Source organism: Anomalospiza imberbis, chromosome 1, assembly GCF_031753505.1.
Source record: "Anomalospiza imberbis isolate Cuckoo-Finch-1a 21T00152 chromosome 1, ASM3175350v1, whole genome shotgun sequence".
In the NCBI taxonomy this organism is placed as follows: Eukaryota; Metazoa; Chordata; class Aves; order Passeriformes; family Viduidae; genus Anomalospiza; species Anomalospiza imberbis.
Window position 1 is genome coordinate 32,048,687 of NC_089681.1, and position 70,587 is coordinate 32,119,273.

General features: G+C 38.2%; 4 protein-coding genes across 18 annotated transcripts in view; 2 read left to right on the forward strand and 2 right to left on the reverse strand.

Moving 5' to 3' along the window:
• Window positions 1-4,028: 4,028 nt before the first annotated feature.
• LY96 (lymphocyte antigen 96) lies at window positions 4,029-11,300 on the reverse strand. 2 transcript variants are annotated; one of them, XM_068186775.1, is made up of 5 exons: window positions 10,676-11,300; window positions 9,624-9,713; window positions 8,583-8,711; window positions 7,669-7,721; window positions 4,029-4,457 (listed from the first exon to the last, which is right to left on the reverse strand). In XM_068186775.1, the coding sequence occupies exons 1-5, from the start codon at window positions 10,767-10,769 to the stop codon at window positions 4,449-4,451; spliced, it is 375 nt and encodes a 124-aa protein (XP_068042876.1). In that variant the 5' UTR covers window positions 10,770-11,300; the 3' UTR covers window positions 4,029-4,448. The 2 variants fall into 2 exon arrangements, with proteins under 2 accessions (XP_068042876.1, XP_068042867.1); XM_068186766.1 differs by lacking the exon at window positions 4,029-4,457 and adding an exon at window positions 6,110-6,692 and having other exon boundaries at window positions 10,676-11,293.
• Window positions 11,301-20,532: 9,232 nt separating this feature from the next.
• On the reverse strand, window positions 20,533-23,990 carry TMEM70 (transmembrane protein 70). Of its 3 annotated transcripts, none has more exons than XM_068186692.1 (3): window positions 23,958-23,990; window positions 22,287-22,398; window positions 20,533-21,207 (listed from the first exon to the last, which is right to left on the reverse strand). In XM_068186692.1, exons 1-3 carry the CDS (start codon window positions 23,973-23,975, stop codon window positions 20,750-20,752), a joined length of 588 nt encoding a protein of 195 aa, XP_068042793.1. In that variant the 5' UTR covers window positions 23,976-23,990; the 3' UTR covers window positions 20,533-20,749. The 3 variants fall into 3 exon arrangements, with proteins under 3 accessions (XP_068042793.1, XP_068042789.1, XP_068042792.1); XM_068186688.1 differs by lacking the exon at window positions 23,958-23,990 and adding an exon at window positions 23,447-23,642; XM_068186691.1 differs by lacking the exon at window positions 23,958-23,990 and adding an exon at window positions 22,620-22,985.
• A 470-nt stretch (window positions 23,991-24,460) lies between these two features.
• On the forward strand, window positions 24,461-36,414 carry ELOC (elongin C). 3 transcript variants are annotated; one of them, XM_068186803.1, is made up of 4 exons: window positions 24,461-24,598; window positions 31,880-31,939; window positions 33,359-33,502; window positions 35,982-36,414. In XM_068186803.1, the coding sequence occupies exons 3-4, from the start codon at window positions 33,403-33,405 to the stop codon at window positions 36,170-36,172; spliced, it is 291 nt and encodes a 96-aa protein (XP_068042904.1). In that variant the 5' UTR covers window positions 24,461-24,598; window positions 31,880-31,939; window positions 33,359-33,402; the 3' UTR covers window positions 36,173-36,414. The 3 variants fall into 3 exon arrangements, with proteins under 3 accessions (XP_068042904.1, XP_068042897.1, XP_068042887.1); XM_068186796.1 differs by having other exon boundaries at window positions 24,462-24,598; window positions 31,880-31,935; XM_068186786.1 differs by lacking the exon at window positions 24,461-24,598 and adding an exon at window positions 25,144-25,199.
• An 11,115-nt stretch (window positions 36,415-47,529) lies between these two features.
• Window positions 47,530-70,587, forward strand: part of UBE2W (ubiquitin conjugating enzyme E2 W) — a 43,774-nt gene continuing 20,716 nt past the window's right edge. For 4 of the 10 annotated variants that reach the window (XR_010998005.1, XR_010998006.1, XR_010998004.1 and 1 more), the window contains exons 1-3: window positions 47,536-47,608; window positions 65,735-65,826; window positions 68,750-68,852. Coding sequence is in view for 6 of the 10 variants with exons in the window: in XM_068186695.1 (XP_068042796.1) it covers window positions 47,594-47,608; window positions 65,735-65,826; window positions 68,750-68,852 (210 nt within the window). In the remaining 4 variants the exon portion in view is untranslated. Of the gene's footprint in view, window positions 47,609-47,636; window positions 47,846-65,734; window positions 65,827-68,749; window positions 68,853-70,587 lie in introns of those variants that run through there. The other 6 variants (XM_068186695.1, XM_068186705.1, XM_068186736.1 and 3 more) reach the window with 6 other exon arrangements.

Consider the following 70,587-nt stretch of genomic DNA (forward strand, 5'->3'; position numbering starts at 1 on the left):
CAGGTCACTCTCTTTGTGCTAGATGCTTAGTAGGTGCTCTGGATCTGGCTATGATTCACATTTCAAAGAACCCTTATAATATTATTTTACTAATTTCATAAATATTTATATGGTATGCAGCAGGGAAGCAACAGTCCTGATTACAAGCTACTCACAGGAGGCACCACTGCAATCCAAGTGCTAAAAAAACAGATTGTTATAATTGTAATTGCTGAATACCTCGAGCTTACAGAGAATTTTAGCACTTGTCAGAGAATTATGGTGTCTTAGTCATCCTTGTATTGACAGAATGTTTGAAAAAAGTCACGTCCTTCAAATAAACCTAATATTAATGCTTGACTTATGGATATTGTGGTGTTTGTGGATCAGTACTTCAAACACTTTGCATTTGAATGTATATTTTAGATAACTGTTTATACCACGTATACTCTTTTCCTTATTTACTTCTGAGTTTTCAAAACTGAAATTATATTTATCATTTTGTTCTGTATTTCCTCCCAGAACATTGTGATTTTTGAATGAAGAAGTGGACTATCACAGCAATTGATGGTACCTGTCAAAGAAACCACAGTAAAACAGCAAGCAGCCGTGATTCCCTCCCATCACAGTAGTGACAGTGACTGTGGACTCTGCACGGTGCTGTCCCTCCAGCAAGACCAGAAGAAGACACTTCCTTCTGTGTTGCTCCCCATTCTGCTCACAGACATCCTGGCTTGGCAACTTGAACAAAGTAACTTTTTCTATAAGATATCTGCTGTAGAACCAATACCAGCCTGGAAGGAAATACCTTATTTTATCACAGGCTTCTCAGCAACACTTAAATAAAACAGTTTGGATTATGACTGTGCTAAGGTTGGGATATATAAAATTATACATTGTTGAATACGTCCAACTCACAGCTTCAAGGAGATTTGGAGACACTTAACACCTTAAGCAGAGTTTATCAGAAGTTGGCACATCAGGTCCAGAATGCCATTAAAATATGCTTTAGCTTTTGATCCACACTTAAGTGGTCAGATAGATGATCACTGAGGTCCCTTTCAACTGAACTATTTTATTTTATTCTAAATAAATAGAATAGTTGGTTACTCTATCCATGTACTCCTAAAGGTGCATACAGAGGAGGCACATCAGTCTGTCTAGCTGTTCTATCTTCTGGAGCATTTACATTTTATAAAACCAGAAGTACAAAAAGAAAATTATAATTGACAAAGTTAAAATACATGGTTTGATCTGCTCCCCCTGACAACTTGCTTCCTGTTGTACTCTTTGCAAAATTGTAATGTTGCCCTTTGCTGATCAGTTCCAGAAAAAGGCATATAAAATCATTTAGAAGTGGGCAGTGCACCTGTACCCAAAAGTACAACTCAGGTTGTCAAGTAGATACTAAGACGAGTACAACCATCACAGCTCATGTCCTGGCTTATCAGCAAAACCACAGTGATTTTGTGGCACAATGATCTTTGCTTGAATAATACCTATTTGTCAAAAAACAAAAGCAGAAAAATATTTCTTATTTGCTGAAGTGTCTCAGATTTAAAGAAATTGAAATCTCCTTTTTTTTAAAGTTATTTGGTCAAAATAAATACACAACATTCTGCAGTAATCAAAATTATTTATTTCCCACAACCACTTATTTCCCTTACTGCTCATCTGACAATACTGTTTCTTTGTTTTAATATTTTAGATTGTTGTAGATAACATATTATTTTAATTTTTTTTAAGATCCTCTTTCCTCCTTAATTCAAATATTAAAATCACAAAAAACTTTCACAGGTTAGAGAAACTGTACAATTAGCAGTCAGAATCACTGGAATGTAACTTTGGGAATCAGAAAGGAATACTCCTGCTGGCAGTCTGTTTTCTGACAGTCATCTGTGAAACTTTCATTAATTATGTTCATTGTTCTGTCTACATTACATCTGTGTCATGAAAGTATCTTTAATGCTTTAAAGATACTGGAAAATTCCACTACATGCAATATCCTCTGACATGGAGAACACCACTTCAGTGTGATATATGATTAGAAAAGATAACTACCAGTCTGTTCAGCTGATATTCAGACATGAAATGAAGTAATGTAATTCTAAAACAGGTTCAAATTAATTCACAGTCATAGTGAACAATTGTTCACTCTCATATGCACAATGTTTTTTATTATTTCCTCCTTTAGGCATCTTGTAAGTAAAGGACTGATATTTCAACTCTATTGCTTTCAGAAGACTAAAGCTATTATTTTGTTTTCTGTGTTTGTTTATTGTATGACATTTCTTTTGGATTTTTGGTTTTGATTTTTTTAATTTATATTACTGAAATTGTTAAACTGCACTGGTATACTAAAATATAAAAATTGTGGATAATATAGTGAAAAGTCTAAATGGAATGTGACTGAACAGAACGTATTTAAGAACTAAACCAACCTCATAATTAGCATGGAGGTACTTCAGTAGAGATGCCAAACTTCTCACAAAACACTCATTGAATGTGTGCAGTTGGCAGAAGTTACTAGTTAAGAAAAAAATACTATCTACTCTGTAGTTCTCAAAGGTTTTGTGCAGCACAGGGAAATGGGCAGACGGAAATATTAGTACTTAAAATGAGTGACCGTTCCCTCATGTGAGCAAACAGCCAGTCTCAGTACTAAAAGTTTTGCATTTAGTTATGTCAGAAAGAAATTATTTTAGCAAGAACTTTGAATTTAAAAACACAATACTCATAGCTAAGACAGCCATTCAAGCTAAAGCTCAAGGAAAAAATATGTTGCGGGTTTTTGTTGGTTTTTTTTCCCATAAAGAATCTTTGGGAAGCTGTTATACCTGGCCAAATACAGGCATGCATATATATATGCATATATATTAAATACATGTATTTTATATACATATATTTCTCTTTTTGCCAGTAGTAAAATGTATCTTGAAGAAAAGAGGTTATGGACATACCCATCTACTGCAGCCAAGAGATCTACAAGGGTGTCTGGGATCCACAAGACAAGTATGTGTGCACAGTGCCTATTCTCCAAGATTTACAAAGTCCAGTAATTTCTATTGACAGCAAGAAGAATTTCCAAATTTCCTTTGTCCTGTCCTCTCTCCCCTAAGTTCTGCAGGCAGGAACCCCCTCCCTTCCCTCCCTCCTTCCTATCTCTTCCCATTAGAAATGTCACTACCCCATCTGCTGTCCCTGAACTTACTCGTGCTGGCAAGGACTCAGGCAGAATGAAGGAGCTGGAGTCATTCAGCATAATGTGCTACACAGACCCTTCCAAGGCAATTGCTAGCACTTTCCACCAAGAAAAAATGTTGTGCCGAAGGGGTTAATGCTGCTATGGTTCTCTTTTGATGCCTATAAGACAGATCACAACACATCTCCTGCATCATTAAATCCAACTCCTTCTTGCTGCAGGGACCATGTAGTTTATTTGTTCCATCTGAGTGTCTGTGCTTTGTGTCATCCAAGCTAAGTGGTAATCAAGGGAATTGCTTCCCTGGACACAAGAGATGCTGTTATAATACTTGAATGACATGGAATTATTTTTGTGCATCTATCTTAAATGATGTTACCATTTCGGCCAGCAAAGGTACCTGTTATTGTGGTCAGCAAGCCTTCACTCACTTGAAATCATGAATACTTTATGGCTTTTATCAAATAAAACTATAACAACACAGCTCAAAGTGTGTAGTCTTATTGGAAACCACATTGTACAGGAACTGCTTCTTCTCATAATTACATATTTGGCAACAGAGGGTGAGGGGGTGAAAAAAAGCTCTTTTCCCATCTGCAGAAAATCCTGACAGCCTTTTAAAAACAACAGTAATAAGGGAGAGAAAAAGAGGTATTTGTGAAGGCTTTAGGTATTAATTTCACATAAATATGCCAAACACAAAACCTTCCTTGATTTACTTTTGTTTGCATGGGAGGAGGCTTTGCACATTTCACTGGAACTCCTGGCAAAATACAGGATCTCAGGGCATGTAGCTCTCACAGAATATTTTAAGAAATAAATTCTTAGTTGGTGTTTTATTTCACAGTATTCACACCATTCCAACTGTAGACAGAGGTAGAAAATGAAGAAGCAAAAAATAGATTGAAGTTTACTGGACCAATAAAGTGAAGAAAAGGGAAACATTCAGATTAGTCTTCACAGAGCCCAAGTAGCTCACTTCATCCTAAGGAAACTCCTCTTTGCTGTTGAGCCCTGAATATGGGCTCAGGGAAGTTTGGAAAGGAAACAAATGATAACTGTTGTCAGCTCTGGACAGCAGCAGAAGGAAGGAAAGAAAACTTTTTAAGAACTTTGTCCCAGGAACCAGACATGAAGAGCAAAGATCTGCCTTCAGCTCAGCCCTTCACCCTACTGTATCACAGCAATTTCAGGGTAAACTGCTTGCATGGTCTAACACTTTACAAAATCTGTATCCTCTTGTCCAGGGGAGAATGCAGTGTGGCAGTCACCAGCACTGGGATAAGTGGAAATTTGCAGTCATAGAAGGAGAAAGCTTGAGGACCCTGAAAAGTCTTTTCTTTATAAAGTGTGGCTCCTGCGCTCTGCCTTGCGGTCCTATCTGCTGGCATATACAATTACAACCCTTCAGCTGAAGATCCATGTTACAAAAGTCTTCAAGGCAAGATACTGAATGCATATATTTATCTGTAAATGTCTCTATTCAGAGACAGAAATTCTATTTATACCTTTATATGTACTGTAAATTTTCTGTAACATCCATAAAGCATTAAAACATGCTTATATAAAATAGAGCACAATAATGTCTTTGATCTCCAGGAGTGTTAATCGCTCCTACTTGTGTTACTTGCTGCTTAATAAACAAAATATTTATTCTAACACCCCAAATAAATCAGGCCAAAATAAACCTCGGGACACCTTGTCACTGAAGATGATTTTGAGACTTGTGGTTGCTGGATGATGTGAGATGTATACACAGGGACATGTTCCTTGGGTCAATAATTTGAAACAGACACTATTTGAAATAAGCAAAACAGAAGAAGAAAGGTAGGTATTGCTTGTCATGCTCTCAGGCTGCTTCTTGACTGGTATTTCAGGTAAGAAATAAATTGATCACAACTGTAGTAAATCAGCTGAGACATAAGCAGAACATGCTGCAATACTCCATCTTGGACTACTGGAATGGTCTGTGGACTGAGTGAAAGCACAGATGCTTTGCCACCATCACTTGTATGTAGCCATGGTTTCTTATCTCCAGTCATTATGCAGTTCTACTTATGTTTTTACTGACTCTTAATACTTTTGCTTTATTTAGCCAAACTACCTATGATTAAACCCAAGTTTAAAATGGAGTATCTACAAATTTAGGTGTGGGGTTTTTCCTTGAGTTTTCTGATGCCAAGTTTGAACAACATCTTTATGTGTTAAGTGAGATTAAAACTTCATTTCTCCTAATTTGCATGCTTGGTATTTAGCAGTCTAAAAGAGGTTGGTTTGTTCTGGCTTTTATTTTTTTCCAGGCATTTGGAAGCAATCTGCTAGACAGCATGAACTAGTAGCCAGCACAAAGTGCAGCTTCAATAGCATCCTGTTAGATGGGGAAAAGTCTCTGAACACACTAAGTTCACCAGCTCTGCTGTCTGGGGGCTGAGGATGCAAACAGGATAGCACTTTTCCTAAGCACCAAATCTCATACCCCACCAAAGTCTGACTGAAGATATTGGGTGCAGAGGAGCAACAGAGAAGACAGGTGGGTACTCACTGTTGTCTGCCCAAGGGGCAAAAGTTACAGGAAAACTTTAGAAATGCCTTAGAGGAATAACTGAGGAATTGATCAACCTGTTGTGTGACACCATCCTCCTGCTTCTGAAGGGCACAGCTTGTGTAGCCTCTGCCCCTCGGACTCTGAGCCAGAGCTAAAAACATTCTAAGGGATTGCAGTTGCAGCTCTGGATGGCTAAATTCAGCTGTACTGTATCAGTGTAACTGAAAACATGTTCCACGCTGGATTTTGTCCACATCAGCTACTACCACATAACAAATTATTACTCCTCTGTTTCAGCTTGGTGCAAACAGAGCAGAACAATATGAAACATCTGAAGAAACATCAGAAAATAACAGGAGAATAAAAACCATCTCTTAAATTGATTGTACAAACAACTTTTATTGTTACAAGAAAAGAAAAAACCCAAACAAACCAAAAAACATCCCCACCACCTCACAGCAGGATTCCCAAATTCAATTGCTGTGTTATTTTAAATTGAATACTGATGAACTTCTGATTCTTGCACTTCAAAACTTCTTGATTACTTTACCTCAGCCTGAAGGATCAACTTTATTGTAACTCAAGGCACAGCACTAAAATGCAAGACCAGCCTGACATCGAGTCAGGGTAATTCTGTGGATTAATCAGGATGGCTGATTCCTAGAGCTTTGGTGCACATTGGCTGAGCAACTGATTATGGCTGTGCTACAAATGAGTAAGACTATACATCATAAAGCTTCCCAGACAGCACATGATGTATTCTGCTTCAGGAAATTCAGAGTGCATATTATTTCAGAGCTTGGATTCTAGTTGCTTACAGACGTGACCTCCATGTTCTGGAATTATTTGAGAAGTTTGTTGCACTCAGAAAGTATCTTGTTTTACTATCATGGTGAAATTCAAGCATATGATCATATTATTCTCAGAATCATCAGAGAATCCTTGCACAACAACACTATAATTGCCCTAAAACAAGAAAGGAAAAAAAAAAAAAAAAAAAAAAGACAATTAGTCCACAATACTGCCTGCTCTTGTCTAAGTGGCTCTTGGAATGGTTCTGGTGATTTATGTTAGAACTGAAAAAAATAGATTCCCATCAGGGACTGTTCTCATAGTTATAGTCAGGTATACGAGTGCATAAAAATAAAACAGTATTAAACTTTCTTCTCATGGCTGGACTACTGAGGAACAGCATTTCCTGGTCTAGAAGAGTCCCATCAGGAAGTGTCAGGCCTACCATAAGCTCTTCATCGATATGAGGACAGCTCATGGCAGAGGATGTTCCTGTCCATTACTAGCTCTGGGGCTACAAGAGATGTTAGACTGTTGGAAGCCCATGAGCTCAGGGGGATGGTGGAGATTTTGGACCAGTAGGAGCTCCTTAGTGACATTTTTAGGGATTAATAGGGTTGATAAGGGTCTTGGAAAAGCTCAGACAAGTCATGAGGCAGTTGTCAGATAGAATGGCTTAACCTGAGGACTGGTGCTGCCCCTGGTTTAACAGTAGAGCACTGCTTTTACTTTTTGGATATTGTTATCCCTCTTCAAACCTTTGAAAATGGTTTCATGGAGTAGCAGCATGTGAAGAAAATGTAAAATAAAGGATGAAATGGGCAGAAGGAATATGAATGGATTTACTCAAAGAGGTAAAAGGAAAGAGAATAATTTACCAAAAAAAAAAAAAAGGAATATTTAAGGTGACGTTAACTGATTACTTTAGTCTTTTCCTTTATAAAATAAAGGAGGAATGATAGAGGACTAATAACCTTAGAACATCTAGCATTTCAGAGATGCTACCATTTTAGTGTCATCACTCCTATTATAAGAAAGTTTTCTGACATTTCCTCTTCTGTTTTCTACAGTTTGGGTGAACATCTCTCTTCAGAAAAAAATATACCTGTAAATATGTGATTTTACTATTACACAAAATGCTGAAAAGTACCTTTGGAAATGCTATTCTTGAGCCTTTAATGTCAAATGCTGATGCAAGTGTTTCTGAAAAACAGAGATAATTATAATACAAAGAGTTACTTAAACATAAAGCCATCAATCAGACTGCCTAAATAACTTCAAAGCAATATGGCATATCTCTCAGCAGCAGTTGCCAATGTCATTTACTCTTTCACTGATAAAGCCCTCATCTGGTTCTTCTCTCAGAGCTCTGACTTTTTATTGAAACCACATTAGAAAATAGACATTAACCACAGTGCTCATGCAACATCTCCTCCAGACAAATCCTACGGTGATAACTCCAGTAATTTAACTTGTAATAGTAGCTCACTTGAATGGCAGTGAAGAGACCTGATACTGATTTTTAAAGAACGGAAAACAGAGTGTATTTTGACCTCCTTACAAGTCTTTTTGGCCTTTAGTGTGACATCCTGCCTGAATTCCCTGAATCTGAGCCTGTCAGGTTAACACTTGTTAACCCCTACCAAAGGATTGACTCTTCTCCACTGAAAAAAAAAAAAAATCATTTGTAGGTGTATAAAATCTCTTAAAAAACCCATCCAGACATATAGCTAAACAAATTTTGTTCTGGATATTAGCAATGCCCACAGTGCCTCTCAAGTTTCCTGTTCAGTCAAGTCAAATGCAATCTTTCCATGTCATTTTAGAGATGTTCACAATAAGTGTCATAATCAGATGAAGAATATTCGTAATCCTCATCTATGGAAATGGAAACTGCAGTACAAGGATGTTAAAATAAAGAATTTGGATATTTTCTACTTCAGTGGGGTTCTGGCACTGGAGAATTGCCTGCTTTGAGGTCTGCTGCCTGCCAAGCAAGGTCTAGATTGTGGAGATAAAAATCTGTTTGCATGGGTTGATTGCACCATGTATTTTCACACCAACCTCCTTTCAGCGTTCCACACACTGAGTATTCATCGTCAGCTCCGCTGCAGAGGAGTTCTTTCCAGAGGAGCGCTTTGGCACCATCGTACCAGACATTGAATACAATCTTCAAAAAGTGGATGTCACTTCCTAATTAAAACATTGCAAGTAAGAAAATGGTAACTGGTGGGGAGGAAAACCATATATGGAGACGTGCTGTGTAGAAAAAAACTAGATTTTGCCAAAATACTTGGCAAAATACAAATACTTGTGTATTTGTAAGACTCCCCCAAAACTAAAAAGGCATATGTCTTGAAAACTGCTGCTTCCAGAAAAAAAAAAAAAAAAAAGCTATTGTTGTTTTTAACAAGAAAAAAAAAATTAGTCTTAAAAAATATTTGAGAGAACAATTTCAAAGTAAGTTTTAATTTCTTCAGTAAAGAAAACAGAGTTCATTCAGCTCCACAGCTAACCTAAACACTGTGCTCAAATTAAGACCTTAGTTTTAAGCAGGTGTTGCAACAAACTATCATGAATGCATCACAAAGATGTCTTTCTAGGGAAGCAAACCTAGTGCAGAAGGGGAAGTTTATGATACAGCCAGATCCTAAATATTTCACAACTGAGCTGGCTTAAAGCTGGGCTTAAAGATCGCAGTTAGGTTTGCACACAAAATCCAGTACCATTTCCAGCTTCTGGAACATACATATTCTCCGTAGAAGTCCTGCCACAGTTCGACGGCCTGATAATGCTCTCCCTCCTTTAAAAGACTTGGATCTTCTCCAGGCCAGAAGACCAAAATGCACATACACCTAAACTGTCACAGATTTGTATGTATAGTGACAGTCTGCGTGCAGGGCTCTGGTAACTGCTCCAAGTAAAACTCAAACACATTTTCTCAAATCATCATTTCTGTCCATGCCTATAGTTTATCCGCTCCATTTTTAACCCCAGAAACCAATTTCCTAAATCAATTGGCATTTAGGATGAAGTGTCAGTTTTTCAGTTGTACTTTATTTTCAGCATTTCCAGAATATAATTGTCTAGTTAAGAGAGACTCACTTGGAATCCAGGTAAGAGCAGCCTTCCAGACAGGTTTCTTTCTCATGCTGCAAGGCGTCAGATTAAACATGAAAGCATGAGCTGTAGAATCTACAGAAAAAAAGCATTTCACATTGATAGTGTGAATAGGCTTCTCCATAAAAATAATAACAATATACAGTTATACACAGAAAAACCACATATATATTTTAAAATGTATTTTAGTTACATACTATAAAATTATTTGATATATGTGTTAAATATTAAATATGTTTTAAATTATATTAATAGTTATTTTTACATTCAGAGGGCAAAACCAGTATCATATTTCTTTAAGTAAAAAGAAGTCAATTTTTGGTTGATGATATTTTGCACACAAAAAACAGAGACAAAAGTACCTTTATTTCTCTTTTCAAGATATACAAATTTTTTATTAGCACGAAACCAGCATGGTCTTCTACTGAAAATATCCCTACTTATGCTAATCAAGCTGACAAGAGCTAAAAATATTTTTAATGCACCAGCATATTTTCCAGGTAATGTAAATGAACCTTTGAGTATATTTACTCTGTGACTGACCCACCTTGTATTTTTAAAATACAAAAAATATCAGTCCATAACACAGACAGGGCAAGAAGGGACACACCATGCTGTTTCAGAACCTGACTGGTACTACAGCGTGACAGAATAAAGCATACCCTCTTTTTTTCCACATACTTCAAGCTTTTCTTTGTGTAACATACTGGTTAACTCAATAGGTATAATTTATACAACAGAGTACTTGCAAAACGAGTTTAAATCCATTATCTTCTAATATTTCCTGAACAAAAACATGCCTACTTTATGTGAGAATAAAATTCTCTCTCTCCTAGATGCTGGAACCAACATTGTGGTAAATATTTATGACTATGAAGTGAAATTCTTATAATAGGGTGATTAATAACAGAAATATACTTATTTTTTATTTTTCTGTATTCCTCAAAGAAACAAATTTGAAAGAAAATTCACAATCCCTCAGACTACAGTAATTATCCTGCAAATTTAACAAAAGGATTACCTATTTTTTTACTTACCACAAAAAGTATATGACATTTCAAGATCTGATGATGTACAAATTAATTCACTGACTCCGGGGGTGAATAAAATGAATAAAAGAAGTCCAAACATAGTTTTTTTTTTGCTCAGTATTCGATGGTATAAAACTTCATTTGGGAGAAAGAGGAAGAAAATTCAGCACAGTCATCCGTCAGTCACGTGTCTTCGGGGAAAGTTCTGTTATTTATCAAATTCTCTGCAATCTTTGTTAATCCTACTGCAGCACTGTCAGTTATCATTACGCTAAATTTTGTTAAGAAAAAGAATTCCTGCTTTTGTTGTTACATTTTCCCCAGACAAAGCAGTTCAAACCAAGAGTGAAAAATTAAAGAGAAAACTGTGTGAAATGGGGAAGTGAAATGACATGACTACCAGAAGCACATAATGAGCAAGTTTAGTTGACTCATCAGGTGTAAGATTTTTAAAGGCATAATTTCGAACACAGAGTTTCCTGCACATATTAAAGAAGAGAAAAATCCACAACTGATCAAAACCAAGTCCATTCTTTTATTTTTATGGTAGTTAGTACCTCTCACTGGTTATCATAATAAATTTCTTACACAGCTCACCATGCTTTAAGAATACACCAGAAATCTGGAGGAATGTAATTAGATGATATATTTCAAATGCAGCTGAATGCAACCATCTGATATTATTGAGTAGAGTCACTCATGTCCTGCATGATGCCAGATACCACCTTCAAAGATGTATCTATCACAATTACACTTCTTAGTGGGAACAAACTCAAAAATCAATAACATTACAGCTGGTAATTCTCATATCTGACTCCCAGAGTCTCTCTGCCACCTTCTCCCAAACTGTTCCCCACAGTGTCTGCTGGAGAAGCAGCACTGCATCGTTTGCCCAGAGCATAGAGCCTTGCACATAGGCCTGGAGTCAGGGGGACACCAAACATGAGTCAATTACTGGCAAAGGCTGTCCAGTTTTGACTGGAATGTTTCTGTAAGAACACAGAATCTATCTGTCACAGCTGAAGGTAGCTTACAACCTGATTTTATCCTGCAATGCTGAAAACACTCCAGGTCACAGAACTTTATACTCAAGTTTGAAATACCAAAACAAAAACCTCTTAAAGCACTTTTGGTATTAGATACACACCATTATTTCTGTCTGTTAGTGAATTACACAAAGAATAACATATTTGCCTGTGTTGGCTATATCAATCCTGTGGACTAAACAGGATCAGCTCTTACTGCACAAACCCAGCAGTACTAAGCAGCGAATCCCAGCTAGTCCCAACTACAGGAACAGATCAAATTAAGCCTAATAACTCATTCAAGAGAGCAGAAGCCCCTCTAACTGACAGGAAACACAACTAAATATTTTCTCTCAGTATAATAAAATATGGAAATCTACTGAATTTAATGGAAGAATGACTTATAGAAATTAAGCAAATAATTTTCTCACAAGTTACCTTTTTGGTTTGTGTATATATCTGCTGACTTCTCTTAGATCAGAAACTGTATTTATTTTTTAAGAAAAAGAAGCAATACATAATATAGAGAGGTATTTGAGTTTGATTCCTGTTTAGCAGGAATCTCAATAAAAATTACAATAAATATAACAATCAATTGTTCTGACTCTTTCCACTCCCCATCACAATGCCTAAAAGTTTTTATTCTCACAAATTCTATGCATGCCAGGGTAATATTTTACACATTATAAAGGTAAAGTAGCTAAATATTAAGAAATTGATTTTCAGAAGTCTGAACATGTAACACAAAAGATAATTTAGGAATAATGATGTGCATGAAAACCATGAATGAGTGTGCTCAGAGATGGGGGTAATTCCTAGATTACTTAAGGAAGGTGAAAATTGAATTAAAGGTGCCTGAAAGCACCATTTAATGAACATGCAATAATTCAGAAAATAAGATAAAAATTTGAAAATTTAATGCAGCTATTAAAGCTATTGATTTGGAAATACTGAAGCTATTAGCTTCAGTAATTCTAAATCCTTCTATAGACCACAAGAAAAGTCCCACTGGCCTGATAGAGTTCAAAATTTTAAGATATTTTCAGTATTTGGCTTTTAAGTGTGAATTCAAAATTATATAACTTTCCTGACAGATCTCCAGAGTACATACACCACACACAGATTTTTGCTGTTGTTTAACAAGGATGCTATAAAACATATAAGCTCTTTGTGATCATAGCAATAACACAGATCTGTTTCAAGATGGACAAATATTACTTAAAAATAGTAAGACATGCAGTGAAATTGAAATAAATCAGGGAGGCTGTAATAGCTGGAAAAAAGAAATGGAGTAGTGAGACAATCACAAAGGGGCAAAGAAGCAGCTACGAAAGAAGAGCTACCTTTTGCACATACAGCCAAAAAATATTCCTTTCAACCACAAAGCAATGACCAGTGGTGTGGAGATTAATCTGTGAGAAGCCAAGCCAGGCTCTCTGCTGAGTCTTCTATCAGTCCAACAGGTTTAGCACAAGTCCCAGGTCAGTCTGAAGCGGGCAGAGGTTGGCACTGACTGTACCCCACTGATATACAAGATTTCCCAGCTGAACGCGGGTCCCTCTGTGGCCAGACTTGGTCTGGCGTTGCTGCCCAATGTGTTGGATGGCTGATGCACTCGCAGGCAGAGTGGAAAGAGCACTGCAGATTGAAAAGATTTTACGTAAAGCTCTCTTAATATGAAAGAAGACAAACTCTCTGCTGAATTGACTTTCTACACCTGGTTCAAGCATGGGTGCTTTTTTTCAGATACTTGCTGCAGAAGAGTTATAGATGAGGAATGAGTCCCCCCTGGTGGTTTGGACAGACAGACGCATGCAGAAACCCCCTGCTCCTTCCTTATTGCACAAGTCAAGACTATTCCAATGCTTTAAAAAGTCAACGTAAGAAAGCTCAATTTAAAAGGACCTGGATGACTAAATGGGAAAACAGGAACAATAAGTACTACTGGTATCACAGCTAAAATATCCTTTATGGCCATGATTATAAAGCCCACAACCTTGACTGCTGTGTTTGGTCAAATGGTCATTAAATCAAAATAACCTAAATTATTTTTAAATACTTTCAGCAAACTCTGTTTTAGATGCTTGTGGCGTTTCATGCCAACATTGATGCTATTCATAAAAGTGACACCTTGTGGTGATCACTAACGTCCCAAACTAGTGCACTAGTGGTGTGAAGAGTCTGTTCTGTTCCTTTCAAGTCAGTATAAGGATCACTGCAGAAGATTATGAAGTCCTATACACTTTTACAAAATCCTTTTTCTTTACTATATTCTTTTTCTTATATATTCCAATCCAGAAGGAAGGCAAAAAGGAAGAAGTGGAAAGAGCTGCACAATAATGTTACTTCACTGAGGTTTTGTCAGTGAAATACTACATCTATTTTGAAATCCTTTGCAAGTAAATTCAGTAGGAACCAGCACTCATATCCAATTAACAGTACATAAATTCAAGTCTAAAGAATTTAGAACTTCATACCTATGACTTTTAATTTCATTACCTCTGAGATGTTGAGAATAGAAGTTTATTGCAAGTTTCCTCACTGATTTGTAGTTAAAATCCTTAAAATAATCCATGATACTTTTATCTTTTTTTCTCAATGCATCCAAAAAGGGCTTAACTTACTTTTGATTGCTTTTCAAAATAATCACTTTGTATTTGGATTGTTAGCTGCAGGTGAGTACGTTGACCAGATAAGCACTTATAAGTCATTAAAATTTTCCTCAAGAAAGATTTATAATATGCATGATCATAATATCCCATCACAGAAAAATAAATAACAGTATAACAGGGGAAAGTACTCCATTTCAAAGTGTTAGTCAGAATAAACAATTATATTCTAGCTTTTGGCATGTAACAAAATTTCATTTTAATGAAAAACTCTTTTAAGACATTAACCACATTTGTTAAATAAAGAAAGAGGCAATAATAATTTTCATTACAGGACCATTTGTGAGTTTTTGAAGTAGATAATTTTGCACCTGGAAGCAGATGTTTATTCCTTCTGATTCTAGGTTTAGATCTGATGCTGAAGGCACTATAACATAAAGGGGCTCTATATAAGGCATAAGACTGCATTCACAAAATAAGAATACACTCAACTATCAGCAAGAAGAATAGAAAACTGTAGACTCTTCTCAAATCCCCTCACCCTATCTTTGACAATGTTTATAGTGGAAGTAGAAAGTCATGCCCAGGGATACAATAAAGAGGTAGAGAATTAATTTCCTCTGCAGACAACTGATGAAATGCTGGAGAGTGCCACGGGAGTCAAAACCAAGAGCAGGGCACTGGCACATATCCAGTGGTGCATTGGTAGCATTTGAGTGAGAAACCAAAGAGTTTTTGAAATATAGAAAAGGTGCTGTGCATTACTCTGCATATGCTTTGTTAAATGCTGTATGAACTTTGCCTTAGTGGTTTGATTTGAATATATCACTTTAAACAACTGCAGACTATTAAAATGTAGCAAACACATACCAGGTGGTATGGTTTTCCTGTGCAAACTATTATGTTGGAAATAATTCTCTGCCTCTTGCCAGTAGCCTTATGGTTTATTGTCTCCAGGCCAAGATTAGGACTAAAACTTACAGTTGTACTCTGAACTATTCATTAAACTATTAAAATTGTCAAATAGAAGAGAAAGCAGAGGATGAAGGGATAAGAAAGGGAGGTGTCCTTTCTGAGGCTCACAGTATGCACACCAGAGCAACACTTTCCACTGCGGAATTCTAGAAAGGGAGACAGCTGGACATGTTTTGCGGCTGTTTGCTCTTGTTCTCTGCTATACCCTGCTTAAAATAGCTGCTTTCTGAGGTCTGTGTAGCTCTGGGATAATCTTATTATAGTGGATCCAACTCACAGCTAAGCACACTTGTCCCATTTCTCATGCAGGCTGCAGCAGGCTATGCTGTACATGGGGGAATGAAGAAATCCATGGTACGAGGCATGAAGAAATTTGTGGTATGGTCACAGAACTCCAGAGCAACCGAATTACAGCAGTTTACCAAGTTTCCACCCTATTAAGTTATACTGAGCAGTTGTAGTAATTCACGTGTCTGCTCTTAATTTTTACAGCACAAAGAGACTTCCATGAAGTTTCCATCACCTAAATTAAGCCCTCGCAGTTTCATGCAAAAATTTACAGATTTTCTTCGTCTTTGCCAATGTGATGACTTTGGTTTGTAATAAAGCAAGCTCCAGTCAAATTAGTTACCTTTTAATTCTAGAGAGTGTGGTTAAGAGTGTGAAGTGCCTCAGAGCTTTACATATTTCTCTTTGAAGTATCAAAAAGGGATAATTTTTTCACAAAAAATTTTACATTTCCAAGAAAAGGATGAGGGTTATGGGATAATTTAATTTAAAAAATAACTTTAAAGAATGACAAGGAGCTTTGTACTTTATAATTAAGAAGAGATAGGGACTAATGAATACTAATGTGGACAAAGCCAAAAACTTAAGAAAGGGACAGGGTCACTAGCAAGAAAATAACACATAGTCAAAGACTGAAAAGAAAAATATGCATATATCCTGACTGTTCTTCAAAGGAAAAAGAAATAAGAAAAAAACAGTCATCTATGACCTTTTGTAGAAGCTTTTAAGGCTGGAAGGGGATAGGAAGAATGTGTCTAGGAAGGAGGCTTCAGTAATTTCATACAGAATAACAGAATTAACTAGGTTGGAAAAGACCTCTGACATCACTGAGTCCAACCTATGACCAAACACCACTGTGTCAACTAGACCAGGGCATTGAGTGCCATGTCCAGCCTTTCCTTGAACACCTCCAGGGACAGTGACTCCACCACTTCCCTGGGCAACCTGTTCCAATGTCTAATCACCCTTTCTATGAAGAAATTCCACCTGATGTCCAACCTGAACCTCCCCTGGCACAGCTTGAGGACATTTCCTCTCATCCTGTTGCTGATTGCCTGGGGGATCAGCAATCCCCATGTGGCTACAGCCTCCCCTCAGAAAATGTCCCCCCGAGCCTCCTTTTCTCCAGCCTAAACAATCCCAGTTCTTTCAGGTGCTCCTCTCAGGACTTACCCTCTAGAGCCTTCACCATCTTCATTGCTCTCCTCTGGACACACTCCAGCACCTCAATGCCCTCCCTGAATTAAGGGGCCCAAAACTGAACACAGTACATGAGGTAGCCTCACCAGTGCCAAGTAAAGTGGGGCAATCACTGCCCTGGTCCTGCTGGCCACACTGTTACTGATACATATTGATACATTCCTGCTCTTCATACCAGTTTGAGTGAAACTGGGACCAGGGTAAGATGTGTCCAGATGCTATGGACAAGTGATTGGTTGGTCCTGAAAAGGCTGCTGGAGCTGTCAGTCTTCACCATAGGTGCTGCCTTGCAAATAAACAGTTTGTAAATCACTTATTTCAGAAAACTGGCCTCCTACATCAGTATTTCCTTCAGAACCTCCACATGTACAAGCACATTCTCTAGATCTCATAGTTTCTTCCATATCATATACAAGTTACCCACACCCAAATAAATATCAACAACTTCCAGGGATGAAAATGTTAGCAAGCAATAACACTTCTGCACTTAGTACTGGTTTTCACCAAGTGTATGAAACTGAAGAAAAATACACTAGAAAAAAATAGTAATTCACATAATTAAACAGACATGTTTAACATGTTAAATAGACATGTTTAACATGTTAAACAGACATGGAGCTAACAGACTTTGGGAATTACCTGGCAGTAAACTGTTTATTGAAAGACCCTCACCACAGTTGATTCTCTTGCAGGATTTGATAGTAGCAAGACGGCCTGTTCTGATTTATGCACATTTTCTACCGTAGAAAGACACCAAGGATTTCAGAGCTTTCCCACCTGGAAATGCACACAATGCACTAAAAAATATCTTAATAAAGACAGACTGCTCAGAACCCAGAGCAAAGAAGAAACAAATCCTGAAGTCTTGTTGGATTACAATTCCCTTCTTTTGATTCTAATGTGAATAACTGCTCTCAACAATTCCAGGGATCTAAACCAGTCACATATGTGGAAATATATCCAAATTCTGTGTTCATTTTTGGGCCTCTCACTACACAAAGGACATTGGGGTTTTGAGTGTGTCCAGAGAAGGGCAGTAAAGCTGGTGAAGGGTCTGGAGCACAAGTCTTATGAGGAACAAACAGCTGGGATCCCCGACACAGGAAGAATGATGTGCAGGACTCCAATGATTTCAGAAGGCGAATTAATTACTTTATTAAACTATATTATACTATATTACACTAATATAACTATCACTAACAAGAAAACCCGTGACTCTCTCCCGAGAGTCCTGACACAGCTGTGACCTAATTGGTCAATCAATCCAAAACACCATCACCAGAACCCAATCAAGCAATCACCTTGGGTAAACAATCTCCATACCACATTCCACATGGGCACAAACACAGGAGCAGCGAATGAGATCAGAATTGTTTTGATTCTCTTTTCTCTACTTCTCTTGGGAGAAATCCTGAGAAAGCTAAGTCTCTCTCTGTTCAGAGAGTATGTGAATACCACACTGTGGGAACTGGGGTTGTTCAGAATGGAGAAAAGGAGGTTCAGAAGTGATCTTATCAATCTCTACAACCTGAAAACAGGTTATAGCAAGGTGGGGATCTGTCTCTTCTCCCAAGTAGCAAGTAATAGGACAAGAGGAAAGAGCCTCAAGTTATACCAGGGGATGTTTAGCCTGGATATTAGGAAAGATTTCTTCACTGAAAGGGCTATCCTGTCAAGCTCTGGCACAGCTCCCTGGGGAAGTGGTTGAGTCACCATGCCAGAAGGTATCTAAAAATATATATAAATGTGGTACTTACAGACATGGTTTAGTGGTTGGAGTTAATGATCTTGGAGGTCCTTTCCAACCTAAATGGTCCTACAATTCCAAGTACACAGTCCAAGTGTAGCAGCAAACAAAGCAAAAGCAAGTAGAATATTGAGTATCTTCAGTAAGTCTGGTCTTCTTCTTCCTAATATAAAAGTACTATCCTATTATTTTCAAGTTGCACATTGGAAGTATTAAGTATTTTTTCTGAGACTATACCCCAGCCAGAATCATCACCTAATTTCTGGTAGAATTCTGGATTCTTTAATATTATTTTTAATCATCTGTGTGTCAGAAAGCCACCTACTAGCTTCACTTTTCATTATCAGAACACGAGCAGAATAATATTTATCTTCCACAGACAGAAATTTAGCCACTGGCATGGAGATATCTTACTCTTGCTGCTTAATTCTGAATCAGCCAAATCTCAAATTTAGAAATGAAAACTTTTTGCAGTCAGAAGGAAAATATTAGGATTTTGTTATTGCCTATGGAGTACATATATATAATTTTGGGGCCTTTCCTTTACCTTCTCCAGCAAACTCTATTTCCTGTTCTCCCCATATTTATCATTGGAAGGTCAAGTCAAGTTCATCTTTCAATGCAAGCACCAAAAGGGGTGAGTGAATGCATCAGACATGGAAAGATTTCTTTTAACTAGGTGTAAAACATCATTTCAATGAGGACAAGTAGTACAACCAGGTGATCAGAATTGCTTGTTCAATATAATTTGAACCTCACACGTTCAATATAATTTTATGAAAATTTTATTTATATATTATTGCTACCCATGGAATGATACTGGCTTAAAGAGACTTTATCACCCTTTAAAAATTATAGGTGTGCCAACACAAAAAACTGCCTCAAAAATATTGGGATGGGATGATTTGTTTTTTAATTACTAAGCAAGTACATTGAGGGCAGTCAGAAAAGCAACATTCAAAACTCTGGTTTAATATCATGTGTGGTGTCATCCTACAAAAGGAAATTGAAATAATAGTATTGGAAGACATTTAGACTTTTAAATAACAGTTTTTCAGCTACAACTTAGGAAACACCTTGAAAGTTAGCTATAATTTTTTATTTGCAGGATCAGGATGACTAGTAGCAAGCATCAGCTTTTCTTATTACAAAGGGCACTGCTAACACAAAAGGATTAATTTTAATTTTGTGGCTTTTTTTCAATTCAGTAATTTTTATGTCTCAAAATATTTAGGTCCTTCATTCTTTGAAAACAAGTACCTGTCCATTTACATGCCTTGAGCTAAAAAAATTAAATCCAACCTTTACACACTCAAGGCAGAAGAACCAGTCTAGTACCTCAAAAAGACCAGATCCCCTTTTTAAATGAGTGAAAGGTGGCTTTCTTCGCAGTGCTGAAAATCAAGAGGTGTGTTCTTTAGAGGCACAAATGCTTCCTTACCTTACATAAATGCTGACAGAATGTGTTTTAACCACTAGCTGCTAGAATTTTGTCAATTCAAATACAGCACCTCTTGTCAGTGGGATGCTCACAGAGCAAATCTTATGTCACAGTGCCCAAGAAGAGAGGCTTCTTGCTCGTCACCTTTGGGGTCAGGGTTGATTGGAGTGGGACTTTAGTTTTCCTGAGAGTACCTCTGAGTAGCTAGAACTTACTGCTCTATATATACACAGCCTCTCCATGTTCTTCTCTCCTCTGGGAGGGAGTTGTAGCAGGAATTCACAAGAATACCTGTCTGCTTTCCAGAGACTCCTCCTGGCTCCCAATGGTCTCAAAAAGGGAAGGGAAAGCCATGATCATTCCTTTTATACCATCACCAGCAGCAACAAAAAGCCTGGTATTTTTAGATTAAGTACAATTAATATTTAAGGCTTAACATCTTAACTACATACTCGATAGATAATGAATGTCTTTTGACACAGAGGTGGTGAGACTGCCACACAGCTCATGCATTTTACAGTTCTCTGGAGAGCTAACAACAACAATCAAACCAAGAATAACCAAGCAAAAGACAGGGCTAAGTATCTCCTTTTTTTACTGTATTTTATGTCATTAACTCTAAAGAAATCCTCACATTGTTTGTAATATTTTTTAAAAAGTGTCTCTTTTTATACATTCCGAAATGCATATGGAAAACTCCAGCTACTTGATACTTAAGTAAGCGTAATAGATTTTTACATTCTTTCATATACATAGTACTGCATTATGGATGATGATACTGACTTTATCTTCAAATTATTTCCTTTCATCAGCTTCCTTTACCCCCTCTAAATCCTCAAATTTAAAAAATGAGGATTTGTCATAGCCCATGAGATGGTTATAATCCTGAGGATTTGGGAAAAGAGTAGGATTAACAAGCATTGATTTCGTTTTAGCATAAAATGTTGTAAACATCTTGGTGATGTCTGGAATCTTTACATCTTTCTGATGAAAAACAGTCGCTTTTTCTGCCAAGATGGCATTGTAGGTAATGGCTGTATAGGTGTCCACTTCATCTTTATAATAGAGCCGGATCACATAACCTTTTGTAAGGAGATGCAAAGTAACCGGAGTTACAAATGTAAAAATCCCGATCAACCCATAAAAGGCAGCTTGGACAAGCAAACTTTCCACTCCAATACCACTTTTGAGCATGATGTAGGGCATCATGAACAAGTTGAATATGCTGGTGGAGTAAGAGAAAAACTTCACACCTACATGAAAGGAATCAAAGAAAATAAAGGTTAACACTAATGAGCAACATTTTCTCCATAATTACCTGTATTTTTCTACCACATAACAATGCCATTACTTGAACTGATGAAGTTACTGAAAACCTCTTCTCCTATTTTTTTTAAGTTCATGGAGAAACCATTGAAAGCTCAATCTGTCTTGTTGACGCTGTTCTGATTTGTTTGTACCTTCATGCTGGGTTTGTCAAAGCTGGCTCTATTTCTGTGATGCAGTCAGCTACTATCTGTTATGCACACATATGAAGGTTTTCTTCTGCCTTCACAGGCAGAAAAAATGATTTCTAATGAGACTTGACTCCATTCATGGACATATGTAATGGTGCTCACTGCAGAGACGGCAGACAGGGAATTTCTCTCTTCATCAACAACTAATGTTGTGCGTATTACAAAGAAGACAGCTTGCCCACCATGCATAAACCCTGAGTTACTAAATATTAACAGGTATTCCCCACCCATTTTGCATGTGGCTTGAAAGACAGTAGCCAGTGCTGTGGACCACCCACAGTCCGTAAATCACCATGAAAACCAGGAGCCCAAGAAGCTGCAACTAATAAGTATGTTAGGACACATTTTAAAGATGTGTATCAGAAAACATCCAATGGCTTTGCCTTTCACTAGGTCTTTGTAACATTCACTGGCTAAAGAAACATTTGCTAAAGTCTCATTAGAGATGGAGCACTTCATCATAATACCTGCCTGCCTGGGAAGCATTTCAGGAACACTGAAATGTGCTTCCAAGCGCACAGAATGTAAACAGCAGTAATAGGTCATCTTTGTTGCTTACTGGGTTGGATAAGCCACCCCAAGGGCCTCAAGAGAAGCCAAAGAAGGCTGAGGGGTTACAGAGATGAACAGAGCTCTCTGCACACCCAACCAGAGAAGCAGAAACCAAGCACCACCACTGTTTTATACATACGGTCCAGATTTTGGCAAACTTGGAAAGGAGAACACTCCTTTTAATGTTTCATTTTAAAGTTACTAAATACTGTTAAAACTACAACAACAAAGAAAGGCAATATAAACCATTTTGAGTCACATACCCAAAACTGCCTTTGCCAAATTTCCTTTATAAACTAATCTTCCATGTTCTGGGTGATCATGAGGGGAGGATGTGCTGAGGCTGCGAAAAGCCACTCCTTGAAAAGATGCAACCTGAAAGATGAAACCAGTACAGGGCTAAGGAACTTCAGTATTACACCTTGTATGTACCTATCCATGCATATAGACACACACATATATGTACATGTATACACTCAAAGTTTCTCCTTGCCCTGAACCCACCCCCAGCATTTCAAACTAAGGATTAAAGTTAGGTTACACTCCAAAGCATGCCAAAAACTCCAGCTAATATGTTGCCTGTTTTAATAACTTACCATGTAAGTATCCCAAATTAGCATTAAATATTTGCAACTCCATTACTGATAATTGAGGCAGCAATCAATTTACACACAGCTTTGCAGGGAGATATTTATGGCATCTGTGCTCACCACATCTCTGTCTGATCATAAAATAATAGAATGGCCTGGGTTGAACTGGGCCTTAAAGATCATCCAGTTCCAACAGCCCTGTTGTGGGCAGGGACACCTTCCACTATACCAGTTTGCTCCAAGCTCCATCCAGACCAGCCTTAAGCACCTTGAGGGTTGGGGCTTCCACAGCTTCTCCGGGCAACCTATTCCCATTCCTCATCACCCTCACGGAAAAGAAATTTTTTTCCTAATATCTTAGATTAGCTAAATAACTTCCTTTAAATTAGCTCTCAGTTTTAATCCATTCCCCACTGTCCTGGCACTTCATGCCTTTGTAAAAAGATCCTTTTCCCAACACGACTTTCTTGTAGGCTCCCTTCAGGTACTGAAGGCCACAATCAGGTCATCCCAAAGCCTTCTCTTCTCCAGGCTGAACAAACTCAATTCCCCCAGTCTTTCACCGTAGGAGAGGCGCTACATGCCTCCAGTCATTTTGGTGGCCTCCTCTGGACTCGCTCCAGCAGGTCGATGGGGGCCCCCGAGCTGGACAAACACTCCAGGTGGGGTGTCACCTGAGCGTACCAGAGGAGGTACGCCCCGAGGAGCACCTCGCTTTCCTTCTCAAAATCCCCTAAGGGAAAACCGCCAATCCCAGGGCCGCCGCCCTTTCCCCGGGGGGCGGGAACGCTCCCCCCGCTCCCACAGCCCCACAGCCCCCCACACCACAGAACCTGTTGGGGCCTCGCAGCGGCAGCGGCCCGGTGGCGGCAGGCGGGCTGCGCGGCGCCCCGCAGCCATGCGGAGGCGGGGGCGGGGGCGGGGGCGCGGCGGGAGGCGGCGGAGGCGGCCCGGAGCAGCAGCAGCGGGAGCATGGCGGGGCCGCGGCCGCACCGGGGACACGGCGGGCGGTGCCACACCGACAGCCCCCGGCGCGCCGCCGCCACGCCGCGCTTTGGTTCCGCCCGTAGGAAGGCTCCGGCCGGCTCCGCGGCGCCCCCGTCAGCATCTCCCGGACGCCGCTCAGCCGCGGAACGCCAGAATCCGTGGGGCTGGAAAACACCTCCGAGGGCATCGAGTCCAACCTGCGGCCAACACCACCTCGTCAGTTAGACCACGGCATAAACTGCCACATCAAACCATCCCTTAAACACCCCGCAGAGATGGTGACTCCACCACCTCTCTGGGCAGTCCGTTCCAATGTCTAACATTCTCTCTGTGAAGAAATTCCTCCTGGTGCCCAACCTGAGCCTTCCCTGGCATAACTTGAGGCCATTGCTTCGTGTCGTCTCGGCAGCTGCCTGGGAGAAGAGGCTGACCCCACCTATGACTCTCCTTTCAGATAGTTGTAGAGAGCCATAAGGTTTTCACTGAGCCTTCTCCAGGCTAAATTGCCTCAGCTTCCTCAGGTGCTCCTCATAAAACTCATGCGCCAGAACCTTTACCCAGCTTCGTTACTCTACTCTGGACAGCCTCCAGCACCTCGATGTCGTGATTAAGCAAGAGGCCCAGAACTGAACACAGGACTCGAGGTGCGGCGTCATCAGTGCTGAGCACATCACTGCCCTCTTCCTGCTGGCCACACTATTCTGCATACAAGCCAAGATGTCATTGGCCTTCCTGGCCAGCCAAACGCTCGCTCGCTCATGTTCAGCTGCTATCGGCCGACAACCCCGACCCCTGACATGGCGGGCCTGCAGATGCCCCCGGGAACTACGCGCCCCAGCATGCCCCGCTCCGCGCGCGCAGCCTGCCGGGAGCGCGGGCGCCGCACGGGCCGGGCGCGGGGGGGCCGGAAGCGGCCCGTGACCCGGGCGGAAGCGCTCGGAGGCAGCTGGGCCGACACCGCGGCCCTGCGAGCGGGGCGGAGGGAGCGGCGCCCACGGGTGAGGGGCGGCCGCGGGAGCGAGACCCCGCCGGGGCCGCGAGGGACACCCCGGGGGCGGGGCGCCCCGTCGGGCTGGGAGCGGGTAGCCCCGGCGGGCGGCCCCGCGGAGGGCAGCAGGCCTCGCCCCGCGCCCGGCGGGGGGGGCAGAACGGGGGCCGGGCAGAGGGGCCGGAGCGGCGCCGGAGCGGCGCCGGGGGCCGTCGGGGTGCGCAGGGCGCGGTGCCAGGCCGGGGCTCTCCCACAGAGGTGGTGGCGAAAGGCGCGTTCCTGCCCGAAAACGCTCTCTGCGGAATCCCGGCGCCGTCGGAAAAGGGGCTCTCGGAGCAGTGCTGGGTTTGAGCATCGCTCCCAAACTCCTGCCGTAAGTGGCGGTCGCCCTTTTCCTACGCCAGGCCGTAGAGAGAGGGGAAAAGTTCAGGCCGAAAGAATTTAGTACGCGCCCCCAGGAGTTGTTTTGCCAAGGTGAAAAGTGCTGGTTAGGTGATTTGGTTGTAATGGTCGGCGAATGTAAGCAAAGGGTGATACCCCTACTTGTAGCGACAGAAACGAACTTTGGAGTGCAATGTGTTCCTCAGAGGGAGGTTCTGCTTTAATACACGGTAACCTGAGCATTGGTAAGTTATTGAAGGCTTCACATTTGTGTGTGAAAGTGCTGCCGGCAGTTCGCTTTGACAACCACTTTGGTCTTCCACCAGTTAACTTTTATTACATATTTCTAGGTATGATTGGTACTGTGGGTTGTAAGTTAAGCTTTGCGTTCTGAGGAGACCTAGACAGTCACAGGCCATTTTGTTTACTTGGTTTTGATCGTTTTTGGAAGCAAACCAGAAAAACATAGATAAACAGGCACATGAGAGATCTTTAGGGTAAGAAACCGCTTTGTGCATTTATTTCTGAGTAATCTCCTGCACGCTCCCAATTTTCTCCTTTTGCTGTAATGAGGACCAAAATAATTGTTAGGGGAGAGATCACGTTCAATTAACTGAAGAGTTACTTTGAACAGGAATAAGTGTTTATTAGTTTTTATTAGTACATTGCCCACATCTTTGCACAGGTGGCACACACCTTAGCCTGGAGATCAGCCTTTTAATGAGCTTAAGTTATATCAGTAAAATGTTTACATCAGTAAAATTTTTGCTAACGTTTTCACTGGGAGCTTTGAGATAATTTTTAGAAACTTTTAGCACTACAGTATTAATTTTATTCCTTGTGTCAGAGATAAGCCATTTGAGATTTTCTTTTTTTTTTTTCTGTACCAGAGTGGGTGATGAACAGATATAGGTGGTTTCACATAGTCTTAATGTGAAGAATTTTAGTATTGTTAATTGTTTTAATATTGTTGTAGAGAGACAAATGAATATTGCACTCAAGGATACTCATCTTCAGGAGTTTTACTGTGTTTTTACAATTCTCGTGTATGTTATAAGAAATCCTCAAGTTATGTCATGTAAGTATGGGGTTTGTCAGATTATTTTAAGGAGCTTTGATGTATTTTGACAAGTCTTTTAGCACCTAGAAAGGCTCAGGATTTAGTTAGCTTTATTTTGGGATAGTTTGCATAACAGCAGTTTTTGGTGAATGCCCATAACAAGAGGGCAGAAATCCATGCCCTGTAAAATTTTGCCTCTTTTCCTCCAATGGCAAGAGCTGTACAGTACAGCTTGGAAGTGCTCTTTGGAAGAAAAGAGCGACACTCCCCTGCCCGTGTTTTTGAGGTTTTTTTGCTTGAAGCTTTCTGGGGAATTACTGAAAAAGAAAGTTTCCTTAGACAGGAAAAGAAATCTTAACTAAGGTCTTTAGTACTCTGTACGTGCTATCATGCTATCCTACCCCATCTCCTGTTTATCTCAACTAGCATTCACATACAGTATGCCTTCCTGTCACACTCCTGTGTGTCCCAGGAAATTTGAATTTTAGAGCCTGAGAGTCTTGGAGTAGTGAATCAGCTGATTTGGAAATCATGCTTTACCAGTTTGTCCTCATGTTTTTTCTAAATATGCTTCAATCCCTTAATTATTATTACCTTAATTATTTTTTATGTGTGCTGAGCACTGAATGCTAAACTGAAGAGGAATGTTTTTAAACAAGTAATTATACAGGATAGGGTAGTATTTAGGATTGAACAGTAGGAGGCTGCAGTTGTAACATGCAGCAGCCTTTGGTAATTGATAAACTCTTACTGATATATAAATGACAAAAAAATTGTTACATTTGGCTTTTAAAAAAACATAGGAATTGGTGAAGGCCAATTTGCCATGTTTTCCAGAAATGGATAGTGTAGGATACAAATGTCAGCAGCTGAAGTGTACAAAAGTCTTGTGTATGTCATGCAGATAATGAGTTGGAAGCCATTTGAATATTTGTAAACCAGAAGCTGAGTTTTTAAAGGATTTTCCTGTGGGATCAAGGAATCTGAATGCTTGAAATGTTTGCACAGATTCAGTGTTCTTGTGCAAATGAGAACAGAGCGGTGAGGTTCTGGAAGCTGTGCAGTGGTCCAGTGGGTTCAGCTACATTAGCAAATGTCCTTCAGGTCTACTCCACTCATTGGCATACAAGACATACAAAGAAATGATATTCTGGAAATACTGGTAAACTTGGGAGATCAGCATGCAGCTTTGGGAGTAAGCTGGGAGGATTGTGAGCATCCCAGTTTTAGTTTTGTTCATGCATTTGATGGTGAAGAAAAGCAGGAAGGAGATCAGACTAAACAGACTGAACTTGCTATTTCTTCTTAGAGGTGTAAGAAGATGTTGAAGTAGGGAAATAAGAACACTTGCCTTGTGTGGCCTAATTGCCATGGTTTAGAGGTTTGTGATATTTCACATTATTTTACCTTGTAGGTGTAAACATTCTGGCAGCTTGTGGCACTTTTCAGTTTTCTAGTATCTAGTGACAGTTCTATGTTTTCTGCAGCAGGAAGTCCTTTTTAGGCTGGTTGGAAAGCTTCTGTGCCAAATACATTGGGTTTAGTTGTATTGTAATCTCCTTCTGATTAAAAAGTGGCATATGCCTTTTATGTAAATTTTCTCTTATTAAATGCAGGTTTCTGCTTTTTTTTTTTTTTTTTAAGGAGGCAAAGCAGAAGAACAGTAATACCTAATATATGTGCTTTTTTGAGATTTAAGTCAGGGAGCTAAGCTACCTTGTGGTAATGCCACATAAGCTTCTTGAAGGGCAAATGGAATTGTGAATGTACTTCAACATAAGTTAGTGGTTCTTTGCAGGAGTCTGAAATAGTCAAGTCAAAAATATATAAAAAGTACATGTTAACAAAACTTGCATTGTTCTTAGCCTGACTGCTGCATTGGTGTAGTCTTGGTGAAGTCAAACAGGGCGACTATAAAATGGGGAAAAGTAATTAAAATATAGGTAGTTACCAGGCATGTTCAGAAATCTGTCTGTTTATTCCTATTGTCTTGTTGTTTATGTTGCTTTCATTGTACAGAAGAAAATATAGTTATATGTTTTATAATAAACAGTACACTGGAAATACACTGAGAGAAAATAATTTCTTGGAAGATAACATACAAGGTTGCTTGAGTCTCCTTGACCTATTATTTAAAACTTAAGGCCATGCCATTGTTAATTAAAACAAAGGTACAGACAATTTCCCTCCATGTTCCTTTTGTACTCTCTATGTGCACAAGTGAGAATTTGTGAGAGGTATTTCTATATTCTTTTGATTTATTTTCTGTGTGCAGTTTTTTCTGGCTTTGAAGGTGTTCTGATCTTCATACAATGTCATGACAGACTGAGCACTTCTTGATCCAGAAGAGGAACCATTACTGGTTATTTTAGGTTTTTCAGAGCTCCTGAGCTTCTTGTTTTTCTTTTCTCCTCATTTGTTGCATTGGCGCTCTGATTTTTCTGGGCTCTCTACTGTTGGCTGTTTTTTCAGGAATAAATCTATACTGCTAATACTATTCATGATTTTTTTTTTTTTTTATAATGACACATCATTGCATCAGAATGGAAACTGAGTGAAACTCAGTGTGTCCCTTGCTAACATGTCAAATGCATCATATATTGGAACATATTATGTCTTTTTCTTAAAAGCAGGTTGGCTTTTCTGCATCTTTTACTTTTGGCAATCGAATGTTTGGAGTTTTCTATATCCAGAACCAAACTTGGATTCTGGAATAGCGCTATAAATTTAACTCTTTTTTTTGCCTATTTTCATTAGTTGAACTTAAACTGAGATATTATGCTGGCATAGTTTTCCTGCCGATGTTTATCCTTTTAATGAATGTTTATGTTTTTCTTCATCCCAGTTTTGCTAAGCTGAATAAGGAAGATTAATTTTTCTTTTATAAACAGGATTTTTAGTCATATCAGTAGGTTCCCTCTGTAGTTTTTGTAATTCAAGCTTCTTTTTCTTGAAAAAAGGAATTCAGAATTATGTGTGGTATTCCAGACAAGCTGTTACTCATGTGCAACGTTGCTCATATTCCCTATCTTTATTGAGAAGGAATCCTCAATGTGCATTTGCCTCTTTGTCCCTCATTCTTTTTTTTTTTTTCCTTTTGCTCCCACAGAGCTGCATCAGTTTATAGTTGACCACAGAAAGACCATAGTCCCAAATAACATGCCCTGACTACATGAATGAAGACTGTATTGGTGCCTTCATGCAGGAGTCCTGATTTCATATGACTTAATTTCATGTGGCTTCTAGTACACTGTTTTTCAGGACCGGTCACTTGTCTAGGTTACGTTTTGTCCCACTTTTGTTGCAATGTTTTCCACTTTTGTCTCACACAAATCTGCCTATTCTTTTCTGGCAGCATTGTTTAAAAAAAAAATCAGCATTTTTTTTTTTTGGAGGAACTAGTAGTTCTTTTCTATGTTTGCAACACCATACTGTATTCCTGTAGTCTTATAAAAAGGTTCTTTCTCATTTTAAGATTACCTCTTATCACATTTATTTAACCCCAGATGATACATGAAGCCCAGATTGCATCTTGTTTGAGTTTCCTTTTTCCCAAAGAAAATGACTGATTAATTTTTTAAAAACTAGATTAGTTCAGCGTACCCTAAAACTACAAAGACTTACTGCATTTTTATCCTGCTTCACTGTTTAGTACAATTGAATTCAGACCACTGAGCCTCATAATTTCTTTCTTCTTTGTTAATTACTGTATTTTTTCCTCTCTAATCATATGATAGCACATTTGATTTATTAAAGTGGTCTTTGTGTACTTTTGTGACATTTAATTATTTTGTGTAGACTTTTTCAGTACTCCGTTTTCAATCTTTCAATTTATTAGCTTCCTCAAGTTATGCTTTTACTTTGCAAGGTGCTAATATATCTGCATTCCCAGTAACTAGCCTTTATTCCTGCGTTTGGTGGCATTATTTGTATTGTAATCCGAGGCATATTTTATCATCAGCAACACTTCCAAAGAGTAGTATCACTTCTATGTTGTTTTTCTTTTTTTTTTCCAAGTAGTATTATTTATAAATCATAGGTGGTTTCACTACTCCCTTGGAATGTAGCAAATGTTTTTGTGGCTAGAAAAAGAGGTAGTACAAGTGATCATCTTTTGCAAACTAGAAGTAGTAATGTGAGGTATTTCTTCAGTTCCTGAGCAGCAGATACTCTCCAATAAGATGACTGATTTCCATTTGCAAAACTATTGAAGTAGGGTGAAAGATCCCATCAGTTTTGGGCCCTAACTGTCCCAGCACCCAAATCTAATTTCCTTAGATGAGGTCCTAGAATTATGGAAAGTGATGAAGGCATTTAACACACCATGTTAGGTAATCTCTATTATAGCATACAGAAATTAACTCTCAAAGAACATTCTTAAGTGTGCCTTATATTCAGGAACTTTTCACCTGCAAGAGTACAGGTTGAAATGTTCCTTTATATCAGTGGTAAAGAAAATATTTTTTAGAGATAGTTCTGTAAAGTCAGGATAATTTTCAAAGGAAGCAGCAATGTAAGTGGAGGATTATTTTTGCTCATTTCTCTTCAGACAACTAAAAACTATTGGTTATGTCTGTGTAGTTTCATTAGGTGTACATAACAAAATGCCTTCTTATGAAAGCCTGAGGAGACATTTGCACTACTTTATATTTGTAGCTGTGAAAAAAGACAGATGGAATAAAACCAGCATCAAAGTGCTGGGCAGAAGTGAAGTGATCAACAGTAGCAAAGAGGTGTCTGTAGTACTTCTTCCAAATCGTGCAGCTTCCTTAGCTTGCTTGCATTTTTTTGTAAATGTTTACCAGAACACAGGAGGAACCAAATGTGGGGTGTGGTCTCTATTCTGATCTCTTTACTGCTGTCAACCTGAATATCAGCTGGGTGACCATCTAGAATCACTTGTGCTATTTTACTGAATCTGTGGACATGCAGCAGTATCATTGATTTGTAGTGGGTTAATGTTTGCAGAGTGGCTGTTGATATGAAAGGAATTTTAGGACAGCAGGTGGGTGGGTAGAATTTCTCTTCCCAAGATTTTTTTAGACAGAAGAGATGCAGCTTGGGGTAAAGAAATAAAAGTTGTATCTGAGCATACCAGATTTGTTTTGCATATAAGTACTTCCATTGCTCTAACACTTTAATTTCCTTTCCATAGAGAAAAACACATGCAGCAAGCTGGATATCAGTGTATCAGCTATGGAAGCTCCTAGTTGACTATACCTCCATTATATGTCTGAAGTAGATTATCTAGGTGATATTGGGAACTGTCAAACTTTTGTGAAGGACAGGTTGAAGACCAGGTGTTCAGTGTATACTGATTAGACTGATCCCTGAGCCTTCTCTTCTCTGGCCTAAACAACCCCAGTTCTCTCAGCCTGTCCTTGTATGACAAGTGCTTCAATCCCTTCGTCATCTTTGTGACCCTTTGCAGGACTCACTTCAGTCTGTCATACTGAACTCAGCACTCCAGATGTGTCCCAGCAGTGCCCAGTGGAGGGGCAGGATCACCTTCTGGCAGTGCTCTTAAACCAGGGTGCTGTCGGCCATCTTTGCTGCAAGGGCACGCTGCTGGCTCGTGTTCAGCCTGTCCACCAGCACCCTCAGGTCTATTTGTGCAAAGCTGCTTCCAGCAGGTCAGCTTCCACATAGTACTGGAGGTGCGAAGGTCAAGGGTTTACATTTCCCATGGATCAACTTTGTAGGTTTTCTGTTTTCAAAACATATACTGCATGTTGTCTGTCGTCATATTCTTTTTGGAAGAGTGTTTATGGTAACATAAAGACTAATAAGTAAAGGACAATTTAAAAATGGTGCTGCTGACTCAAAATATTGCTACTTGTGTTTTTTCAGACGCTCCTATTGCAAAATCTGCAGTTGAAAAGAAAAAAATTTTTATAAGAGAATGGGTAAGTTCACAGTCTTAGAGTATTTCTTGTTTTTGTATTAATTGAAGCATTTTCTCTCTCATGTCAGTAGAGGCGGTGGATTCTAAGGCTTTAAATGTTGATCTTGTTGCTTCTTCTTGTAGCCTCACAGTTCCTATAGATGTTTTTTAGGAGAATTTTCTCAGGTGACTGTTCATTTATTGGAAGACTTGTTCAGAGTGTATCTATTCTAACAAAAAATTTCACTTGCTTAACATGCATAGTCCTGAAAATGTACATGCTAAAATAGGAATGTCTTTAGGCTTTTATAGCACTAAACTTTTATATAGTGGCCAAGAATATTTCACTGTGTACTTTTTAAAATAATTCTTTGTTTGTTTGTTAACTAAAGTCAGCCTGTTGAAATCTGGCTCAGAGATCATAATACAGACTGATTTCTGATAAATTACATTGTGTGTGATATGACTACATTTCTGAAACTGTTGTTTCTGCCTCAACAAATGACTGGTTAATGGAAAAGGATTGGATGGATTCTGGTTTTGTCTATACTTTCTCTGACGGTATTATAGCATGTTTGGCACTGGTAGAACTACATAAGACAATTTTAACTTCAAGTTCACAAAGCAACCTGACTGGGGGAATGTTTTATTTGCTATACAGGCAACAGTAATTCAACTTTTTAAAGTAGCACTGTCAGGATACAGTAAGAAGGCACAAAAAGGGAAGGGGGATAAAGCCTTCAGAAGAAACAAAGTAAGAGAGCATGTATTCAGCAAAACAGAAGGGAGAAGGGAAACAGATAAAGCACAGTCAAACTGCTGTGGGCAGAATTTTCAAATCTCCCTGGGTTTAGTGCTTTGGCACTTTCCATGCTTTCTCCCAAAGGCCACAACACAGGTATGCACTGATGTTGTATGCTTCTGGGTCTGGTTGGGCAGTCCGGGAGTATGAGTCTTACTTCATGTCATTTCTTCAGTGCAGGAATATTGACTGCTTTTGTTCTTACCAGTGCTTCAGAAGGCATTTTTTTCCCTGCCGTCTGTATTTTTCAGTATCAGATATGTGTTTAATTCATTTTTAGCAAGTATTAGTATGATAAACATGACTGTAGATTTAATGGAAGGAAGCAGTAGCATGTTCAATTGACTTAGAATGTCTAAAGGAAAATTTCATTCCTATGTAGATTTTAAAAATCTTGTCAGAATTTGATGATGGAGGGATGTTAATGAAAAGATTCCAAATTTTGCAAAGTTACTTTAAAACAGATTGCTGGATACTTCAGAAAAATCATCTTCAAATATGCAAAATGCTTGTTTCTCATTTCTGATTGTATTGGGCTCTTCAGTTTGCAAACGTAGGCATAGAAAAAAACTGCAACTTGCATTTTTAGTTATGTGAATCAGTATATTGTGTTCTGAAACCGTTGTCTTTTTTTTCATTACAGATGGAGAAGAGAAAACATACGGTGGGTGTGAGGGCCCAGATGCTATGTATGTGAAGTTAATATCCTCTGATGGCCATGAGTTCATTGTAAAAAGAGAGCATGCATTAACATCAGGAACAATAAAAGCTATGTTGAGTGGACCAGGTAGGTACAGAAGACTTAGTACCTTTACCTTCTTTGTTTTCACTTTTGGACAGTCTGAATTTTTATCATGCAGTAAGTGAAAGTTTGGAAAAATGATAACTTTTCTACATCCTGCCTAGTTCCTGTTTCCAGCAGAACAGTCCATATCTGTTGGGGTATTGTGGTACCAGACTTAAAATTGGACTCTGCTTTTTGGGAGTTATGGATCTTGCTCTGTCTTACATTGCTGCTAGTTTCCCATGGTATGAGAACTTGAGGGTATTATATGAAACATGGAGCTGCCAAGTTCAAAACTAATGAGAACTGGTAGTTCTTTATTGCCACATCCATGGCAGAACTTCTGGTATTCCATATGGAGTTAATTTTCTTAATAGCAGGTCACATGGTTCTGTGCTTTGTATTTGACTAAAACAGAGCAATAACACACCTGTTTAAGCTGTTACGGAAAGATGTACACTGTTCAGGCCACCTCTGTTTCTCTCCTTCCCCACTCAATAACCAGACAGGAGGGTGTGCAAAAAGCTGGGAGGGAACACAACCAGACACGTGATCTGAGCTACAAAAGGAGATATTACATTCCATATGTCGTGCTCCAAAGTGAAAAAGGGAGAGGTGTAAAAAAGGGAAGTGAGCCATCTTTTGCTTGAGAACTGGTTGGTCATCAGTCTGCCCATGGGAGGTGATGATTACCATTGCATCACTTGTTTTGTTTCCTTTCTCTTCTCTCAGCCTACAAGTTTTCTTGCTTTTACTGTTCTATTCCTCTTCCCTTGTCCACCCACAGCAGAGGCAAATGAGCAAGCAGCTTTGCTCATGTGGGGTTAAGGCCACATGTTGACAGCATCCTATGGCAAGGAGTTCCTGAGCTTAATGGTGAAAGTTAGCTGGAGGTGAGGGTAGATAAACTTACAAGAGGGAAGGACCTCACATGTTACTGAATATATGAGACTATATGTGGTTTAAGAAGTATCTGAACTAATTTTTGAAGACCAAAAGGGTGAGGGAGATAACAGGGAGAAGTTAGCACAAGTGCTTGGGCAGCAGGCTACATCGAGCTTGGAGCTGAATATGGTCTTTCTTATGTTCTCTAAGATTCTGGTGACACTGGCGAGATCCATTGGTTTAATATATTTTTTAATTACTTAGTAATACTTGGGCAAACTGAGCAATTAAAATTCTCAGTGTCATTTTAATGGTTGCATTTGAAAATATGTAGTTAAGTGTTTTGTGTCCATGTCAGTCTCCCAGACATCTAAGAGGAAGAATAATTACAGGACTTCGTCTGAATTAATTCAGTGTGAATGAATAAAAGGCAAAGTAGCCTGTTTAGAGGGCTAGAAACTGACCCTGTATAGGACTCAGCAGTCCAGAATATTTTATATAAGTACTAACAAGATAAATAGGTCACAAGGAAAAGTACTGTTGCTGTCTAGTTCAGTAGGTCATAATTTCACTGATGTGTAAGTGTATTTGTTCAGTGCTGTAGCTTGGCCAATATGCTAACATTTCTTCTTTTGCTTCCAACTGTTTCTGTACTAAAATTCAAGCCAGATTGGCTTCAGTGCATGCAGATATTTCTACAAAAATCCATGTAGACATTAGTAAATAGCTCTGCTTTGTAGCTAGAAGGAGATGCCCACAGAAATAGTGGGAACTAAACATTGCTAGTCTCCCTTAAACATGGAGTTAATGTCAGTATTTTTTTATTGTCTTTCAGTTTAATGAGTTGAAAGTCAAAAGATGTGAGGAGAAGAGAGACAAAATAATAGAAATCCTGTGGGATTAACCATAGGATCCTAACTTTCATGTCATGCAGGTTTCATGGTTATAGGCACTATAGAAAGCAAATTCCAAATGTGCTTGTGTTTTGGGATTTGAATTCTGAATACATTCTTTCACATCTAATAGGGATAATCTTATACTGCCTGTAAACTTCCCTCCAGTACAATTAGAATTTCCCTGTCCCTGCTGTCTGTTTCCACAGCTTATCAAGTTAATGCGTCTTTGAGGTTTCAACTCTCTTGTCAAATCTACCAAAACTGAGGAATACAAAGTTAATGGGTCATAGAAGGGACTACTGATATACACATATACGTGTGCAACATCTGGAAACTTTTTTTTTCCTTGAATAAGACAGCTAGAAATCTGGATTGATGCCTCTTCGAGCTTAGCACACAGCTAAGTACCTATCAGCTGTGTTGGAGTAAACCTAAATTTCTGGTGTAGTTGTTCAGAACAATGTTGATAGGCTGCAGCCTAAAAAAACATTTCATAATGCTGGGTGTCTTAATATTCTTGAGGGCTCTGAATGTGGCACATCCTGCTTTGCAATGGAGAATCTAATACCCTGGAAGATGAGATTTAGGCAGGTCTGTTTAGAATGCATTGTATTCATATGGTAAGTTGTTTCACTTTGCAGTGAATTGAGATTTTGACTTCTGGTTTGGTGTTCTTTTGTGTTGTTTTTTTCTTTCTACAGGTCAGTTTGCAGAAAATGAAACAAATGAGGTCAATTTTAGAGAGATCCCATCCCATGTCCTATCCAAAGTATGCATGTATTTCACCTACAAGGTCCGCTATACTAACAGCTCTACGGAGATTCCTGAATTCCCAATTGCACCTGAAATTGCACTGGAACTTCTGATGGCTGCAAACTTCTTAGATTGTTAAATAAAATAAATTATAATAAAAAATGTAAAACTTTTTTCAGTATTTAATACATGTAGTTCAGTTAGTAACTTTTTTCAGATAGCATGTTGCGTGTGTGCTGTTGAGAACTGTAAAGTTCACTGCAGAGGCAATTGCCTTCAGTTCTTTTGCATATAGCAATCATTCAGTTGGAGTTTGTTTTGCTGCTTACACAAATAAGGACCTTTTCACAAACTGAGACAAATAAACAAATATGCCAATTAGTAGATGGCTATGCCTTATCCTTTAGGTGTGGTAGAATTTTCTTTTAATACAATGGTTGTAGCAAATACTGGAGTATAGTCTAATACTCTCTAAAAGATAATTATAGTTACATTTGAGTAGCAGTTAAGGGTTTCTAGCTTTCTCTTATTTTTAAAGTTTCTAAACATCTGAACTTAATCTCCTTTGTACAATAGTTGTCCTGTAGCATAGTTACACTAACTAGATTAGAAGTGCCCTCTTTGTATACTGTCAGTGATATTCTGTTTAGGTTGAAAGTTGAGTATGTAGGAGAATGCTTAAGGCTTTTAATTTAAGTCATAGTTTAGACATACGCAAAGGTGTACTTGATAACATTTTGCTTCTATAACCTCAATTTATCCCATTAGTAATTTCAAATATTCCAGTCACTTGTCTGTACAGTAAGATTGTGATCCTACTGACAGTGACTTTTAAGGGACAAAATAACTGTTAAGATCTGTGTATATTATCTTCTATATAACATATATGGTTTTTCTTAATATGCTGTCACTTGACCTGATAAGGATTTTATATGGCTTCAGTTATGGTTTATTTCTGTTGTTCTGATTGTTTATGTAAAGTCTGTATTTAATCTCTAGAGTAGTAGTCATTTAAATTTTGTAACATAGCAACTGAAAAGATAGAAGTTGTCCTATCTTTTACCTCTTCCTCAACCTCTCCCTTGTACCCACAGCAAAAGACCCTGAAAATGTGGAGGTCTTTTCTATTTGAAGGAAAGGACATTAAGCAGATGTTTTAGGAGCTGTTTTATAAATTTCATAGGTATTTCCAGAGTTTTTACAAATGTTTTAGGGGAAAAGGATTGGCAAGCCACTAACATAATACTGGAGTGGAACACGTTATCTCTTGGTAGATCCTGCTGGCAGTTGCCTGTAGTATCAGTTCTTTGTTCAAAACAAGTTTCCATAAAGAAAACAAACAACTTAAGAAGTTGCTTTTTGTTCAGCTGCAGCCTGAAGAACCCTTCTGCTAAAATCATCTGTAAATGAGAAGTAAACTAATGCAACATGAGAAATTATGCAAGAACAATGTAATTAGCATTTCCATCAGCTGCCACTGCTTCAGCTTTGTTTTGATCAAGAAGTGATTGTGGTCTATCATGGAAAAATCCCACCAACTGATGGTGGAACCTCTTTCTTGATGTTTTAACTCACAGCTAATTTAGAGGGCTGAAACTCTCCTCTAAACCTGTTTGTCAACATAAATACAACTTGGAAGACATTTTCCTGGATGAAAACTAGTAATTTATATAGATTCCGCAGTCTGCCCATGGAGGAGATCAGTTCTGACAAATTAAATTTTATTCTGGGCTTAAACAATAATGACGTTTGTCAGTGTGTTGGTAGATTAGCTGACATTTGTTCACGTCACATACTTTGGCACAATTTAATGTGTTTAATGTGGGGATGTTTGTGACTAGATTGGATTGGCTTTGCACCGTAAAGCTGAAGTGCATTGTAGGGTGATTGTCTGAAATTCCATGTGTAAGCACTCTGGTCAGTGCTGTTAGTAACTCATTTTCAAGAGCACTAGAATGATAAACCAGAGATACCCTGTTATGCTGCTTTTGTTAGAGCTGCTAGGAATACCCTAAAAGGTCAAGGAATACCAACATGGATATTTTAGTCACAACTACATATCAGTCTGAGTGAGTCTTAAGTTCACTGGCCATTTTTAATAGTCTTGAGGCTAATGACTTGAGGCTAAAAATTATTTAGTTTTAAACTAAGGCAAAAATGTCATTTTTTAAAACAGTGGGTTTTTTTTCATTTTTTTTCTCTTCCCCTTTTTAAGCATTCTAGAACATTTTCCTTAATTTTGTTAAAATACATTTGCATTTTAAGATTCTGTACTTTAGCAGTAAGGTAAAATAGCTGGTTTAGCTCTGAATAATAATTTTGTTGGCTTTCTTTCAGCTTAATGTATTATACAGTAGCTTTGAACACTCAGGAATTGCAGTAGTGTCCTAGAGTGCACTATTTGCAAAACCACCGGTTGTTAAAATGAACCAGATTTCTAAGGGGGAGGGGGGCAGGGGGAATTAGTGCAATTTCCATGGTAGTTAAATGGGTATGCTATTATCAGACAATTGGAAACTTACCACGCTTAACCCCTGAGTTCTAAATAAATTTCAAAGTTCAAAATTTTTAAACCTGTGTTTCTGTTGATTTATGGCATCTTAGAAGAAGTGTTCATAATGCAGAATCATAATTTTCATGGCTATACTATATGGTGAGCAAAGTGCTAATGTAATTAGTATTTAGGTAATAGGTTGTGAAGCTGCATGTATAAAATAAAAGGTAGTGGGTTTTTTCATAGTTCTGAAGAGTTTCACAGAGTTGAAGTGTTAAGATATCTTTGTGCAGCTCTGAATTATAAGCATCCACAATTCTCAGCACCAAGGACGAAAAAGGCATGGTATTCCTGACCAGGCTTGAAGAGGATACTTAAAAGGATGCTTCAAGGATATCCTGCTGGGGATATTTTGAAAACTTCAAGTGTCCTGTGGTACTTCTTTTGCTTAGAAAGGTAGCCCTGTATTTGAGGTTCACATTTTAAGCTGAACTGCTGATTTAGTCATAAAACCTTCCAGATTCTTTATTAACTGTAAACAATGAGTGGAGTCATGTTGCGTTATGGTTTGGCATCGAGTGTGTATAAGCTGCTGAAGAAGTCTCTGATGGTCTCCAATGTGAAATAGTGTGTGCATTTAGAATTATCAGAACTCCCTTCCACAAGATATGAAATTCCTTTTTGGTTTTGAACTTGAAAAAAGGAGGATTCACCATCAGGATTTTCTGTGCCATTATATTCAACAGATGTTGAACACGGTATCTGAAAGGCATTTCTCAATTAATGGTAGGAAGTTTGGAAAATCAGTTGCATCTGTCTATGTTTTATTACTGTCTATTTTATTTCACAGGCCTAAATTGCAGCAGTGACTGGTTTTTAACTTTCTTCTTTTTACTTTTCCCATTGAAAGGGTGCTCCCAAAACTTGCCTAAATGTGTTGGTTTATGTGATGAAGTGGACAAGGAATGTAGTGGGGCAGGAAAGTTAACATCTCAGTTCATGTTTTGTTTTCATATTTTAATTATGTCAGGTCTCAAATATTGCAATGTGAGGGAGTAACAGTTACTGCAGAGTAAACAAAAGCACAAGGAGAAGTAGCACTATTCCTACCTAAAAACTAAGGGTGGAAGCTGTGGTATAAGCTTAATTTCAAAACCTGAGTAAGACAAAAAGAGCAGGAGTAAGAGAATGTGGAAATCCGGGGTCAAGGGGATAACCCCCTGTCTGCCCTGGAGTGCTTTGACTCCCAGAAAAATGACTTTGACCCTCATTCATGGAGAAGGCCTCATAAGCATCAAAGTAAACCAGAGACCACAAAAGTGTGAAATCGATTGTAGAGATTGTAGAGAGTAGTTTAGTATGTCACATGGGTGAGAAATTTAGATTTTAGGATTTTTAGCATATTGTAGATAGATGCAATCTGGGGGATGCAGGGTGTTGTCTCGAGTTCCTTTCTTTTTTCTTCTTCTTCCTTCTTCTTCTTGGATTTGGGTGGTATCTTGTAATTGGGCAGAAAAATCCACATTGCGGACCTTTGGGGGTCATTTATTGGGTTAGGAAAGGAAATAATCTAGGTGTCACTCCTTAACTGGGTAGTTTAGTTTTAGAAATAATCTAGGTGTCACTCCTTAACTGGGTAGTTTAGTTTTAGATTAGACTTAAAAAGACCTTGCGGCGCGAGTTTGTTAACCTTTTTTGTGCTGTTTTCACGCATGTAAGGTGTGAGTGCAGACAGTGTGCTGAAGTCTTGATAAGATAACAATAAAACAGGAACCTGAAGACTGAAAAAGTCCTGTGCGTCTGCTTTTCCTGACAAAGAACTGCTTCAAGAGGGTTTCCCCCTGCCAGGGGAGCCCTCAGGGAGTTGCCCAATGTGGGGCCCACAAACTCACAAGAGAAAAATAGAACTCATTAAAGATTGAGTGGATTTGGAAATTAAATTATGATGCTTGTTTTTAAAGGCAGATTTAAGCTTTAGGAAAAAAAGGCTTTAGGGAGTTTTTCCCATGGAAAAGTTCAACTTTTGAAGGCTTTTGACATATAATGAACTGGATTGGAGTTGGATTTCTTTTTAAATGTAGCTTATTAGATGGCAATTTTATGGTAAGATGACCAGTGCTGTGAACTGCAGGTGCAGCTCAATGTTTGGATGAGCTAGGAAAGAGGACAAACTAGATTCTGTGTTTATTATTAGTCACCTGTGAAGCTTGAGTGTAATCACTAAGGCAGCACAGAGAAAAGAAGAGGGAGTTTTTACTGAGTTTTAACAAGTGTTATGTGTCATTAAATAAAGCTTTGCATATGCTGCATCTGAAATGCAGGTTGTGCAATTTCTCTTTTATGGGAGAAAGGTCACTGAGATTAAAAAAAACCCAACAAACCAAAAAAAAATCTGTCTCTCTGTCATTACCATGTTGCTGTTTTATGTTTACAGAATACAGGATTTTCTTCTCACGCTAAATGGGAGGAGATCAGAATTGCGAGATCATGATTGTTCTTTGACAAATGGAGTACTTCAACATTTTATCCTTTTGAACTTTCGTAATCAGACAGTTTTCAAGATATGAGTCATGTAATGTCTTGTTGTCTCAGATGTTGAGGGTAGAATTGGAAAATTAAATTAAAATTGCCCCTGAAATATGTACTGTCTTTTAGATCAGTGAAAGTAACTACATCAGAGCTTCTAGATAAATTAAATTTTACAGTTCAAGTACTAAAGTTGCTAATTTTCAGGATAGTTTTGTGGGATTAGTTTTTTTTGTGAATACATGCATGGATTAATGCGATGTCGTATTTATTTGTAGTTAATTTCTTTCTTCAACCAGAAGTTACTTTGAAGTTAAAAAAACAAATATCGTTAATTCCATTAATGTTAATTTATGTTGAAAACTGCCTTTTCAGGTGAGAATTCATAGCTAAGGCTTTTCTTCTCATGAAAAAAAATACTACTGGTATCCTATTTACACTAAAAAACATATCTACCAAATAACCACTACACAAAACTATAAATAATACATAATCTGTATCTTATGTTGCTACGAATTCTTCTTACTCTGTCTAGCAAAACAATGGGATGCCTGTTATGCAGATTAAAAAGTTGTCAATTTTGGTTGGTGTCACCAAGCTTGAAAAATATCTAGAATTTGAATGCATTTGCCACAAAGGATTTATTTTCTCTTTCTATACAGGGAAAAACATCCTGCATTACCATACTAAGCTGACATATAATATTTTTCAGAAGTGACACTCCATTTGAGTCAGAATTATTTGTAGTTTGCTACAAATAAAACATGAAAATGATATATCAATATTTAACATTTAAGCTGCTTTCACAGTTGTCATAGATATTTGACTTGTAAAAAACAACTATGGCTTAAGGAGAGAACATCTAAAAATACTCATCTGAAATAGTCAGCTGCTCACCCATTCTGTTTTTATATCATGGTTCATGGTAATTATATCATGTAATCTGGTTCATGGTAATTGTATCCCATATGAAGTCTTGTTTTTCCCAAGGGACATTAAATAAACCAACAGTCTGGACCAGTGTCATCTTGGTGTACAGGCCTGTGAAATGAAATTCTTCAAGCTCTGTAAGTAGTGTGCAGGGTCCAGTAAAGGCAGTGTGCAGTCTGATGTGCACAGCTGGAGGAATTGCTTCTCAGCCCAAGGGAACTGTGGTGGTTTATCAAACATCTGTAGAGGTTACCCAAGAGGCTTCTTCTTCTTTTAATAATTACCTAACATTACACTTTTAAATGCATTCATCTACTTAGTTGAGTATAGGTCCCACACAGTCCTCATTAAATTTTTACAGCTTTTGTCTTTATAAGTTTTTATCTTTACAGAATTTAAAAGAGTTAGAGGACTCCTGCTGCCTAAAAACATGGCTTGACAAATACAACAAATTGGTAATTATAGCACATGGTGCCAAACAATAGGACAAGAGGCAATGCGCAGAAACTGATGCACAGAAAGTTTCACCTGAATATGAGGAAGAACGTCTTTACTGTGCAGGTGACTGTGCATTGGAACAGGCTGCCCAGGGAGGTTGTGGGGTCTCCCTCAGTGGAGATATTCAAGAACCTCCTGGATGTAATCCTGAGCAATGTGCTCTGGGATGCCCTTGCTTCAGCAGGGAGGTTAGACCAGATGACCCACTGTGGTCCAACCTGACCCATTCTGTGATTCTGCATATTACTAAAGCAGGCAATTCCACCCCTTTCCCTAGCCCCATGTCCTCCTTCTTGCACTGCAGTCGTTACAACTGGATCTCCACATAATATGACAAATTCTTTTCTGATCTGATGGAAATTACTTCGGTAGTTTAGTCTTCCTGTTGATAAGATGAAAGCCACAGATCATCCAGTGGCTTCAAAACTGTCAAATCCTAAACAAGAGAAGAAATGGAGGCATATGTAATCTGAGAATAAGATTACCTTCTCCTGCAGGAACTGCCCTTGTAGCAGATTAGGAATAAGGTGAGACTTTTCCTTACCATCTTTTCGTCCCTTTGAAAGTCCTGGGATGGAAATGACATTTTGCCTGTTACTATTAAGAACTAAGATGAAAATTAAATACACTGTTGATGAAAAATCTACAAAATCACTAAGGAATAAATCAACAATAAAATCTCAACAGCTAAAAGTTCTCTTGCAATTTTAATTTAGTTTTAATAGGCTATTTTAATTTTTAGCTATGTGTGCAATGTATTACTTTTATGTTCTTGATATAGTAATGTATTGGTTTGATTCTGCATCTTTAGCTGATGGTTTCTGCAGGTGCACCAAGCTTGTTTATAAGAAGATCTTAGTTCCACAGAGTTTTTAAACTCAGTGCCCTTCCTAAATTGGCAGGTAGGAGCAGAAGAAGCAGTTGGCACAATTCCTCTGAGGGGCAGGGAGTCCTCCATGCTCAGGAGATGCAGTCTCCTGGCACTGCAGATTACAGATGTGATGCCACTCAAGTAATGAGGGGAGTTAACATCAATGTACAGTTGACTTCTGTGTAAGGAGACAAGATGAAAAGCTAAAAAGTACAGTGGACACAGGCAAAAGAAATTGAACTCTTGTGTCATTTTAGCACCAGGAATCATAAAGGAGCAGGTAGTGACAGTTCTGTGTGTAGAAAAATGATACAGAAGAAAAAAGGGTGAGAACAGAGGAAAAAAATGTTCAGTGACATTTGAAAACATGATGCACAATATAGGAATAGAATGTAAAATTATAGTGACCCCAATCAAGAATTATATTTTACCTTTGTGAAACTGTGTTGGTATATCAGAAAATTATCTGATAAATGCAGTTTGAACATTAGTTGCATTTTTCCTGTAAGTATAAGGTTTTACATACTCTGAAGAAAAGTGGATTTTTAGGTCATCTTCAAGAATATTTACCAAAAAAATGTAGTAGGAGGTACAGTTTCATTTATTGCTCCATATGTTTTTGATATGTGAGTCATAATCATGTATTTGATCAGATCAGTGTAAGATAGCCTCTGAAATAATGAAGATAACAGATTAAATTTCCCTTACCCCATAAGCTTTGAATATTTGGGACCCAGGACTCTAGTTCTTGAAGTCTCTGGCAAAACTTAGGTCGACTGGTGAAAGATCAGACTGCATTAGCTAAATACTAAAGCAGTCTTTTTAAGAAACCAGTTTTTGTGCCATCCATCCCTATACCTGCAACAGATTAGGAAGGGTTAACTGCAGAAGTGTTTTCTTCTGGGTTTTGCATAGGTAAAGGTCAAAACTGAAATGAAAACCAAATTACAATAACTTACTCCTAGTGAAATCTACCCTCTCTGGGAATTAGGGCCTTGCCTTAGTGGGATTACTGGATATCTTAAGAAGAAGATATTGATATTCACATATTCTTTCTGGGAGTCTGATAATAGTGTTTGTTTTCTTACTGTGCTTATGGGACTGATTCCTTAATCCCTATAGGATTATGCAGTGTACAAAAACATATCTGCAAGCGAGGTTACCAAGAAATGAGGAAAAGGGAAAAACCCAATAAAACAGGGATAATTCTCCAGATTCCCCTATTCCCACAATGACAAGGAACTAAAAAAATGATTCACATATATATTGGGCATTTCATGACATTTAAAAAAAAACAAGATGTGACAATGGTGATAAAAGACACCTTTGGTACTCCTTTAAGAATAAACTCAAAGTGTATTTGGGGATGTGGGATTCTGCCCACGAGTTTCAGCTACAGCATAATGCTTTAATTACTTACATACTCAGTTAAAATTGAGCAGGTAGTAATTAACTCATGCCCTATTTATATGCAGGGCAAACTGTCCTTTGCTTTTCATGCCTACTATCATCAGGAACAGGATTTGCAGCATAGATGAAGTTATCTCAGTGAACAATACTTCAATAAAAAACATAGTAGGTAACTTGTTTTTAATATTGAAAAGCTCTGTGTGATAAAAAAGACTTATTGAGCATAAGGGCAGTTAAAAGCTGTGAGTTTTGGGGTGTTTTTTTTTTTTTTTTTTTTTGGCGGTTTTGTTTGTTGGTTTGTTTGTTTGGTTTTTTTTTGGTAAGGTGGCTTTTGATCCAGAGATAATTTTCCTTTATTACAGAGTGGAAGTCATATTTGTACTGAAACAATTTACCTAAGACCACAAAGCAGATCTTTCCATGCAAAACCAGCTTGCAGTCTGTGAAGTGTTCTGGCATTCACAAGCTTATGCTGCTTTATATCTTCTGACCTTCGACAGGGTTTTCTGGAAGAGGCTTAAGAAACTGAGTATAATGGTTTGAAATCAGTTGTATCTTGCTGTGATTACATCAACACAGATAGTCAATATGTCCATGTTTATAACACATGTCCATTGCTTAAACTTGATGTTCTTGCTGTCTTTGTGGCATATGGCATTAAGAGATGTATTTTAGGATAAACATATGTTTGGATCATGCAAAACAACAACTAGTAAAACAGAAATGTTCCACTTCAGTGCTGTAACAGCCTAAGTTCATTCTGAAGAATTGCAGGAAAGAGAAGCCTTTACCAGCTCTATGTGTCTGCTTAATGCAACAAATCCTCTGCAACCTAAATGGTCTTGCAAAAATCACATAGTAATACATACTGACTTCCAGGGAAAACATGGTTGAGCAATGTCAGGTTGCATAGCATCAGGAGCCCATAGTTTGTAAATGAGAATTGGATTTGGAAGACAAGACAATGTATAGGATTCAACTTACATGACTATACTTTTCTCATACTTTTGGTAGCCTAATTTCGTTTCCTACTTAAACGTCAACAAATACTGATTCTGTCTTCAGCAAATTCCTGCAAAGCCATGGGTCTTGTTCACTTCTGCAGCTACCTCACAGGGTAAGGATACTCCTGCTGCCTTCTTCTGCTTAAAGGGTTCTGCCTTTCAAGCAAACCCAAAGTTTGTATGCTTACTTTAACATCAACGACAGTGTTGATGCTGGATAAAAGTTGGAAACTGATGCTATGTTGTGCTGGGGTTTTGTTTTTCCTCCAGTGACCTGTTTTCAAAGTTAAGGCTATTAAAAACATACCAGAAGGTAAAGATTGTACATAAACGTAGTACTTGCATCATACTAAATAACATGGTTGAACAAGGTAGGCAGGCTTTTGGGTGCAGAGCCCTTCTAGAGGTCTAAAATTAAAGAAGATTTCAAAGGTAATACAAACTGCAAACAGTTGTTCAATAATTTAGTTTTTGCTTATCAGGCCATCTCTGAAGAAAAAATCAGGGCTACCACTGGAGCAGAGGTGACCCAAAGATTTTTTAACATTGTCAGAAAAGGCGAGGGGTGAAGGGACAGAGGAAGGGGTTTCAGTGTTTTTGGAATGTGCAGCATGAGCAGTGGGGAGATGGGGATTATAATGACCTATAAAATCAGTTTCTCTGTTAAATCCTTAGTTTTACATAACCACTGGGATTATAAATTTTATAGGTTGTCTTTGGATAAACATTTTGTAGGTTTATCTTGAGGATCCGTTAGGTCTGAAATACTACAGCAGGAATAACAGCTTTATGAAGCGTGTTTCCGCAAGTTGTTTAATTTATTGACTACACACGGTCGCTCTAGTGAGTGCTGCCTGTTTATTTTCACCTACACAGATATGGCAAAATCATCTGGTGCAAAGGACAGGGATTATTCCAGTCCAGGAAAGGAAATCGTAGAATCCAGAAATGCTCTGACTTAAAATACACCCACGTTCATTTGGAGTCGTACAGCAGCAGACACCAGTGCAGGAAAATCAGATGACCTGTGGCAGAGCAGCACCCAGGGAAGCGCACAGAAGGAGAGCCGCTCACCGGGAGAGCCGCGCGGCCCCGCAGCCCTTCAGCCGCGGCCGCCGGAGCCGAGCGCCCCGCGGGCCTGGGCCCGCCGAGCGGCGCCTGCCGCCCGGCCCGGGCCAGCCCGCGGCGGGATCTAGGGGCAGGACATGGAGTAACGGGACGCACTGAAAGAAGAGGGATTTGGGTTAGGTATCCGGAAGAAATTCTTTACTGTGAGGGTGGTGAGGCACTGGAAGAGGAGGTTTGTGGATGCCCCATCCCTGGGGCAGGTTGGTTCGAAGCCAGGTTGGAAGGGCTCTGGGCAGCCTGGTCTGGTGGGAGGTGTCCCATGGCGGGGGTGTCGGACCTAAATGATCTTCAAAGTCCCTTCCCACTACTTAGCATTCTATGGTCCTATGATTGTATGGCCTTCCCACCAGAGCACACCGGGCGTGAGGGGAGCCCGGAAAAACCCACAAAACGGAGGGGCGAAGTCCGCATTTAATCGAGTCACTTAAACACTTTGCACGTGCAGCTCTAAAAACCTTCACAACCTGAAGCCGGCTGAGGACCAACCCCTTACAGCGGGGCACGGGCAGCGCCGGGGGAGCCTCCCCGGCAGCGGCAGCGGCAGCGGCAGCCCACGAACAAACGCCGCCCGCCCGCGCCGCTCCCGCCCCGCGCACGCGCAGCTGCTCACCGGGCGGGCACGGCACGTGACCGGGGAGCGCGCGGGGCGGGGCCGCCCCGGCGGCGGCGCAGAGGGGAGGGGGAGGAGGCGGATCCATCATGGCGTCGATGCAGGTGAGGCGTCTGCGGCGGAGCCCCGGGGCGGCGCTGGGGCCGGGCGGCGGCCGTGGCGGTGGGGGTGGGGGGAGCCGCGAGCAGCCGTTCCGCCGGGTGTGTGCGTCCGTGCGTGCGTGCGTGGCGCGGCGCAGCGCAGAGGGACGAACCGCCCGGGCAGAGGTTGAGAGCGTCGAGGTCCCGGGTAGCAGGGCCGGGGAGGGCAGGTGGCGGCGGAGGAGAAGGGCCGGGATGGAGGTGAGACGCGCAGAGGTGTGAGGGGCGAGGCCCGGACTCGGACGGCGGCGGGCAGGGCGGGCCCGGGGAAGAGGCGCCTCAGGGAGGCGTCTGGCAGCGATGCCGCCGCTTCCTGGGCGGCCGAGGGAAGGGCGAAGGGATCCCTGCTCCCCCGGGACTTGGGGAGGGCCGCAGATTCGCCGGGCGCCGTGGGAACGTGTGTCACACCGTGCGGAGTGGGCGGTCAGCGGGGCCCTCCCCGTGTCATCGTGGGGACCGTGACCAGCAGCTCCGAGTTCCTCGGGTTCCGGCGCTGTAATTCCCCCGCACAAGGGGGACTGGGACAGGCGTGTCCTGCTCCAAGCCGCGTGCCGCCCCGTGGGGTTCTCTTTCTCTCCCTAAAATGAGGTTGCGGCGTGGTGTCAGCACTGTGGACAGGTAACGTCTGGATTTCTCGGCAGGATGGTATTGCTGTAGGTACAGTAGGATGGAACATCCTGCTGCCTGACAGATATTTCCAGCTGAATTATTCATTCATACCTACTACGAAGGGGTTCTTAAACAGGGGCTGCAGAAATTGCTCTGGTCGATTGGATCACTTTCACTGTGTGCTGCTCTCAGTGGCTGGTGCTTTATTACGACTGGGGCAGCTGAAAAGATCTCTAGGTTTTGTGGCAGTGGCCCCTATCTCTCCTTATTTAACCAGCAACTTCTCTACTTTTCCTTGGATATTTATAGTTTTCCGTTTTGTTTTTATATTTGGATCATCTAGATCTCATTTTCTCTCATTTTGGTCCAGTACAGCTCACATTTTTTGTCACTAGTAATAGAACAGCACGGAAAGAGTGTAGAAAATGAGTGACATTTGTTTAATTTTCCTAATAATCTGGATTTAGCAGAGCAAAAAAGAGTTAAAATGTCAAATTATTGAACTGTATGGGATAAAAATTATTTTCCTGAAGTTTAGAAGCATATAAAAATTATTTTCCTGAAGTTTAGAAGCATAACTCCCCCTTTCCCCCCATTCCATGGTGTGTCTTTCAGAGTTACTGAAATGAAACGAGATCAAGAAATTGAACATACTGTACAGAATGTTCTTTTAGCAGTAGCTTAGGCAGGTAGTCTGATGTGCCTTGGTTTTATTAGCTCTGTCTGGCAAATGCGTTTTTGCAATGCTCTTCTTATAATGTGCAGACTTTTACAAGCTGAACTGCAAAATAGAGGCTATAGTTTCTTAAGAAGTGTCTTTTAAAAAACTGTGTGAAAAGTAGGAACATGGCAGCTGTGAACCGGGAAAGAGGCACTCTGTAAAGGGACTTGGTAGAGCTGTGCTGTGTCGCTGTCTCTGGCCTAGTAAATGACCTTCTACAGCGTGCCTCACCCTAATTCCTGTTGCTCCCTCTGTAAAGGGGGAAGAATGGTTACATATTGAATGAGGTTGTTGAGGATACATGAAAGTGTTGCCTAAACTTCAGATGTGTGGAGGGTAATACTCGCTTCCTGAAATTACAGCCGTGTTAAGTCTGATGTTGTAATTGCTTTCATTTTAGAAATACCAGCTGTAAGATAACACTTTTTGTTTTCTTACGTGATGTTCTGTTGTCTTTTGATAAGAGATTCAAGGATATTTATGGAGATTTTTTGTCTATATGTTGCTAATTGCATAATGCTCTAATTAATTTCTTATGTTTAGTAAACTGCTAATTTAATAATGTGGTTTAGCATGTTGGAAAGGAGTTGTAAACAGGAAGCATAAATGAAAATTTAGTAAGTGAGCAGTAAGTTTATTGTAGAAATACTCTCAGATGAGCAAGATTTCAAGACTGAATTCTATCAGTTAACATTTAAGTGTTCAGTGTGAAAAAATGTTTTACAAAGGAAAACAATATCTATAATTTTAAGTGGTTTTTTTTGGTCCAGAATAATTTATTATAATTATTGCTATCTTCTAAGTTGCCTGACACAAAAAAAGATGCCATTTTTCTGATTAAGTATAGTGTTTTTAAATACACAGTGTTTACCTGAAATGTTTGTGTAACTCATTGCCATCTCTGGCTATACCAGTGGTCTGACACTGTACTATTATGACAATATTATTGATTTTATTGATAAAAATGATATATTGGTGCACAAAGTAAGTTCTAGTTACTTCTTACACTGCTGTAATTTTATACAACAGTGTATGATGCCCCAAGTTAATTACATACAGATTCACTGAAAAGACTCAGATTAAATTACAAGAGTTATCTGATTAGCCTGTTCTTAGTCAGTCTACAGTGAAGTTTTGAAACTTGTAACAAATTGCCTCTTTTTGCTAATGGCTCTGAGCATCGACCTGAACAGTTACTGCAGTTCAGTGACTTTAAGCCTTTGTGTGTATCATTAAACTTACAGTGATTTTTGTCTGTGTGGACAGTCTTTAATGGGAGTTTTCTGTAACCCTTTTTTTTCTGTGATAATAGAAGCCAGTGCTTATGAGATCTTGTGTTTTGTTTTCTAACCACAGTGTTGTTGCTAATTTGCCACTGCTGGACTGGTTTAAACCTGGTTTGCATAACTTTAGGCAAATAACATTTTTTTCTTAAAAACTAACACACCCTAGACAAGCCTTTAAAGGAAGAGCAGTTATTTTCAAGAACTTTCCCAGAAAAAGCCCAAGCTTTTGCAGTGTTCTTCTGGATAAAAAGCACAGAAGTATTCTGAAAAGGTACAAGTAATATAGAACAAGGGAAGAGAATGGATCTGCTTTAGAAAATTTTGATATAGCATCTTTAGTAATCTGAAGCCTTTAAAGGCAAATGCTGAAGAAATCGTTAACAGTTGTTCTCAGAACAGCTGGAAACCCAGGACTTTCCTTATGAATGGAAGAGCAGGTAAAAATAGAGTAAGGAAGTTCAGTTGAAAATGTACAGAAAATACGTCATTGCTGTACGAAGTGTTAAATTATTAAAACCTTTCCCTCAGTGTCCAGATATGAACTGTTTGCATCCTAAACTTCAAAGATTGACTTTATTGATAATACTGACATCTTAATTACTATGATTTACCTCTCGCTTCCTTTTAGTTTTAATACTACAAACCTTGGATTTATTTGTGAAATTGTGAGAATATTTAGAGGGATGGTTTTAAGGTTTTTTTATCACCAGAATAACTTCTCATATATTCTGTAAAGTTAGACACATAAGATTTGTACTTGTAGATATTTACATCTGATTGAATGCAGAGCTAATGTAATTAATGACACAAACAACTTCAGTAAAGAGTATAGGATGTTAGCTTTCACTGTGCTTCTGTGTTATGCCTTGAAAACTGCTGTGGTAGGCTACCATCAAATTACATGCACACAACAAAATAAAGTCCTACTTGAAAAATCTTGTTCTGTCAATAGAATTTTTTTTTTGAAAATGTGTTTCTAAGCAGCCATTTAATAAAATAACTGTGTGAGATGACAATGCAGAATTCATGGCCAGTTTGAGATCCCAGTGAACTTGTATCACAGAATGCAAGCTATTAACAATGTGAACGTTTCCCATGAGTTTTACCCCAATATTTTCAGTCAGTGGGGTATGGGTTGAAGAAAATATTTACAGGCCACTGAAATATCCAGAAGAAATACATACAGTTTTGGTTACGCTTCCTTCTATTCTTTACCTGTGCTTCTAGTGTTAGTGGAAGTTCTGTGTTTCCAGCTGTTCTCAGAACAATTACTTATTGTGCAATCTTTGCTCAACACTGGCAGTGTTTTTATTTAATGATTTGGCAATAATTTGTTCTTATTTAAAAGCTTTGTCCAGGAAAAAGTATTAAACTATTTTTATTGCGTGTTCCAAAAAAAGCCAAAACCCCAACCTTAAGTGAGGAAAGCTTTCAGTGAATTGGAACTTGGATGGTTATGCACATTGGTTCTGTACTGTTGAATGTCATAGTAGGGGATGCTATTTGTGTGGTTTCAAAAAGAAAATGAGTGGGTACTGTAGCTATATAACCAATTCTGGGATATAAACAGAATGAAATTATTGGTAGTCAATAAAGTATTTAGTGGTTCCATTGGTGAAATGCTGTTGAAGATAAAAATTTCAGTAATTATTTAAACTGAGAAATGCGAGTACCATAACTGAAACCAGAATCAGTAGACAGTAAAAATAATTTCCTCTGTCCACTAAGAGATTGTTAGTCCTTTACATAACCTTTGGTAATCAGTCTGTACTGATGTGTGCTGTATTAGCTTTGGCATATAACCATGCTAGAATGAAGTATGATAAATATCAAATTTTTAGTAATTTTATCAAGATGAGTTAATTTAATCTCAGGAGTTTATTAATAAAGTTTTATCTTGAATAGCAACTGAAGTTTAAAATTTACAATCTTCATTCAGTAAAGATAAATAAAATAGAATTTATGGATTTAGACCCTAAGGAGTCTCATTTGCTTGTTTTTGTATCTGCCTGTGTAAATAGAATTTTGGGAAATAGTTTGCTGTGCAACAGCTGCAGAATTTTTGAGCCAGGATGGAAGAATTCACTTCAGAGAAGGAAAGCAGTAGTAGAAAAGCTTATTGAAACAGTGTACTCTGAGCACTATCAGCAGCTCTTCCTTACAAATACACCAACTATATAGCTAAAATGTAAAAAACCATGGATGCTTTCAACCTATCACATTGAACACTGGTATCTCTTGAATATGTGGATGATTTCAATCAGGAAAATAAAGTAGGCGTTTGCTGTAAAGAAGAGTAATTCTGGTTGATTACAATTATTTTTTGCTCTGAGTTTTATACTATCTTATACTTGTGTTTAGGCCCAGCTATTCAAGTTCTGAGAAGAGAAAAATATAACACAATACATTTGCAAGAGGCAGGGAATGTTGTTTTGTTAAGCTTCTCCCTTGGAAGGCTCTATGGGTTTGTCATTAATAAGCTAAAGCAGCTTAGCTCAAACAATGTGTGAAACTCGGTGATCAAGTACTTTCTCTAATTGTTTGTTCCAATTAGAGCAAAGTGTGAAGAGTTTTAGACTAAAGGATCTTCACTAGGTATGGTACAGGTGTAGGTCATACTTGCAACTACGCCCAGAGACTGGGATTAAATTACCCGTATTCATGTGAAAGAGAAGGCACAACTCCCAGTGAATTTACCCATAGTTACAGCTGTGTGCAACCAAAGTAAATGCCTTCAGATCATTAGCTCATGTCTCACACAGCCTTGTTTTACAACTGAGAGATGAGCGTTCAAGCAGATTACAGGCTAAAATTTCCACTAGGGCAGAGGGGAAGAGGATGACAAAAGTCTTTTGCTCAGTACTTGGAGCCAGAAATTTTGTGCATCTTGCATGGCTTTGAAGTAGCGAAGGACTGTGACAGAACTGTCAGCTGGATATATAGTTTTTGTCTTTTGAAGGGAGGAAGAGATAGTATTATCTGTTCAGTGAAACCTATTACAACTTCATTTACTGAAAGCAAATGAAAATAAATAAGTTAAATGCTTTAAATAAAAAGAGCCAGTAGGCAATATTTTCTGATCAATCAAGGTCACATAACATGACTTCTGCCTGCTTTTGATAGTTGAAGGCTTTCAAAAGATATTCTGGAATGTGTTTGGGCCTTTGCAGTTGTTGGGGATTTTTTTTTGTTGTGTTTTTCTTTTTATTTTTTTTTTTTCCTTTGCTTTGTTCAAAAATATGTTCTGGAATCTGCACAAGCCTTTGCAGTTTGGTTTTTTGTTTGCTTGTTTTTCCTCAGGTGACCTTAATTACTGGCATGAAAAACAGGTGTCAGTCAGGGATGGAGAGGACCTTATAATTTACCTTTCTAAAAGCAATAATAATGTGTTAGTAAAGGAAGGACAGAAGTTAGTGGTGGTAAGTCAGGAATTGTGAGACACCTCATTTTTACTAATTTATGATCTCATTGAGGATACCAGCTATTCATCCTTTCATACACAGTACTAAAAAATAATTGTTTCTCCTTGGGTGATTACAAATACAAAGTTGTTTGTCATCTTTTTTTATTCAACTTAATTAAAAGTACTGCTTAATCAGCCTCAAGAAGAAAATCTGTCTGTCAGTAAATGATAATAGTTTAGTAGAGCATAGCAAATATTATCCCTGAAAGTCTGCTGGAATAAAATGCTTCATAGAATTTGATGTCACTTGTTCATATTGATTTATTTAGTTCTTCTTCATTAGGAATTGGTGGGCAGTAATAAGAAACCTAAATCCATTCAGTTTCCTTGCCCCTTCTTAAGTTAGAAACTCTCCCCTGTCATATTTAGGGATATAGATTGAATGAGTATTTAAATTTTGTTACTGTTTGCTACTTCAAACATTTTACCTCTTTTTCTCTCTAAAATGCTTTTTGTTAGAATAGAGCACTTTATTTTGGTTACCAACTATTGGAATGTTTCTATAGGGATGAGAAATTCCCTGGTAAACATCTGGTTGACCTCATTGTGCCAGCCTTCACTATTTTCTTAAATTAATTTCTTTAACTGAAGCAGTTCAAGTAGTGCCAGACTCTTTTCTTTAAAAGTTAAAATTATCTGTGGTTGGCTTTTTATTACTGTGTGAGGCTTGTGCTGGGTGTTGGTACATTTGAAGACTCCATTTACAAAGCAGATGACTCGCTGTCAGTTTCGTCTTATTCTAGAATAGTGGATTCCACTTCATTTGCTTTCAAATGACAAGTTCATTGTAAAAAAATTTGGTTATCTGGCAAAAAGCTTTTCAGACTGTGAAGTACAGAATGTTTCCTTTGTGTGTGTATAGTTATTGTGATTTATCTTTAATTGTACTGTAGTTATGATTTCAGATTGATCTTGTCTCTTAGTGAGTTTAAATCAAGTGTATTATTGTCCTTTAAAGAGGACTGTTGCTTTGACCTTTCAGTCAAATATTTCAGAATATCTTGGAGCATATGAAGATAATATTCTGTTATCAAACTGAGAAATCAACAATCCTTCCTTACACCACCCTCAATCCATAACTGGATTTTTGAAATGTTTAAATGTTCAGAAGAACAAAAGATGAGTGATAGGAACTTATTGTAAGTAGCTTGATAAAAAGATGAATACATTGCCATTTGGTTTCTTTAAAATGAGAGGAATGTGCAAAATGCTTGACATTCATTTCTTGAAGTCAGGATTGGTCTGAGGAAATAACATTAGAACTCGGTTGCCAGATGTTAACATGTTTTATTAGAAATGAGGAGGAGACTAATCTGCTTCTGCATTCTCAGTATAAATTGAAAACCTGCTATTCAGCCAAAAATAGATAAAACTGAAAAACAATTGAGCTAAAATCCCAGTATTACTTTTTAATAAGGACAGAGTATTTTGTGGAGCTGTTTTGTTATGCATTTGCTGAAGCTTTAATTAGCCACATCCAGACAATTATCTATCTTTCCTCCTCTCTGCCTTGCCTAAAGCTTACTAGAAGAACTTTGATAGGAAGAATTCATGCAAGATTGTCATAATCAAGTATCTGGACAGTTTGTGTGTTTGAGAGTCTGGGGTAAATGATCTCACCTGAATTATGGGATATAATCTGCAAGGACTTTCTTGAATGACCTGGTTGACTGGGAAGTAAAGGGGTTATTATTTGTAGGAACTGCCATTCTCTAGATTTCTTAAGTAGTGAGATGAAGTGTGGCAGGTGACTTTTCTTAAATGTCACCATTGTGAGTCTTTATATTGTTTCTCTTCTGTTTGACAGCTTTTTGGTATTTTAAGTTAGGTTTCTAATTAGACAGTAATGTGCAGTGAGTTCATGAATTCTTAAACTGCTTAAAATATGTTGGTTTTTTTCTTCTGTAGGTGAGTTTAGTTTGAAAAGCATAACTATCTACCTGGTGTTTAGATCTTCATATTCTGGATTTGAAGCACTTTTCAGTAAGAAATGTGTGAATGGAAGGAACTGAAATACTGAAAATAGAGTTCTAGTGGTTTTACACTCTCAGGCTGGTAGCTTGTACTAACAGTCAAGCTTTGCTTATGAATCAACATGGTGGTGTTGTACAACACTGTCATTGCAGCCTGTTTTCAGCTTCTGTTCTGCGACAGGCTTGCAGTTTATCTCTGTACGTGACTGTCTCCTGCATGTAAGAACTTCTCCAAGACAGAAAGGATGTTTTTTGTGAAACATTTTATGACGTGAATGAGCAAGGAGGTGACAGGCTACAGCTCATAAGCAAAATGTAAATTCTTTGCCAGGATGTTATCATATTATTGGCAGTGTTTTGGTGCTAACAGAGTTTGGGCCCATTTAAATTTTTGGATGTGGAATAGAGTTTTGGTAGTTATGGAAGAAATATTGTTAGGTGTCCCTAGGGTGCAGCAGCTTTACCAATATATTTATACCAAAATAGAAGAATGGAGCCCCCGTGGGATTAATGTTTAACTTCTAACTATTTATGAGTTAATTTTCTTCCTCTTTGATCTTTGAGCCACATCAAGATTTGCATTTACAGTGTCCAGGAAGGCTCGGCCTTGGAAGACTATTCATTTCTTGTATTGACAGTTTCTTGCAACAAAGAGAAGGGAATTTGAGTGCCTAGAAATAGAAGGTTTGTAACACAATTTAAGTACAGATGTTTTGTTCCTGCATGCTTCCTAGTCTGTGAAGTTGCTATTCCACCTTTGTTTCTTCATATCATCTTGATACTACCTTATTGGACATGGCTAGTTGAATTCCTACCAGTCCAGGTGCAAAGGCCACCACATTTCAGTTAAATTGCCATCACATCTTGTTTTAATGGTGAAATAAAATGTGGCAATGATACATTTCCTCCAGCAGAAGTGAAAGGAATCTGTTTGTCCATTTGCCACTTTTTGCTCTGCTTGTATGTTTCTGCTCTACTGATAGTTTTGCTTTTCCCCTAGCTATTTTCTACCAAATTCTTACCATTTCCCTTAATATATCATGTCTTTTGCTGAATCTGCTTTGAGTTTAATCAGCTCAGCTTTCTTCCTTCTTACTTTATTTCTCTATAAAAAAGAAGATCACTGAAATAGGTTTTTGTAGGTAAGGTATTTGACTAAGATCATTTAGTTTACTCATTTAAGATATTGCTGATTTAAGACACTGCACATTTTGTACTGCATTTCTTGAAACACCAAAATGTGAAGTATTTAAGAATTGCAATTTTATTTTCTTTTTTTGTTTTCAAAGTTTGTCATTTCAGCTCATAGGATATAATAATCCAGGAGTATGGGCATACATTCAAACTTGATTGGATTAATGTGTTAATATTTTACTGCTAATCAACAGCCAATATACCACTGCATGTATGCTTTTCCCACTCTAGTTATGAAGAATAAAACATTGCCTGATGCAACACTCACTGCTTGGCCTAGGTGCTCTCAGCTGTATGTACTTAAGTTGTACTTGGTAGTGACCTCTCTACCTTCACTGTACACATGTTTTTGTTTGCCCTTAGCTCTGTTAACATTTAACTCTGTGCTCCACTTTTCCAAGGGAGGGGCAAAGCTGTTGTAAGAGTTCTGGCAATGGGCTTAGAACTGAAAATAGACTCCTGATATTGTGATACTCTTTTTTAAAGGTTTTGAGAAAGGTAATACCTGCAAGAGCTAGGGAAGTTTTCATGGTGGGTAAGGAAGACGCCTTTGCTTTACTTCGTTGTGAGGGATTTTGGTTAAACTCTGTTGTTCTGTCTGTCTATGGGTGTCCCTTGTTTATGGTAGAATCAGAAAAATCATCCCTGTTTTTGGGCAATGTGATAGTGATGATGCCATACATGCTTTAGGAATATAGGTTATTGACACTTGGGGTAGCTAACAGGGACACAGAGACCAGTGAAATAATTTTGTATCTGTTAATAAGCATTTATGTCCTATAATACCCAGCTCAGTCATACACAGTGACCAAACTACCTGTTTCTAGGGCTGGTTTTGAAACACTCATATTGAAAACATCTACATTTCTTCCTGTCCTATATTGCTGCCCCCTCTGCTTTTTCACATGTTGCATCTTATTTATGTGCAGGCCCTCCCTGCTTCTTTATGTGCTTCACCTAGAATCAATTCAAGTGAGAATTCAGCTGTGGCATTTGAGATGTTATCTCCCCAGTTCCAGAGGTGGCCAAGTAAGATGTGTGCCAGTTTGGAGAAAAGAGGGGTGTGTATTTTTGCTAGAAAATGTTGAGTTCAGACATACATTTAACTTGAACCATGACAGACAGTGAGTGCTGTCTGTCAGGACAGAAATGATAGAGGTCGTTGTGACCTGTCTGGGGAGCTGTCAGGAATTTTTCCCTACTGGCACCAGCTAATTTTGTGTTCTTTTTTCCATATGCTGTAAGAAGTCTTGCAGGTTTGATACTGTAGAAAATCTGTGGAGGATCATTGAAGGAGTTGCACAAATCCTGTTTGACAGAATTAGTAACAGGCTACAAACCATTGCTATGTCAGTCATGTCTCAAGTACTTGAATAAACTTCTTTTGGAAGTGATGCTTGGATCAGAGTTAAGCTGTGCTCTTTGATTTCATCCCTGATTTATCCTTTCCTGCAGAGATAGGTAAAAGTAAGGAATAAGTAATCTTGGTTTCAAAGACTTCCGCTTGAAAATACTTCTGTGAACTCATTACATCACTCCTCTGCATTTTGTATGTGATTATTACTTTAGTTGAAGGACTGTTGACCAGACTTGGGTTTCTGATATTCTTACTCAGCTTTCTGTTTCCCTCTAGATTGTGAATGTTTTTATCAATTTGATACATTTTAGTTCTGGTTTACTTTAAAGTTACATTACAAGAATGTTTAAGCACAAGATTCTCTCTCAAAAATAAGGAGAATGTCAAAGTAAGATTGCCTGTGCATCCTTCATGTATTCCCCTATGAGTCTGCAGCTTTCTTCTAGTCACTTTCAATAGAAAGTGGACAAGCAGGAACGTGCTTCTGTATGAAATCCTTTGATGGGTTAACAGAAACATTGAAGAGAGTGTCTTGTGATGTGAAAAGGACAGTAAAGCAAGCACAGCTCCCAAGAGTATATCAGTGTATGGAAGACGTGTTTGGGCATTATTTTAGGCATGAATAGCTGCACTAGCTTCTATTTTGACTTGAAGGAGCTGATTGAGAGGCTGAAAACAACTTGAGTGTGATTAAAAAAGTATTCCTCATTCATGGTAAGGAAAAAGCTGAAAGCAGTTGTGGTATTGACTTTAGTTAGTCACGTCTTAATATAGGTGGAGTGTTGAAGTGCTACAGGTTTTTAGACAAAAATACTAATGTCTGGTATCAAGCTGTCTCAATATGGAAAAAAATAGGAATAATAGTAGAAGTCAGTGTGGCACCATGAGGGCCTGTTCAATGACATGAAGATTGAGGAGGCTTTGTATAGAAGAGAAAAGTGTAACTTAGTAATTCCTATTAAATGGATAAGCATATAAGAGTGAAATCAACTCATGCTTCATTGTTTTAAATTGGTGTATTTGAAAAGCATTAAAAGATGTTCTTATAAATCATTAGAAAGATGAGGAAAGGGATGAGCCTGTAAATAGGAAAGGAAAGCAAAGCAAAGAATAGCTGACAAATACTTGAATTGATGATAAAGCATGCCACACAAAAAGGGCAGATTCAATATCTTTAGACACTGGATTTTATGTCAGTAATTAAAATTAGCTATGTGGGTTGGTTTGGTTTTTAGAAGTGTTTAAGCAACTAAATCTGAGATTTTTTTTTTGACAATTCTTTAGAGTGAGTTTCCAGAAGATAAATATTTTTTTTTCTACTATTGTGTGAAAATTTGACTTTGGAAATCACTAGCCCAAATAGTCTCTGATACCTATAGCAAACAATCGACAATTAGCAAAGACAATTAGCTAAATGGATTTAAGAAAAACTTCACATTCAATTAACATGATTTTCTCCTTGTATTGGGCTGCAGCTGATGTGAAAGAGGAGCAGTAGCTGTATTTTGACTGTGCAAAAATTTTCCATGTGTGTTGATGTGACATTTGAATAAACACACAAGAAAATGTGGTATCAATCATATGGACTTTTTTTTCTGAAACATAAAGACCACTTCACAAGTTATCAAAGTCGTAGATTGTTGTTTAGAGCGGTTGTCTGATTGAGAGCAGGTGTTTGGTTCTGTCCAACGGAGTGAATCTGCCAAAGGGTATTTTGAGGGTAGTCTGCATTGGCTTGAAAGTGTTTACTTGAGTAGAGATTGGGAAAGGTGAGAGTTGAAGTAAATAGAAGAACACTTTTGTGTCCATGAAGCCTAAGAGAAGTTATTTGACCATAATTCATTTAACCCACTTAGATCTCTTACTATAAAGTTCTTCTACTTGTAAAGGCAAGAGATAAAGTGATGTGAAAAATGTTAAAGGCTTTTAACACAACTTCCTTTTATGTTAGGAAGATGGAGAGGTATCTTTAAATCCTAAGTTTATAAGATTCTATGAATGAGAGTTAAAATTGTCTGAAAAGTGTCAGTCTGTTATATTTTGTCCTCCTATGTATATTGCTGCTAATTTTCTAGAATGTTTGTGAAAACAAAAGCAATAATTCTGCACTCATGGCTGTCAAATATAAGAAAGGCTTTCACACTGCTGAAACTTACCTTTTCAAATGCTTAATTTGAGAATCTTATGCCTTTTGTATCCATTGTGTATGGGCTTGGTATACCAGAGTCATGTTTTTTTAAAGTACATTTGAGTCTTGAAGCTAAGAGTGGGTGTATAGACTGTGTTGCTGTAAGAAAATTTTGTCCTTTGTAACCTTTTTGGTCAGCAAATACTGTTCAACACTGAAGAGAAATCAATTTCAAGTTTTTAAATTCAAACTTTAGATGTTTTCTGAATTACTGTGGTAATGAGGAACTCAGTTTCCTAATTAAACTGTATGAATCTGGTCTTTAAGGGCTTCATTTAAGGGTTTTTTTTTTAATAACTAGATCAGTCTCCTGATAAACCAATTTCTGTATTAATGAGACACAACAAAAGACAAATTATTTTAAGAAAGAGAGGAAGAAAAAATAGTCCTTCATAATATCTGTGGAAAATATCTTCAAGTTTTCTGAATATCCCTAGCTGCACATCAGGCTGTCTATGCAAGCGTCGAGCTAGCAGCTCGAGGAAGGTCCTCTCCTTCTCCTCTCTCTGGCGCTTGAGACCACATCTGTTCAGGGAGCTGCAGTACAGGATAGGCATTGGGGTTCTGGGGTGAGTCCAGCAGATGACAGACAGGATGGCTGGGGCTGAACTGTGTGACCTTCAAGGAGACTGGGTTTCTTCAGCTGTAAGAAGAGAAGGCAAATGAGAGATCTTGCTGATGCCTACAACATAATAGGAAGATATCAAGGGAAAACAGAGCCACTATGGGAAGACAAAGGACAGTAGATACAAATTGGAACATGAAGTATTTCGGTAAGATACAAAAGAAACATGTTATACCATGGGTAGTGATACACTGGAATGCATTCACCAGAGACCTTGATTTAAAGATTATTTTCTAAATATTACTTAGTCTCTCTCTTAAAACATTTTTTTCCCACTGTTTGAATGAATTCTGGTTAGTAGGCCCTTTGTGCCCTCTGCAGTTTTGTTCCAGTTCCTATAGAGTACTCTCATGTTCTGGAAAAGGTCTATAGGCAGCTCTTTGTTATTCTGTACAGAAATAAGTGAGTTGATGTTTGATTTAAAAAAATCCTAAATTTTGAAAATGTTTGGTGAAAGCCTGTTAAAGATAGCCAGATATGTTAATCAGATTAGGAATTACTAACTTTTATGGTGTGGTTAATGGAATAGTAGAGTGTTTTGAAATATAGTGTATTTTATTACTCCAGCTGGGGAAAATAAAACCCCAACAAATAATGGGCTTTAACCACATCTTAAGTGTGTGTCTGTTGGTCCAATAGAAGTAATTATCTTCATATATAAACTGCCTTACTTCTATCTCTAGTGGCAAGATTAAAACATAGGAAATCTTTAAAAGCATTTTTCCCACTTAAACTGTTTAACACTTTCAGACTTCCTTCCTGTCATTGAGGACTGGAGAAATCCAGGAATTTATTACAATATACTTTTGATCTTTAATATCGAGGCAGATTATCCAGATAGTCAGTATAGCTGGAGGTAAGAAAAATGTAGAAGTTCTCTGCCATTTCTAATAGCAGTTGTTGCTCTTCTGTCCTGAATAATTCTAGGATGAGAGCCTCTTTATTTGGGAGGGAGCAGTGCTGAGATACATAAAACCCATAAAGGTTTAGTATAATGGAATACAGGTTCTTTAAGCAGACATAGGCTTAGAGAGATTCCTGTAAGGCAGAAGGAAATAATGCCTTTTGCTGAAACTTGGTTTTGTTTGGGATATTGCTCTGAATCAAGAACAAATCCAGAAGAGGTGTGTATTTCTTCACCTCTAAATCCCTTCCTTCCCTATCCAGTGAGGAGCTGTGTCTAAGAATTTACCATTAAACAGAATTGCACTGGAGTTTCCTATGCTTAATAGATACTCATAGTCAGGGCTTTTTGTGGAGTCCCTTAATTCAATGTGATAAATTTACTTGCTATAATTTTTTTTCATTATAACACTGACAGTGTTAGTCTTGCTTTTCTGGGTTATTGAGTTTCTATAACTTAATAGATAACTCATTCATTTTCTACTGGACATGCTCTTTTCAGCTTTTTATGGGAATGGCATGGATTTTTTTTTTCTTGTATTGATATTTCCACTGAAAGCTGCAAATAGAGGTCAGATGGAACTGATTATAGAATGGTTTGGATTTGAAGGGACTGTAAAGATCATTTCATTCCATCCCCCCAGATGTGACTCTCCAAGCAGTTCCTTATCCACTGCACAGTCCACCCGTCAAATCCATCTCTCTTCAACATAGAGAGAAGGATGTTGTAGGCTACCATGCCAAAGACTTACCACAAGTCCAGATAAATGACATCTGTAGCTCTTCCTTTGTCCACTGATGTAGTTACTCCATTGTAGAAGGTCACTAGGCTGTTCAGGCAGGACTTGACCTCAGTGAAGCCATGGTGGCTGTCCTGAATCCTTCTCTGTCCTGCATGTGTCATAGTACAGCTTCTTGGAGGATGTGTCCCATGAACTTCCCAGGCACAGAGGTGGGGCTGACAGGTCTCAGTGTCCTCCTTTTTACCCTTATTTCAGTCAGCTGGGACTTCACCTGACTGCCAGACTTTCCAAACATGGAAAGTGGCTTGGCAGCTAAATCCATCGATTCCACTTGGGAGTCTGGAATGCAGTTCATTGGGTCCCAGAGATTTGTTTGTATTCAGGTTCCTTAAGTGGTCATGAACCTCACCTTTACTTAAAGTGGGACTTTGTTTCCTCCTGCTGTCCATCCACTTGAGTGCTGGGAACAGAAGTTGCCATTGAAGACTGAGGCAAAAAACCCCAATCCTGTTGTTGAGTACTGTAGCCTTCTGCTCATCAGTTTTTTCCAGTTGTCCAGGATTTTTTTATGGACGGGAGGAGTTATACCTTCTTTGACTTTCCTTTCTGATACTTATTTGAATTGGCTAACTGGGAAATAATAATTTCTTTAAAAATATTATTTATTTGATGTGACATATTTGACCCAAAGTGTAAATAGTATTTCTTGCTATTTCTCTGGGATATGTTTTGTGAATTTTGTTTTGAATTGCAAGCATTGAGAGGTACTATGTTGTCTGTATGTATTATTTATGCTGAATAGACAGGCCCTCATGCCAGTGTCAGCAAATGTTTTAGGATCAGAGAAACAGAACACTTCAGTGGTACTCTGTTGTTCAAGTATACATTTTTATTATTTTTTTCTTTTTGCTACTGGCTTTTTTGTTTAGTAAGGAACATAAACATAGTATGTTTATTGTTTAGTAAAGACCTGTGAAACGGGATATTTTTGCACTAGTGAGATGGACAAAAACATGACTGAGTCTGTGTTAGACTGAAAAGATGGTTGCTGAAAAAAGGGCTAAAGGTGCAAACTTAAAATTAGATAATATTTTAAGTGTTGGTAATTTGAAATTTTTTTAGGATACAGAACAGACAAAGTTTTGTCTCTTCAAATTACTGTCAGATACTGATAGCTTAATGTTTCTGATTTTAATTAAATTCTAAAATGTGTTTTAGGCTCCTTTTTATATGGACAAAGTTGTATAGTTGGTCTACATGTGTAAGTAAATGGATCTACTGAATTATTTGCTGTTCTTATATGCATATGTGCTTTGCTATTTTGTAACTAAGGTTTCCATGGCTCCTCTTTAGCAGAGTTTGAATTTCCGTTGTCGTAAAATGTTCTCATCTCTGAACTTTTAAAATATTTCTCTATGTGAAAAAGGGCACACAGGTTGACTGCCTTTGAGGTTTGTTTGATGATGGTCTGGGGAAGTGCCAGAAAGAGAATTGACTTCAAAAAATCTCTGCCATTCAAATTAAGGATTTATAAAATGGTTTTGTAACTTTGCTCCTTTGCATTTTAATTCATAATAGTGGTGTTGGAAACACTGTTAGTGTTTTCTTAATCTGAGCAGAAAGAAAAAGGTAAACACTAGGATTCTAACCTGTTTGTTCAATGTGTGAGCAATGTATACAGCTTATGAAAATGCTAGCATTGGGTTTTCACTTTGTTTATTTTATATCTTAGTGCTAGGTAGGAACTTTCAATATAGAAGCCCAAGGAAGTTTTCTGGGCTGCTTGATAGAGACAGTAAGTTATTTCAGTATTTTCAGAATGTAAGTTGTGAATGTATAAGGGCCTTTTCCTTATGAGTTGTGTGGTTGAATTTATTGTAGTCCGATTTCAAATATATTTGATGGGGTACTGAATAATTTCTGTGTTGACAAATCAACACTTTATTTTCTCCTGGGAATTTTTTTCAAGTTCTGCCAAGCACGGGAAAACAGCTACAAGTGTGTGCTAGACCTGTGTTTTAAAAAAAATTGTATATTGAATGGAAATGTGGTACTAAATCACCAAACCACGTATTTTTATTTCTTTGGAGTATAAAATCATTTTGACTTAGAGTGAGGTTGAAGTGAACTTGTTGACAGTAACCTTAAAATAGTTGGCAGGAAAAGACAGTAGAAATGAGAAAGCCTTGACCTTTTTGTCATCTAGATGGCTTGGAAATGACAAAACATGTTGTGTAACTGTTAATATGGAGAAAATTGACTCTGAGAGCAGTGCCAATGACAGCACAGAGGCTGCATTTCCCTTGCTCAATAGATTGTAAGAAACTGTTCTGATAGTTGTTACAGAAACACCTTGTTGCAGTGACCAATTTCTCTGTCAAAATAGGCAAGAATTAACCTGAGCTACTGCCATAACACTTTAATAAGTGCTATGACTCTCTGGGTTCTAAGATGCAGTTAGTGTAAAGTTTTTAGTTTGTGTTGACAATCCAAATAGTCTTGGTTTAGTTTTCTGTTCTGTCCTCTGGGATGACTTAGAACAAAGCAAAGGCTTGCACAGATGCCAAACGGAAATGTCTTAGGTTACTTAGAGGAGGAGCTTATACTGTTAAAGTCTTGTAGATTTAATTATAAATCTAATGATGTTGTGTAAATATGAAATGTTCACTGCTAGGGGTGGAGCTCTTAGGAATGTTTTTGTAATACAGCCAGTTAATTTATACCTCCTTGTAGTTTGTTACACAAAAGCTCTTCCCTTTGCAGTGTTACAAATGTAAGTGCCACTGTATTTTACCCAAAAAGTAAGTTTAAAGCTTGTAACTTATTTTGCCTGTGTCTTTTCAGTTAAATTTCTAACAAAGCAAGCTCTAAGTCATCCTTTTTTCTCACCTTCCAATTTTACTTTGTTTTTAAATTGTCATGTAATACTCCTTTTACCTTTCAAAAATAGATGAAATGTACTTAAGTATGCATGTTTGTTGATGAACTTTATTTAGTATTTCAAATATTCCATACAATTTCTTTATAGAAACGATTACAAAAAGAACTATTGGCATTTCAAAATGATCCACCTCCGGGAATGACTCTAGATGAAAAGAGTGTACAAAATTCAATTACACAGTAAGTATATATACTGTTTTATTTCTGCAATCATGCTGAAAAGACTACGTAATGAGAAGTTCTCTTCATTCTTCCACCACTTACTCCAAGTAACATTGTGAATTTTGCTTTTAGTCTAGGCAATGAAACATTGTTCTCCTTAGTAAGCATATTGCAGTAATGTGTTGCACACTTTCAGGAGCAGGGTAGTGAATTTACTAAATTTTTATTAGGCATTTTACTGTCTAACAAACTGTCAATTGGTAAAAGCTTCTGCATATTTTAGAATAAAATAATTTAATTATCTTTCATAGCTACTAACCTCGAAACTCTTCTAGATTTATTGAAATAATGGAGTAGCTGTTTTAGAGTTCTGTGACATTTGAATAGAATATATGTCATAGCTGTTAATTTTCATTACCTACTTTCTCTAAGGCAAGTGGAGAAGACTTCTTAAAAATCAAAGTTGTCTGGGTACGCTTGTTTGCACTTTTTTCCCTGCCTTGAATTTCTTGGTGATTTGTGAAATGGGAAGAGAAACATGGTAAAATATTCAGTGTCTGTTGAAATGGAAATTGTTCTTGGTATTAATCTGTTTTTTAGTTGATGGAAATTCAAAAGATTCAGACTTTGTTGACTTTTTTTCTCATAACTTTCATAGTTTCATTTTACAGAAATGTTAAAAATTGAGCACTTATAAACATCGATGAGCGTATGATCTCAGACTATAAGTTCTGGACTATGTTATCGATTGATGGAGCAGCTTAAACATAGAGCTGAATTTTGATGTTTTCACATCTGCATTTTGGGTGGTAGCATTCAGATCATGTTACGTGAGGCTTTTCTGAGACTCATATATATTGAGTTAAGCACTCACTGCTTTTTAAATTAGGCTGTCCTTTGTGATACTTCAGATGAATATGACTAAAACTGAAATAGCAGTTTTTTGTTTTGTGCAAAAATGAGTCAGCCTAATAATGGTATTCACTTATTTCAACAAAAAGCTATTAAAACAAAGTTTAGAGCAGATTGAAAAGGATATCTCTGTTTCCAGAGTACTACCTCATTATAATTTCTGCCCTCTACAACTTTTATACCTTTCAATACCTTGCACATAAAAACTTCCTATTTACTGTCATGCTAGATTTTGAAACTGTTGCTATTTTAGAACCTTCTTGTCAAAAGTAAAATGATATTTTTTTCTCTTTGAGGGTTTTTGGTATCAGGTATCATGTTTTGAGTTCATTAATCAAGTTACAGTTCCAATTGGTTGTTATAAATTTGTGTAGAAATACTTGCTTGGGTTTTAAAGATGTTGAATAAAATAATTGGATCCCAAGATGTAACTGAGTCATTTAAAACATTGAGCAATCTTTTATTTTAAATATACAAGGATTAGAAATTTGAGAAGGCTAAACTGTAAAGCACACAGGAAATATGGGTTCCACTGATTCCTTGACCATAAAAGGAGCAATGTCCATGCAAAGTTATCTTCCACTTATAAAGTAAACTATTTAAAAAACTTGAAAGTGGAAGATCACAAGAACCAATAAATCTAAAGAGTATTGCTGCACTGTGTGTGTAAATGTAAAGCAAAATGCAGAAGAGCTAAGTGATCAGGAGTGTAGATAGATTAAATCGAAGGCATCTTCACAAAGTTAAAATATGAAACATACTTAATCAGCCTTCACTGTATAGCCTCTGTGCTGCTGTTGAAGTTGCATTCCTCTTGAAGGAATGCAGCAGTTTTTCTCAAAAATGCCAAAAACCAAAACACAACAATAATACAACCAGCAAAAAAAAAAAAAAAAAAAGCCAAAGAGTGACAGAGGGGAAAATAAAAAAGGTGCATGGCTTAAATACAGAGGGAGAGAATATATTACAGGAGGATCATCAGAGCTGCCAGCTGGAGATATCGACTTTTCAGAGTATGCTGCTGTTCTGCAAAATCTCAGCTGCCTTCCTTGAATTGATGTAAACCATATCTGAGTATTTTGGTAGTCTCTTTGTCCTAGCATGCTGCTTAGATCTGTAAAACTCAATCAAAGGTAAAAACCAAAAATGGGAAAGTGATGCTGCAAAGGATGGTATTAAGTGGTTAACAGGATTCTAAAATCATGGAAATTAGACAGCAGAATGTTGCTGTATGTGTTGAAAAATATGCAAAGTATCTGGTTTTACCTGTACTAGAAAAACCACAATGGAAACCCAACAATAATAAAATCCCCACATGCAACACCACCACCCTCTTCCCCAGCAACTCCACTGGTCAGTTACTTCAGTGGTATTATGGTGGATGGAGCAGAAGCAGAAGAAAAAGAATACTGATACATTGAGGTGTTATCTTCATCACAGATTCAAATCACCCTTTTTTTGGATTTTGTTTTAATTTGCTGGGACCTTTTAATTTTTTCACTGTTAACTTTTCCATTTTTGGTTCCATTACCTGCAAGATACCATTTAATTTCTGAGTTTTTCACAGGTATAAGTACAAGATTAGCTTTGCCCTGTCCCCTTGGTTACAGATTTTATTTTAATAAAATGTATTGAATTTTCCTTGACAGAAAAGTAAAAGTAAAACAACCCAAAAGACAATGTGTACTAGTTTGCTTCCTTCCAAACCTTTTAAGTTTTTTTTTTTTCAGCTTTGTTGTCTCACATTAGCAGCCATTTCTTGGGAACTGATGGGTCTGCATATGGTTCAAGTCATAATTACATTTATAATTTGCATCACTGTGTCAGTGCCTGTATGCAAAACACCAAGTTTGTTTCTTTTAAATACAGGCTTGATGTATTGCTCACCTTTGTGATTGTTGCAGTGTTAGAAGAGAAGTTAGACGGTCTGGCTGTGATTGATATTTGATTTGATTAGTCCAGTGCTCCAGGAGTACAAATATTAATTTGTCAGTCCACAATGCTAACAGCTTTTTCCCCTATTCCTTAGGTGGATTGTAGACATGGAAGGTGCTCCTGGAACACTCTATGAAGGGGAAAAATTTCAGCTTTTATTTAAGTTTAGTAGTCGGTATCCTTTTGATTCGCCTCAGGTAACTGCTGCCTTCTTTCTCTCTTCCTGCTACCTTCAGGTTACAGCTGTATGACATGTGCTGAGTATTGTATTATCCACATAGCCTAATGTCAGCTTTGCTTACTTTAATTTGTATTAAACACATTGTGCAGGTGCCTTTTCTTTACAAATGATTCTACAGTGAAATATAGGACTCTGATGTCTGCTTGAACAGATGAAAGTAGTATAACCTGGAGGCTTCTTTGATGTTGATATTCATGTCATGAAATACAGGGTAAAGTAGGAAGATCCCCTTCACTGTGATGCAGGAGCCAAGTAAACAATAAACTGCTGCTTCATCCCTTCTTACTTTCAACATTTTTGTTTCTGGTTGATTTTTAAGACTCTTGCATCTTCTCTGCTGCTGTTAATACAGCTGAAGAAATACTGTGCTTCTGATAGGAATTCTCATAGATACATTATGTGCTTGAGAGACCTGCAAATAGTGTTACAACTGAGGTATGTGATACTGTGTTGTTTTCAACCTAGAGAACTGAAGAGACAGCAGAAATTACAGACTGCAGAATGTGCTGTGTACAGCCATTCCTCTATTACCTGAGGGAAACGCTTCAAAATATGGCTGATAAGAGTAGTGGTCAGCTATCACCCCTGCTTTTCTGAAAAAGGAAGGAGAAAAGCAAGAGTGTCTTAGTTCTTGTCTTGTCAGTTTCAGCTCAGAGTTCTAGAAATTATCTCTGCAACTTCTCTCGTTGATGTTAAAACTGAAGCTTGGAGCTGTGAGAGGCACTTAAGCCGTAAAAATTAACATATTTTTAGGTACCATGATAAACACTAGAATGCTGACTTTCAGTCTTTTACAGAACAAACTGGCTACTTGTACTTCTGCACCTCATCAGGTTTGCAAGGTACTAATTATAGGTGATCCACAAGAGAGCAGCCAGTTAAATTTGGTTCCAGGTTGTTTGTCTTCATTACCCAACCTGTGTCTGTGGCTCTGTGCAATTTATTGTTAAGCAGCAAATTAGATCCATACATCTACACTGAGTTTTATCACAGAAAAGAATTAAAAATTTAAGTACTGGATACTGGATTGTTTTAGATGGCTAGAATTTCAGTTTTTCAAACATTGTTGTGCAGTAGGGTGATTATGTACTACAATTTTTTGGTCATAATTACCTCTCCTGCAAATCTAGTTACCGTGAATTGTCAGTTTGCACTTGTGCTGCTTTAATCACTTGGATGCTTTCTGCCTGTAAATGTATGTTGTCTGTCATAGAGTGCATGCTTTTACTTACCTAGTCTGCCTAGTTCAGATTGTCATGTAAAAACAGGATATTATTTACAAGTGAAATACATTACAGAATTATGAAGGTAAACCCTTCAATGCCCTGTGAAAGATCATTCTGTATCCAGTTTCTCTTATGCCTTAGAAACCTGTCTGTTATTTTGCAGATAAATTAAGCTCTCTAATTTCATTTTCCTATATAATGAAGGTGTTACTTGTCACCAGTGAGGAGGTGTGTGTGTACATGTTTACATATTTTTATGCATATCTATATAGCTTAAGAAACACTTAAGAAACTGCTGGGTATTATAGTTATGAGTGTTAGAGATTTATGTTTTTATTGCATAAAAGGAGTTGGAAAAGGAGTTCAGGAGTATAATACTGATATGAAGATTTCACTTTTGTTCTCTTTCTGTTGGTCCTGAACCAATGATATGTTTGACAAAAAACTTGCATGTAAGCACAGTAG

Excerpts from the sequence above, each read along its gene's own strand:
- TMEM70 (XM_068186688.1), bottom strand. The coding sequence starts at position 23,587 with ATGCTCCCGCTGCTGCTGCTCCGGGCCGCCTCCGCCGCCTCCCGCCGC. Across the intron at positions 22,399-23,446 it reads CCGCTGCGAGGCCCCAACAG|GTTGCATCTTTTCAAGGAGT; the intron begins GTTCTGTGGTGT and ends TTCATCTTTCAG. Across the intron at positions 21,208-22,286 it reads TTTGGCAAAGGCAGTTTTGG|GTGTGAAGTTTTTCTCTTAC; the intron begins GTATGTGACTCA and ends CCTTTCATGTAG.
- ELOC (XM_068186786.1), top strand. The coding sequence starts at position 25,163 with ATGTGTTCCTCAGAGGGAGGTTCTGCTTTAATACACG. Across the intron at positions 25,200-31,879 it reads AGGTTCTGCTTTAATACACG|ACGCTCCTATTGCAAAATCT; the intron begins GTAACCTGAGCA and ends GTGTTTTTTCAG. Across the intron at positions 31,940-33,358 it reads TTTTATAAGAGAATGGGTAA|ATGGAGAAGAGAAAACATAC; the intron begins GTTCACAGTCTT and ends TTTTCATTACAG.
- LY96 (XM_068186766.1), bottom strand. The coding sequence starts at position 10,769 with ATGTTTGGACTTCTTTTATTCATTTTATTCACCCCCGGAGTCAGTGAA. Across the intron at positions 7,722-8,582 it reads GTGTGGAACGCTGAAAGGAG|AAACACTTGCATCAGCATTT; the intron begins GTTGGTGTGAAA and ends TCTGTTTTTCAG. Across the intron at positions 6,693-7,668 it reads CAAGAATAGCATTTCCAAAG|GGCAATTATAGTGTTGTTGT; the intron begins GTACTTTTCAGC and ends TTCTTGTTTTAG.